Genomic DNA, 72,089 nt, shown 5'->3' with positions numbered 1-72,089 from the left:
GCTCTGTTCTTCTGCCAGTACCAAATTGTCTTGATTACTGTGGCTTTGTAGTAGAGCTTGAAGTTGGGGAGTGAGATCCCCCCCACTTTATTCTTCCATCTCAGGATTACTTTAGCTATTCGGGGTCTTTGGTGTTTCCATATGAATTTTTGAACTATTTGATCCAGTTCATTGAAGAAAGCTGTTGGTAATTTGATAGGGATTGCATTGAATCTGTATATTGCATTGAGCAGGATGGCCATTTTGACGATATTAATTCTTCCTAGCCAAGAGCATGGGATGAGTTTCCATTTGTTAGTGACCTCTTTAATTTCTCTTAAGGGTGTCTTATAGTTTTCCGGGTATAGGTCTTTCACTTCCTTAGTAAGGTTTATTCCTAGGTATTTTATTCTTTTTGATGCTATTGTGAATGGAATTGCATTCCTGATTTCTCTTTCTATTAGTTTATTGTTAGTATATAGGAAAGCCACAGATTTCTGTGTGTTAATTTCGTATCCTGCAAATTTGCTGAATTCCGATATTAGCTCTAGTAGTTTCGGAGTGGATTCTTTAGGGTTTTTTATGTACAATATAATGTCATGTGCAAATAGTGACAGTTTAACTTCTTCTATCCAATCTGGATTCTTTGTATTTCTTTGTTTTGTCTAATTGCTGTGGCTAGAACCTCCAGTACTATGTTGAATAACAGTGGGGAGAGTGGGCATGCCTGTCTTGTTCCCGATTGCAGAGGAAAAGCTTTCAGCTTCTCGCTATTCAGTATGATGTTGGCTATGGGTTTATCATATATGGCCTTTATTATGTTGAGGTACTTGCCCTCTATACCCATTTTGTTGAGCGTTTTTATCATGAATGGATGTGGAATTTTATCGAATGCTTCTTCAGCATCAATGGAGATGATCATGTGGTTTTTGTCCTTCTTTTTGTTGATGTGGTGGATGATGTTGACGGATTTTCGAATGTTGTACCATCCTTGCATCCCTGGGATGAATCCCACTTGGTCATGGTGTATGATCCTTTTGATGTATTTTTGAATTCGGGTTGCTAATACTTTGTTCAGTATTATTGCATTCACGTTCATCAGGGATATTGGTCTGTGGTTTGCTTTTTTGTTGGGGTCTTTCCCTGGTTTTGGTATTAGGGTGATGTTGGCTTCATAGAATGAGTTTGGGAGTATTTCCTCCTCTTCTAGTTTTTGGAAAACTTTAAGGGGAATGGGTATTGTGTCTTCCCTGCATGTCTGATAAGTTTCCGAGGTAAATCCATCTGGCCCTGGGGTTTTGTTCTTTGGTAGATTTTTGATTACCGCTTCAATTTTGTTGCTGGTAATTGGTCTGTTTAGATTTTCTGTTTCTTTCTCGGTCAGTCTTGGAAGGTTGTATTTTTCTAGGAAGTTGTCCATTTCTCCTAGGTTTTCCAGCTTGTTAGCATATAGGTTTTCACAGTACTCTCTAATAATTCTTTGTATTTCTGTGGGGTCCGTCGTGATTTTTCCTTTTTTGTTTCTGATTCTGTTGATTTGTGCTGTCTCTCTTTTCCTCGTAATATGTCTGGCTAGAGGCTTATCTATTTTGTTCATTTTCTCAAAGAACCAGCTCTTAGTTTCATTGATTTTTGCTATTGTTTTATTCTTCTCAATTTTTTTTATTTCTTCTCTGATCTTTATTATGTCCCTCCTTCTGCTGAACTTATGCCCCATTTGTTGTTCTTCATCCAATTTCTATAATTGTGACATTAGACCATTCATTTGGGATTGTTCTTCCTTCTTTCAATATGCTTGGATTGCTATATACTTTTCTCTTAAGACTGCTTTTGCTCTATCCCACAGTAGTTGGGGCTTTGTGTTGTTGTTGTCATATGTTTCCATATATTGCTGGATCTCCATTTTGATTTGTTCATTGATCCACTGATTATTTAGGAGCGTGTTGTTAAGCCTCCATGTGTTCGTGAGCCTTTTTGCTTTCTTTGTACAATTTATTTCTAGTTTTATGTATGCCTTTGTGGTCTGAAAAGTTGGTTGGTAGGATTTCAATGTTTTGGAATTTACTGAGGCTCTTTTTGTGGCCTAGTATGTGGTCTATTGTGGATAATGTTCCATGTGCACTTGAGAAGAATGTGTATCCTGTTGCTTTTGGATGTAGAGTTCTGTAGATATCTATTAGATCCATCTGTTCTAGTGTGTTGTTCAGTGCCTCTGTGTCCTTACTTATTTTCTGTCTGTTGGATCTGTCCTTTGGAGTGAGTGGTGTGTTAATGTCTCCTAAATAGATGCATTGCAGTCTATTTCCTCCTTTAAATCTGTTAGTATTTGTTTCACATATGTTGGTGCTCCTATATTGGGTGCATATATATTTATAATGGTTATATCCTCTTGTTGGACTGAGCCCTTTATCATTATGTAATGTCCTTCTTTATCTCTTTTTAGTTTCTTTATTTCGAAGTCGATTTTGTCTGATACTAGTATTGCAACACCTGCTTTTTTCTCTCTGTTTGCATGAAATACCTTTTACCATCCCTTGACTTTAATTTTGTGCATGTATTTGGGTTTGAGGTGAGTCTCTTGTAAGCAGCATATGGATGGGTCTTGCTTTTTTATCCATTCTATTACTCTGTGTCTTTGATTGGTGCATTCAGTCCATTTACTTTTAGGGTGATTATTGAAAGGTATGTACTTATTGCTATTGCAGGCTTTAAGTTTGTGGTTACCAAAGGTTCAAGGTTAGCTTCTTTACTATCTTACTGTCTAACTTAACTCGCTTATTGAGCTATTATAATCACAATCCAATGATTCATTACTTCTCTCCCTTTTTATTCTTCCTCTTCCCTTCTTCATATGTTGGGTGTTTTGTTCTGTGCTCTTTTCAGGAGTGCTACCATCTAGAGCAGTCCCTGTAAGATGCCCTGTAGGGGTGGTTTTTGGGAGGCAAATTCCCTCAAATTTGCTGGTCTGGGAATTGTTTAATCCCTCCTTCATATTTAAATGATAATCATGCTCGATACAGTAATCTTGGTTTGAGACCCTTCTCTTTCATTGCATTAAGTATATCATGCCATTCTCTTCTGGCCTGTAGGGTTTGTGTTGAGAAGTCTGATGATAGCCTGATAGGTTTTCCTTTGTAGGTGACCTTTTTTTTCTCTCTGGCTGCCTTTAATACTTTGTCCTTGTCTTTGATCTTTGCCATTTTAATTATTATGTGTCTTGGTGATGCCCTCCTTGGATACCTTGTCATGGGAGTTCTGTGTACCTCTGTGGTCTGAGAGGCCATTTCCTCCCCCAGTTTGGGGATGTTTTCAGCAATTATTTCTTCAAAGACACTTTCTATCCCTTTTTCTCTCTCTTCTTCTTCTGTTACCCCTATAATGCAGATACTGTTCCGTTTCCATTGGTCACTCAGCTCTCTTAAAATTCTTTCATTCCTGGAGATCCTTTTATCTCTCTCTGCATCAGCTTCTCTGCGTTCCTGTTCTCTGTTTTATAGTCCATTAATGGTCTCTTGCATCTCATCCATTCTGTTTTGAAGTCCTTCCAGAGCTTGTTTTATTTCTGTATTCTCCCTCCTTAGTTCTTGCATATTTCTCTGCAAGTCCATCAGCATGGTTATGACTTTTGTTTTGAATTCTTTTTCAGGAAAACTGGCTAAATCTATCACCCCGGGTTCCTTTTCATGGGAAGATGTAGCAGATGTCGAAGCTGTCTGAGAACAAGAACATGCAAAATAGATCACTGAACTGAGCCAGGACTTTGCAGGGTTTGCCAATGCTGAGATGGAGGGTAAAGGATTTGAAAAATGGGAAATGCTTGTGAGAGTGTCATTGAAATGGGGTCCAGAATAGAGAGGAAGGAGAAGACAAGATGTGGCTGCTGGCTGAAGAGATAAGTATGAGAGAAGGGGATGGTAGTCACAACAAAGAAAACTGTAATTGATCACAAGGCCATTCCTCAGTATTTTAAATGCAAGTTCAGGTAACTATTGCTTCTCTCACCAAACCTCTGAACACTTTTAGTTGAATATTTGTTGATTTTCCAGAAAATGTAGTGTTAATAAGACTCAAATAATTGCTTTATACCATGAGTTACTTAACTGTGGTGATCTTTATTCCAGTTTTCATGTTTGTAAAGATATTTTTTGTTAACTAAACTTAACCAATTCAGCCTGGGTCAGGGACGGAGCTGAGGTATAATATGAGGAAGTATGTATTTAATAACCTATTTTTGGTTATGGCTCTAAATCTGGCTCTGCCTCAGAGTCCCTTTACTTTATAGAATACAAAGATCATTTGGAAGCTACTAATTTTCTGAAGGTCCCAAAGCATAGCCTATCCTGAACAGAAATACTGTTTCAGTTTTCCTTTAAAAGGCAGCTGCTTTCATCATCATTTTGGGGGTATATCTCCTTTCCCAGAGAGCTGTTCACCATTTGCAGGCTCTGATTTTACAACAATATGGAAGTGAGGTGTGAGGGTGGGGAAAGGGGATATTCTTCACCAGAGAATGCAAAGGACTTAAGGCCTATAAATTCCTAATTCATAACGACCTCCTCTAGCCTTCTGGATCATATCATCAGGGTTTCAGGAGAAACTATCATTTCTACCCACAGAGCTGTGGTGGATTCAGACATACTCGCATCAGTAATAATTGTCCCTGGCTAGTGAAAAGAGTAGGAGCAACTTCTTCAGCCTTCCTCCAGTTATGGGAAAATGTTATATACTCTTGTTTCTGTTGCTTTGTTATTAAGTGGCTTACAAAAGGTAAATATTTTTTAGGGAAAAATGTTTCCAATTATTTTTAGAATATTAATTATGGTGTATGACAACACAACCTTTAATCAGTGTGCCTTGCATTTATGCTCACAGAAACTATAATATAGTCTACCATATTGGTCTCCTGCTCCTTAGAAAATAAGAACTTACTGAGGTTACTAAAATTAGTACTCTATTATCTGTACTGCTGCTCATTATTCATCAAATGAAAATCTCCACAGAAATTAATACTCCATAATATACCTCAACACACTACTGCTGTGACTTTTTTTCCCCAAAGGCATTAAAGGTCTAAATGTCTGCTTGGCTATTCACATTTCCATTGAAGCCTGACTACTCAATTTCCCCTGAAGCCCTGTTATTAGTCTTAAATATTGCAGTATGACTATTATTTATCCAATTAGAAAATAAAATCGAATGAGAGAAACTTGAAAAGGCAACATCAATTGTTCATAGAACAAACGTTCATGAAGTGTGTAAAATAGTTGTTAAAGAAACAAGCAGGGGAGGGTGGAGCCAAGATGGCAGCATGAGTAGGACAGTGGGAATCTCCTCCCCAAAACATATATATTTTTGAAAATACAACAAATACAACTATCCCTAAAAGAGAGACCAGAAGACACAGGACAATAGCCAGACTACATCCACATCTGTGAGAACCCAGCACCTGGTGAAAGGGGTAAGATACAAGCCACAGCCCGGCGGGACCCGAGGCCCCTCACCCCAGCTCCTGGTGGGAGGAGAGGAGTCAGAGCAGGGAGGGAGAGGGAGCCAAGGACTGCTAAACACCCAGCCTTACACATCCGCACAAGAGTGCAGACACACAGTGCATGTGTGGGGTGCTGGAAACTAGGGAAGCAGGACAGTAAGACCTGTGAGGAGGTCCTGAAGCTGGCGCCCCTGGGACAAAGAAAAGCATGTGATTTTTGAAAGTCTTAAAGGGACAGGGACCCCATGACTGGATGGAAGCATCCCGGGTCACAGTCCAGCAGCTGGAAATTCCAGGGAACTCTGGGTGCACTAAACCCCTGGGCAACAGCTCTGAGACCCCTCACAGAGGTAAACAGCCAAACATCCCCCTGCCCATTACACCTCCGGGCCCTGCCATAGCAGAGCAGCAACCTGAGGCTGGCCACACCCACAGCAAAGGAGCTTCCTCCATACCGGCTGGGCAAGATACAGATACCCAGTCTACACGCAATTGGACAACACAAGCCACTAGGGGTCGCAGTTGCCCCAGTATAAAAAGGCCAGGAGCCAAGTGGAAAGAGTCTTGACTCTCCCAGCTGACAAGTCAATAGCACTCCACTGCACCTATCAACATGAAAAGGCAAAAAAAATTTGATCCAGACAAGACTAACCCAGACAACTTCGAAATCTTCTACATCTTCCCCTGAGAAGGAACCTGGGGAGATAGATTTAGCCAGTCTTCCTGAAAAAGAATTCAAAACAAAAGTCATAACCATGCTGATGGACTTGCAAAGAAATATGCAAGAATTAAGGAGGGAGAATACAGAAATAAAACAAGCTCTGGAAGGACTTCAAAACAGAATGGATGAGATGCAAGAGACCATTAATGGACTATAAAACAGAGAACAGGAACGCACAGAAGCTGATGCAGAGAGAGATAAAAGGATCTCCAGGAATGAAAGAATTTTAAGAGAACTGAGTGACCAATCAAAACGGAACAATATCCGCATTATAGGGATACCAGAAGAAGAAGAGAGAAAAAGGGATAGAAAGTGTCCTTGAAGAAATAATTGCTGAAAACTTCCCCAAACTAGGGGAGGAAATGGCCTCTCAGACCACAGAAGTACACAGAACTCCCATGACAAGGTATCCAAGGAGGGCAAAACCAAGATACATAATAATTAAAATGGCAAAGATCAAAGACAAGGACAAAGTATTAAAGGCAGCCAGAGAGAAAAAAAAGGTCACCTACAAAGGAAAACCTATTAGGCTATCATCAGACCTCTCAAGAGAATCTCTACAGGCCAGAAGAGAATGGCATGATATACTTAATACAACGAAACAGAAGGGCCTCGAACCAAGAATACTGTATTGAGCACGATTACCATTTAAATATGAAGGAGGGATTAAACAATTCCCAGACGAGCAAATTTGAGGGAATTTGCCTCCCACAAACCACCTCTACAGGGTATTTTAGAGAGACTGAGCTAGATGGGAGCACTCCTAAAAAGAGAACATAAAAAACACCCAACATATGAAGAAGGGAGAAGGAAGAAAAAGAAGGGAGGGAAATAAAAAATCATCAGACCGTGTTTATAATAGCTCAATAAGAGAGTTAAGTTAGACAGTAAAACAGTAAAGAAGCTAACCTTGAACCTTTGATAACTGCAAACTTAAAGCCTGCAATAGCAATAAGTACATACCTTTCAATAATCACCCCAAAAGTAAATGGACTGAATGCACCAATCAAAGACACAGAGTAATAGAATGGATAAAAAAGCAAGACCCATCCATATGCTGCTTAAAGACATTCACCTCAAACCCAAAGACATGCACAAAATTAAAGTCAAGGGATGGTAAAAGGTATTTCATGCAAACAGAGAGAAAAAAGCAGGTTTTACAATACTAGTATCAGACAAAATCGACTTCGAAATAAAGAAACTAAAAAGAGATAAAGAAGGACATTACATAATGATAAAGGGCTCAGTCCAACAAGAGGATATAACCATTATAAATATATATGCACCCAATATAGGAGCACCAACATATGTGAAACAAATACTAACAGATTTAAAGGAGGAAATAGACTGCAATGCATCTATTTAGGAGACATTAACACACCACTCACTCCAAAGGACAGATCCAACAGACAGAAAATAAGTAAGGACACAGAGGCACTGAACAACACACTAGAACAGATGGATCTAATAGATATCTACAGAACTCTACATCCAAAAGCAACAGGATACACATTCTTCTCAAGTGCACATGGAACATTATCCACAATAGACCACATACTAGGCCACAAAAAGAGCCTCAGTAAATTCCAAAACATTGAAATCCTACCAACCAACTTTTCAGACCACAAAGGCATACATAAAACTAGAAATAAATTGTACAAAGAAAGCAAAAAGGCTCACGAACACATGGAGGCTTAACAACACGCTCCTAAATAATCAGTGGATCAATGAACAAATCAAAATGGAGATCCAGCAATATATGGAAACATATGACAACAACAACACAAAGCCCCAACTACTGTGGGATAGAGCAAAAGCAGTCTTAAGAGAAAAGTATATAGCAATCCAAGCATATTGAAAGAAGGAAGAACAATCCCAAATGAATGGTCTAATGTCACAATTATAGAAATTGGATGAAGAACAACAAATGGGGCCTAAGTTCAGCAGAAGGAGGGACATAATAAAGATAAGAGAAGAAATAAAAAAAATTGAGAAGAATAAAACAATAGCAAAAAATCAATGAAACTAAGAGCTGGTTCTTTGAGAAAATGAACAAAATAGATAAGCCTCTAGCCAGACATATTACGAGGAAAAGAGAGACAGCACAAATCAACAGAATCAGAAACAAAAAAGGAAAAATCACGACGGACCCCACAGAAATACAAAGAATTATTAGAGAGTACTGTGAAAACCTATATGCTAACAAGCTGGAAAACCTAGGAGAAATGGACAACTTCCTAGAAAAATACAGCCTTCCAAGACTGACCCAGAAAGAAACAGAAAATCTAAACAGACCAATTACCAGAAACGGAATTGAAGCGGTAATCAAAAATCTACCAAAGAACAAAACCCCAGGGCCAGATGGATTTACCTAGGAATTTTATAAGACATACAGTTAAGACATAATACCCATTTTCCTTAAAGTTTTCCAAAAACTAGAAGAGGAGGGAATACTCCCAAACTCATTCTACTGAGCCAACATCACCCTAATACCAAAACCAGGCAAAGACCCCACCAAAAAAGCAAACCACAGACCAATATCCCTGATGAACGTAGATGCAAAAATACTGAACAAAATATTAGCAAACGGAATAAAAAATACATCAAAAGTATCATACACCATGACCAAGTGGGATTCATCCCAGGGATGCAAGAATGGTACAACATTCGAAAATCCATCAACGTCATCCACTACATCAACAAAAAGAAAGACAAAAACCACATAATCATCTCCATTGATGCTGAAAAAACATTCGAAAAAATTCCACATCCATTCATGATAAAAACTCTCAACAAAAGGTGTATACAGGGCAAGTACCTCCACATAATAAAGGCCATATATGATAAAACCACAGCCAACATCATACTGAACAGTAAGAGGCTGAAAGCTTTTCCTCTGTAATCGGGAACAAGACACAGCTGCCCACTCTCCCCACATTTATTCAACATAGTACTGGAGGTCCTATCCACGGCAATTAGACAAAACAAAGAAATACAAGGAATCCAGATTAGTAATGAAGAAGTTACACTGTCACTATTTGCAGATGACATGATATTGTAGATAAAAAACCCTAAAGAATCCACTCCAATACTACTAGAGCTAAAATTGGAATTCAGCAAAGTTGCAGGATACAAAATTCACACACAGAAATCTGTAGCTTTCCTATACACTAACAATAAACTAATAGAAAGAGAAATCAGGAAGACAATTCCATTCACAATAGCATCAAAAAGAATAAAATACCTAGGAATAACCCTAACCAAGGAAGTGAAAGACCTTTACCCTGAAAACTATAAGACACCCTTAAGAGAAATTAAAGACGTCACTAACAAATGTAAACTCAGCCCATGCTCCTGGCTAGGAAGAATTAATATTGTCTAAAAGACCATCCTGATCAAAGCAATATACAGATTCGATGCAATCCCTATCAAACTATCAACAGCATTCTTCAATGAACTGGAACAAATAATTCAAAAATTCATATGGAAACACCAAAGACCCCGAATAGCTAAAGCAATCCTGAGAAGGAAGAATAAAGTGGGGGTTATCTAACTCCCCAACTTCAAGCTCTACTTCAAAGCCACAGTAATCAAGACAATTTTGTACTGGCACAAGAACAGAGCCACAGACCAATGGAACAGAATAGAGATTCCAAACATTAACCCAAACATATATGGTCAACTAATATTCGATTAAGGGGCTATGGACATAAAATGGGGAAATGACAGTCTCTTCAGCAGGTGGTGCTGGCAAAACTGGGCAGCTACATGTAAGAGAATGAAACTGGATCACTCTCTAACCCCATACAGAAAAGTAAATTCTAAATTGATCAAATACTTGAATGTAAGTCACGAAACCATAAAACTCTTAGAAAAAAACTTAGGCAAAAATCTCTTGGACATAAACATGAGGGACTTTTTCATGAAAATATCTCCCCGGGCAAGGAAAACAAAAGCAAAAATGAACAACTAGGACTACATCAAGCAGAAAAGCTTCTGTACAGCAAAGGACACCATCAATAGACAAAAAGGTACCCTACAGTATGGGAGAATATATTCATAAATGACAGATCCAAAAAAGTGTTGACATCCAAAATACTTAAAGAGCTCACACACCTCAACAAACAAAAAGCAAATAATCTAATTAAAAAATGGGCAGAGGAGATGAACAGACACTTCTCCAAAGAAGAAATTCAGATGGCCAACAGACACATGAAAAGATGCTCCACATCGCTAGTTATCAGAGAAATGTAAATTAAAACCACAGTGAGATATTACCTCACACCAGTAAGGATGGCTACCATCCAAAAGACAAAGAACAACAAATGTTGGTGAGGGTGTGGAGAAAGGGGAACCCTCCTACACTGCTGGTGCGAATGTAAATTAGTTCAACCACTATGGAAAGCAGTATGGAGGTTCCTCAAAAAGCTCAAAATACAAATACCATTTGACCCAGGAATTCCACTTATAGGAATTTACCCTAAAAATGCAGCAGCCCAGTTTGAAAGAGACAGATACACACCAAGTTTATTGCAGCACTATTTACATTAGCCAAGAAATGGAAGCAACCTAAGTGTCAATCAATAGATGAATGGATAAAGAAGATGTGGTACATATACACAATGGAATATTACTCAGCCATAAGAAGAAAACAAATCCTACCATTAGCAACAACATGGATGGAGCTAGAGGGTATTATGCTCAGTGAAATAAGCTAGGCAGAGAAAGACAAATACCAAATTTCACTCATATGAGGAGGATAAGAACAAATAAAACTGAAGGAACAAAACAGCAGAAGAATCACAGAACCCAAGAATGGACTAACAGTTACCAAAGGGAAAGGGACTGGAGAGAATGGGAAGGAAGGGAGGGTTAAGGGTGGGGTAAAAGATAGGGGGTATTATGATTAGCATGTATACTGTGGGGGGACATGTGGAGGGCTGTGCGACAAAGAGAAGATGAGTAGTGATTCTACAATACCTTAATATGCTGATGGACAGTGACTGTAAAGGGGTTTGTCAGAGGGACGTGGTGATGGGGGGAATCTAGTAAACATAATTTTCTTCATGTAATTGTAGATTAATGAAAACAAAATTTAAAAAATAAAAATAAAAATATATAAAAACTACCCAAGATCCAATCCCCTGTTCCAGATGGATTCACTGCTTAATTTTGTCAGACATATACAGAGAAGAAATAATACCCATTCTCCTTAAACTTTTCCAAAAAAAAGAAGAGGAGGGAATACTTCCAGACTCATTCTACGAAGCCAGCATCACTCTAATAGCAAAACCAGACAAAGACCACACCAAAAAAGAAAATTACAGATCAATATCCCTGATGAAAATTGATGCAAAAATACTCAACAAAATATTAGCAAACTGAATTCAAAAATACATCAAGAAGATCATACACCATGATCAAGTGAGATTAATCTCAGGGATGCAAGGATGATGCAACATTAGAAAATCCATAAAAATCATCCACCACATCAAAAAAATGAAGGACAAAAACCACGTGATCATCTCCATAGACACTGAAAAAGCATTCATCAACATTCAATATCCATTCATGATAAAAATTCTCAAGAAAATGTGTATAGAGGGCAAGTACCTCAACATAATAAAGATCATATATGACAAACCCACAGCCAAGATCACACTTAACAGTGAGAAGCTGAACGCCTTTCCTCTGAGATTGGGAAAAAGACAGGGATGCCCACTCTCCCACTGTTATTCAACATAGTACTGGGGGTCCTAGCCACGGCAATTAGACAAAACAAATAAATACAAGGCATCCAGATTGGTAAAGAAGAAGTCAAACTATCACTATTTGCATATGACATGATATTGTACATTAAAAACCCTAAAGACTTCTCTCCAAAACTACTAGAGCAAATATCTGAACTCAGAAAAGTTGCAGGATAAAAAATTAATACACAAAAATCTGTTGCTTTCCTATACACTAAAAATGAAATATCAGAAAGACAAATCAGGAAAACAATTTCATTCAAAATTGCATGAAAAAGAATAAAATACCTAGGAATAAACCTAACCAACGAGGTGAAAGACCTATACCCTGAAAACTACAAGACACTCTTAAGAGAAATTAAAGAGGTCACTAACAAATGGAAACTCATCCCATGCTCTTGGCTAGGAAGAATTAATATTGTCAAAATGGCCATCCTTCATAAGGTAATCTACAGATTCAATACAATCCCTATCAAAATACCAACAGGATTCTTCAATGAACTGAAACAAATAGTTTTAAAATTCATATGAAACCACAAAAGACCCCAAATAGCCAAAGCAATCTGAGAAAGGAGACTAAAGCAGGGGGGATCTTAATTCCCAACTTCAAACTACTACAAAGCCACAGTAATCAAGACAATTTGGTACTGGCACAAGAACCGACCCACAGACCAGTGGAACAGAATAGAGAGTCCAGATATTAACCAAAACATATATGGTCAATTAATGTGCAATAAAGGAGCCTTGGACATACAATGGGGAAATGACAGCCTCTTCATCAGCTGGTGTTGGCAAAACTGGACAGCTACATGTAAGAAAATGAAACTGTATCATTGTCTAACCCCACACACAAAAGTAAATTCGAAATGGTTCAAAGACTTGAATGTAATTTGTGAAACCATAAAACTCTTAGAAAAAAACATAAGCAAAAATTTCTTGGACATAAATATGAACAACTTCTTCATGAACTTATCTCCCCAGGCAAGGTAAATGAAAGCAAAAATGAACAAGTGTGACTATATCAAAGTAAAAAGCTTCTGTACAGAAAAGGACACCATCAATAGAACAAAAAGGTACCCTGCAGTGTGGAAAAATTTATTCATAAGTGACAGATCCAATAAAGGGTTGACATCCAGAATATATAAAGAGCTCACACGCCTCAACAAACAAAAAGCAAATAATCCATTAAAAAACTGGTCACAGGAGCTGAACACAGTTTTCCAAAGAAGAAATTCAGATGGCAAACAGATACATGAAAAAATGCTCCACATCTCTAGTCATCAGATAAATTCATATTAAAACCACAATGAGATATCACTTCACAACAGTAAGGATCACCAACATCCAAATGACAAACAACAACAAATGTTGGTGAGGTTGCGGAGAAAGGGGAACCCTCCTACACTGCTGTTGGGAATGTAAATTAGTTCAACCACTGTGGAAATCAATATGGAGGTTCCTTAAAAAGCTCAAAATAGAAATACAATTTGACCCAGGAATTCCACTCCTAGGAATTTTCCCTAAGAATGCAGGAGCCCAGTTTGAAAAAGACATATGCACCCTATGTTTATTGCAGCACTATTTATAGTAGCCAAGAATTGGAAGGAACCTAAGTGTCCATCAGTAGATGAATGTATAAAAAAGATGTGTTACATATACAAAATGGAATATTACTCAGCCATCAGAAGAAAACAAATCCTACCATTTGCAACAACATGGATGGAGCTAGAGTGTATTATGCTCAGTGAAATAAGCCAGGTGGAGAAAGATAAGTGTCAAAGGATTTCACTCATCTGTGGAGTATAACAACAAAGAAAAAAACTGAAGGAGCAAAACTGCAGCAGACTCACAAAACCCAAGAATGGACTAACAGTTACCAAAGGGAAAGGGACTGGGGAGGATGGGTGGGATTGGAGAGATAAGGGGGGTGGGAAAGAAAGAGGGCATTATGATTAGCATGTATAATGAGGGGTGGCATGGGGAGGGCTGTACAACACAGAGAAGAAAAGTAGTGACTCTATAGCATCTTACTACACTGATGGACAGTGACTGTAATGGGGTATGTGGGGGGACTTTTTGGTGGGGGAGTCTAGTAAACACAATGTTCCTCATGTAGTTGCAGAGTAATGATACCAAAATTAAAAAATATTAAAAAAGATTCCTCTTAGTTTAAAGAGTGTGGGACTCTTCCATCTGCAACTCCACTTCACTATATGTATAAAAATTATGGGCTCCAAACCTGTTTGTCTGAACAAGTGTGTGAATATTACCAAAGATAACATTCAATTACAGTGGCCAGAGTGGGGAACTTTTAACCTAGATAAATGTATCCATTAATGATGCACCCCAGAGATAAAGGGGTCCCAAACTTCCCAAAGACAGTAGGATGTATCTTTCGTATGCAGAAGCTAAGACAAAATGAATCAAAATTTGTCTCTTTTAAAGAGTTCAGGAAAGGATCACAGGAAGATGCCAGCATGAGTAGTTCAGAGAAAATCTCCTCCCCAAAACATATATATTTATGAAAATACAATAAATGCAACTATTCCTAAAAGAGACACCAGTGGATGCAGTACAACAGCCAGGATATACCTACATCTGTGAGAACTCAACATCACACGAAGGGGGTAAGATAAAAGCTATGGCCAGGTAGCACCCAAATGCTCCCCCACCCCAGAACCCGGCAGGAAGAAAGAAGTCAGAACGGGGTGGGAGTGAAAGCCCAGGACTGCTAAACAACCAGATCTAGAAATCCACACCCAGAGCACAGACACAAGGTACACGGGATGCTGGATATTAAACAGAAAAGCAAAACCTGTGGGCAGGTCCCCGCAACTGGCGCCCCTGAGACAAAAGAAAAGCGAGTGCTTTCTGCAAGTGTTAAAGAGACAGGGACTGCATAGCTGGATGAAGTCATCCTGGCACACTTAGCCAGCAGCTGGGAATCCTGAGGAACCTTAGGCACCCTAAACTCTGGGGAGGCAGCACAGCTCTGAAGCCGCTCACGGCATTGAGCAGCCTGCCAGTTGTTCCTCCAACTGGCGCAGACCCCAACACTCTGGCCCAGTAGCAGGAGAGTGGCAGTGTGTGCCGGGGGTGGCAGTGCAGAGACCGGCAGGGACCGGGAGCAGACCGCATGCACCAATGGCGCCAGAGGGGACCAGGAGAGGCTTGTGCGATCCTGCAGCGGCAGCGCCCGAACAGCCCTGGTGCAGCTCGTGCGCACTGGCGGGAGTGGAGCCAGAGGAGCCCGGGAGAGGCTGCACACCTGCAGTGGAGCCAGAGGGAGGAGGTGTGCTCCAGGCAGCCGACTGGAATCCCAGCCCAACACACAGCCACCCGGGCCAGACCCAAAGACTACTGCTGACACACAGCTCCCCGACAGGGATGCCGCTATCACAAAGGAGCGCCCCTGGCATGCCTGCCACTCCCTGCAGGGCTCCGTGCTGCTCTGATGGAGAACCCGCCCACAGCAGCTTAGGGGACGAACCCGGTGGCTGCTCCAGGAGTGCAGGTAACCGACACAGGCAGCAGAGAAGGGCAAGGCATCCAGCAAGCAGGAAAGGACTTTCTTCTCCCAGCTGACACACCCACAACCTGCCTACAGCCACCGCTATCACCATGAAAAGGCAAAAAATTTAGTCCAGTCCAAGATAGTTCAGACAACACCTGAGAGAGGATCTGTAGAGACAGACCTAACCAGTCACCCTGAATAAGAATTCAAAATAAAAATCATAAACATACTGACAGAGCTGCAGAGAAATATGCAAGAGCTAAGGGATGAAGTCTGGAGGGAGATTACAGATGTCTGGAGGGAGATTACAGAAGTGAAACAAATGCTGGAAGGATTTATAAGCAGAATGGATAAGATGCAAGAGGCCATTGATGGAATAGAAACCAGAGAACAGGAATGCATAGAAGCTGATGCAGAGAGAGATAAAATGTTCTCCAGGATTGAAACAATATTAAGAGAACTGTGTGTGACAGATCCAAAAGGAACACTATCCGCATTAAATAGGTACCGGAAGAAGAAGAGAGAGAAAAATGGATAGAAACTGTCCTTGAAGAAATAATTGCTGAGAACATCGCGAAACTGGGGGAAGAAATAGTTGCTCAAACTATGGAGGCACAAAGAACCTCCCAAGAGATGGGACCCAAAGAGGACATCAAGACACATAATAATTAAAATGGCAAATATCAAGAACAAGGACAGAGTATTAAAGGCAGCCAGAGAGAGAAAAACGGTCACCTACAAAGGAAAACATATCAGGCTATCATCAGACTGCCCAACAGAAACCTTACAGGCCAGAAGACAATGGCATGATATATTTAATGCAATGAAACAGAAGGGCCTTGAACCAAGGATACTGTATCCAGCATGATTATCATTTAAGTATGAAGGAGGGATTTTACAGTTCTCAGACAAACAAAAGTTTAGGGAATTTCCTTCCACAAAGCACCTCTACAGGGTATCTTAGAGGGACTGCTGCAGATGGGAGCACTTCTAAAAAGAGCACAGAACAAAACACCCAACATATGAAGAATGGAGGAGGAGGAATAAGAAGGGAGGAGAGAAATAATCATCAGACTGTGTTTATAATACCTCAATAAGCAAGTTAAGTTAGACAGTAAGATAGTAAAGAAGCTAACCTTGAACCTTTGGTAACCACAAACTTAAAGCCTGCAATGGCAATAAGTACATACCTTTCAATAATCACCCTAAATGTAAATGGACTGAATGAACCAATCAAAAGACACAGAGTAATAGAATGGATAAAAAAGCAAGGTCCATCCATATGCTGCTTACAAGAGACTCACCTCAAAACCAGAGACATGCACAGACTTCAAGTCAAGGGATGGAAAAAGATATTTCATGCAAACAACAGAGAGAATAAAGCAGGTGTTGCAATACCAGTATCAGACAAAATGGACTTCAAAATAAAGACAATAACAAGAGATAAAGAAGAACTTTACATAATTATAAAGGGCTCAGTCCAACAAGAGGATATAACCATTATAAATATATATACACCCAATACAGGAGCACCAATATATGTGAAACAAACACTAACAGAATTAAAGGAGAAAATCGAATGCAATGCATACATTTTGGTAGACTTTAACACACCACTCACTCCAAAGGACAGATCCAACAGACAGAAAATAAGTAAGGACACAGAGGCACTGAACAACACACTAGAACAGGTGGACCTAATAGACATCTACAGAACTCTACATCCAAAAGCAACAGGATACACATTCTTCTCAAGTGCACATGGAACATTCTCCACAATAGACCACATACTAGGCCACAAAAAGAGCCTCAGTAAATTCCAAAATATTGAAATCCTACCAACCAACTTTTCAGACAACAAAGGTATAAAACTAGAAATAAATTGTACAAAGAAAGCAAAAAGGCTCACAAACACATGGAGGCTTAACAACATTTTCCTAAATAATCAATGGATCAAGGACCAAATCAAAATGGAGATCCAGCAATATATGGAAACAAGTGACAACAACAACACAAAGCCCCAACTTCTGTGGGACGCAGCAAAACCAGTCTTAAGAGGAAAGTATATAGCAATCCAGGCATATTTAAAGAAAGAAGAACAATCCCAAATGTATAGTCTAACATCACAATTATCAAACTGGAAAAAAGAAGAAAAAATGAGGCCTAAGGTCAGCAGACAGAGGGACATAATAAAGATGAGAGAAGAAATAAATAAAATTGAGAAGAATAAAACAATAGAAAAAAATCAATGAAACCAAGAGCTGGTTCTTCGAGAAAATAACCAAAATAGATAAGCCTCTAACCAGACTTATTAAGAGGAAAAGAGAGTCAACACAAATCAACAGAAAAAGAAACAAGAAAGGAAAAATCATGATGGACCCCACAAAAATACAAAGAATTATTAGAGAATACTATAAAAACCTATATGCTAACAAGCTGGAAAACATAGGAGAAATGGACAACTTCCTAGAAAAATAGAACCTTCCCAGATGGACCCAGAAAGAAACAGAAAATCTAAACAGACCAATTACCAGCAGCGAAATTGAAGAGGTAATCGAAAAACTACCCAAGAACAAAACCCCCGAGCCAGATGGATTTACCTCGGAAATTTATCAGACATACAGAGAAGACATAATACCCTTTCTCCTTAAAGTTTTCCAAAAAATAGAAGAGGAGGGAATACTCCCAAACTCATTCTATGAACCCAACATCACCCTAATACCAAAACCAGGCAAAGACCCCACCAAAAAAGAAAACTACACACCAATATCCCTGATGAACATAGATGCAAAAATACTCAACAAAATATTAGCAAACCAAATTCAAAAATACATGAAGAGGATCATACACCTTGACCAAGTGGGATTCATCACAGGAATGCAAGGATGGTACAACATTTGAAAATCCATCAACATCATCCACCACATCAACAAAAAGAAAGACAAAAACCACATGATCATCTCCATAGATGCTAAAAAATCATTCGACAAAATTCAACATCCATTCATGATAAAAACTCTCAACAAAATGGGCATAGAGGGGAAGTATCTCAACATAATAAAGGCCATGTATGATAAACCCACAGCTAACATTATACTGAACAGAAAGAGGCTGAAAGCTTTTCCTCTGAGATCGGGAACAAGACAGGGATGCCCACTCTCTCCACTGTTATTCAACATAGTACTGGAGGACCTAGCCACGGCAATCAGACAAAACAAAGAAATACATGGAATCCAGATTGGTAAAGAAAAAATCAAGCTGTCACTATTTGCAGATGACATGATATTGTACATAAATAACCCTAAAGACTCCACTGCAAAACTACTCGAATTAATATCGGAATTCAGCAAAGTTGCAGGATACAAAATTAACACACAAAAATCTGTAGCTTTCCTATACACTAACAATGAACTAATAGAAAGAGAAATCAGGAAAACAATTCCATTCCCAATTGCATCAGAAAGAATAAAATACCTAGGAATAATCCTAACCAAGGAAGTGAAAGAACTACACCCTGAAAAGTACAAGATACTCTTAAGAGAATTTAAAGAGGTCACTAACAAATGGAAACTCATCCCATACTCCTGGCTAGGAAGAATCAGTATCATCAAAATGGCCATCCTGCCCAAAGCAATATACAGATTCGATGCAATCCCTATCAAATTACCAACAGCATTCTTCAATGAACTGGAACAAATAGTTCAAAAATTCATATGTAACTGCCAAAGACCCCGAATAGACAAAGCAATCCTGAGAAGGAAGAATAAAGTGGGGGGGGGGTCTCGTTCCCCAACTTCAAGCTCTACTACAAAGCCACAGTAATCAAGACAATTTGGTACTGGCACAAGAACAGAGGCACAGACCAGTGGAACAGAATAGAGACTCCAGACATTAACCCAAACATATATGGTCAATTAATATACGATAAAGGAGCCATGGACATACAATGGGGAAATGACAGTCTCTTCAACAGATGGTGCTCACTAAACTAGACAGCTACATGTAAGAGAATTAAACTGGATCACTGCCTAACTCCATATACAAAAGTAAATTTGAAATGGATCAAAAACCTGAATGTAAGTCATGAAACCACAAAACTCTTAGAAAAAAACATAGGCAAAAATCTCATGGACATAAACATGAGTGACTTCTTCATGAACATATCTCCCTGGGCAAGGGAAACAAAGGCAAAAATAAACAAGTGGGACTATATCAAGCTAAAAAGCTTCTGTAGAGCAAAGGACACCATCAATAGAATGAAAAGGTATCCTACAGTATGGGAGAATATATTCATAAATGAGAGGTCCGATAAAAGATTGATATCCAAAATATATAAAGAGCTCACACACCTCAACAAACAAAAAGCACATAATCCAATTAAAAAATGGGCAGAGGAGCTGAATAGACAGTTCTCTAAATAAGAAATCCAGATGGCCAACAGGCACATGAAAAAATGCTCCACATCACTAATCATCAGAGAAATGCAAATTAAAACCACAATGAGTTATCACCTCACACCAGTAAGGATCGCCACCATGCAAAAGACAAACAACAACAAATGATGGCGAGGTTGTGGAGAAAGGGGAGCCCTCCTACACTGCTGGTGGGAATGTAAACTACTTCAACCATTGTGGAAAGCAGTATGGAGGTTCCTCAGAATGCTCAAAATAAAAATACCATTTGACCCAGGAATTCCACTTCCAGCAATGTACCCTAAGAATGCAGCACTCCAGTTTGAAAAAGACAGATGCACCCCTATGTTTATCGCTGCACTATTTACAATAGCCAATGTATGGAAGCATCCTAAATGTCCATCAGTAGATGAATGGATAAAGAATATGTGGTACATATACACAATGGAATATTACTCAACCATAAGAAAAAAACAGATCTTACCATTCGCAACAACATGGATGGAGCTAGAGGGTATTATGCTCAGTGAAATAAGCCAGGCGGAGAAAGACAAGTACCAAATGATTTCACTCATATGTGGAGTATAACAAAGGAAAACTGAAGGAACAAAACAGCAGCAGAATCACAGAACCCAAGAATGGACTAACAGTTACCAAAGGGAAAGGGACTGGGGAGGATGGGTGGGAAGGGAGGGATAAAGGCAGCAAAAAGAAAGAGGGCACTATGATTAGCATGTATATTGCGTGGGGGGCATGGGGAGGGCTGTGCAACACAGAAAAGACAAGTAGTGATTTTACGGCATCTTACTACGCAGATGGACAGTGACTGTGAAGAGGTATGTAGGGGGGACTTGGTGAAGGGGGGAGCCTAGTAAACATAATGTTCTACATGTAATTGTAGATTAATGATACCAAAATAAAAAAAGTAAAGAGTTCAATACTTTCAAGAATATTTACCGCTTGTCCTGGTTGATAAGATATTTCATAGGGTTTTTGTTTCTTTAAAAGAAATTATGTGGTCAGAAATTGGTCAAATTGGAGACCAATATTCAGAGCCAAATGGGAACTTTAAAAGGCCTTCTTTCCTCAGCCAAAATGGAACTATGTACCAGAGGTAAAGACAACATTCCAAAGACTAACAACTCTAAGTCTAGAACATAGGAATCAGTTTCCTAGTTGGAAATCTACCCGATGTACAGAAGCAGATTCAAGATAATGTAGTTCAATGAGTGGCTTGATAGTCAGGTTGCTACCCAATTCTTTGAGGAATTAAAAACAGCACTCCTTGTCTTATAAATCAAGTCTTTACAAGAACAAAACTGTGGATCTAGAAGCAATTAAAAGCCTACCTACCCTTTTTATCAATTCCAAGTGAGTAAAATACCATCCACTGGTTACCTCAGGGGAGGATTCTAAACACTTTTGCCTACTGCATCTTAGTATCAGAGTCACCAAGAAAAACAACACAGTAAAAATTTGAATAGAGCGATGTTTTAATTACATGAGAAAGATGCAGAGTAAAATAAAGAGTAAAAGGAAGAAAGACAGGGACTATCATATTTGCTCAAACTTGCTAAAATTGAAAGAATATATTAGAAGGTTTTTTAAATAAGCTTTATTATCAATAGTATACCTATGCAAATGCAAAATATAATTCTCTTTAGTTTGTTAAGAGGACAAAGTTTTCTTAGACTTTTGGTCTGCTTTTGATAAGAAATTATGAGAGGTTTTTCTTTACCTTTTGGGTAATCTACCTAGAAAGCAAATACTGTGTTTCTTACCAATATAAGTTCCCATGTTTCATGTTATCTTTAGCAGGTCTTTGATTACTTGGGAGAATATAGTCTTCTCTATTAGAAGAGCAAAGGTTTTTACAAAAGCTGTATTTTTTTAGAACTATGTAACTTTCTGTATTTGTCTTAGAAGTTTTTGTCACTTTGGTTGAAATGACAACCAAGAGCATATTTAATCAAGTGTTCAAACCTGTCAATATTTTTCACGGGTTTACCATAATCATATTATAAATAAAGCTTTCTTTACCTCCTTTGAGATTATGCAGAGGGCCCCTGGGGACACCTCAAAAGTTTCTTATTTCTCCTTATAAAAGAGAGATATTAAACTAATTGGGCTTTTATATATATTAAATTACATAAGAAGCATTGTCAAATAAAAAGTTGTGGTAAACGTGCCTTAGTTTATATTTGTATAAATACATGTTATTGATGTACCTGTTCCAGAAATTATATGAAATTTCTGGAGATCTGATATATCCTTGCAAAATGTTATCAATCATAATTGTAGTTATCACAAGTTGTTTTTGCCAGAGAAATAATGAAATTTCCTTGTCAATTGCATTGTAATGAACTCTCATAATGTAATCATTGTCTCTTTCAAGTCTTATAACATTTACCAACAGTTTACAAAAGCAATAAGATGCTCTTATAAAAGTGCTTCCTCTTCAGATTCTTGGAAAAGACTCTGACAAGCACAGGTTTCTGATAACTTTAAGATCAAACCACTGAACTGCATAAAAATTTTTCAGAATCTAATGGAAAAACTGATGGATTCATAAAACTGCCAACCCAAGATCAAGCATTAATGAAGAATTAATTACATGGGACTAAATGAACTGATGATGATTATCATTTTTATGACTTTGTTTGAAACATTGGTAGTTCTTTAATGTTTTGCTTTCCAGATTTAAAGAACCCTTTTTCTCCTTTTAAGCTATCTATAACTTGCAGCAATTTGGTAGAATATACTTTTTTGTGAACAAAAATAGAACATGTATCTTTTTCTGTATATCTTATCCCTCCATTATTTGGAAACATATTGAATACTCTTAGTTTTTGTAACAAATTAGGTATTTGCATAAATTCAGTAAGAATCTGTTTTTCTTGTAATAAGACAAGTAAGCAATCTTTGGCTTGTCTTTTTAAACTAAAGAGGATTTTTAAAAATCTAATCTAATATTTCTTATTATCAGGCAGTTTTAAGAAACTCAGGTTAACAAAACCCCTTAAATATCACTAAAGCTTTAGCTGAAATACCATATTTAAGAATATACATAAAATCACTATTCTTGCTGCACTTATATAAGTAATCATGCCTAGTTTTATGACACTACACTTATTTTACAAATAAATTAATCATACTGTGATTATCTTTGCCAAAAATTGGGTAATTGCAGAGAGAAATTATGTTTCATTTGAAAACTATAATACATACTTGTAGATATCAGATTCTATTCCTGTTCACTGTCTTTGATGTTTTGTTTTTTGTCTGCCTGTAAACTGGATTGGATCTTAAATTCTTCTAGTTTCCTCCAATATCTGGCTATAATTGTTTAAGCTAGTATTATTTTTCAAAATTTCTTCCGCTGTTCTGACTTGGAATCCTTGAGAACAAAAACAGCCCTTTCCCCAATGTGTAACAAACTGAAACTAAATGACTTAGAAATGAACTTCAGAGAAATCACAGAACTCATGTATGGACAACCTTTTTGCCTATTTCCATGTGGGCCTCTCAAGAAGTTCACCAGAGTCACCAGAGATATTCAAACTGCAAAAGATCCTTTGAGGCCAATGTCTAACAGCCCAACATCTAGAAGTCTTCTGGACTGGCTCACCGTGTTCTTAGGAATTGATTTATAGTCTGTGCCAACCACTAACCTTCGTTTTTCTTTTGATTCCATATAAATGCTAAGTAATGTTATTACTTCCTTCCACCACATAGGCCTAACTTTGGGAGCCCACCTACAGCAATGCCTCCTGGAATGAGACATAATTGTTTAATGGAACTGACCTATTCCCAGGACTAACTGGTTCACTGTCATAAAGCAATCTCCCAACTCAATTCTTTCTCTTCTTTCTTTTATTTAGGGGAAAACACTAACACAGTCTCCCATTACCAAAAATTATGCAGTCAAGTTTTCCACATTTGGGAAAACTGCAGAGGTTATCACATCTGGAGTGTAATGGATAAGCCTTGCCCTGAGAAAACCACCTTTGTGATCATGGTATCTCCCCTGCCAGGTGAATATCCAACTCAATTTGTAGACTATAAAACTTTGGGGGGAAATTTCAAAGACAGGGAATTAAGGTTTACAGAATATACCACCCCAAATGATGTCTCTTTGTCAAAAAAGGATTATTTTAAGCTGAACAAGAACCCCATGAAACAAACCAGTTGGTAACAAATAAATCTAAGAGTATGCCTAAACATGTATCAGTCTTTTCTAGGCAAGTGGATTTTTGTTCTTCCTGATAATCATCATGGTAGTTCCCCTGGTGCTCTACATACTCTCAAGAGTCTTAAAAACATATTTGCAACCACTAACAATACATTAGATGGTCTCTGTGCTTGGAGAAGGAGAAAAAAGATGGTAACCAAGAGTGGTGCTAATACTAAATTCTTGGTTAATTTCTCATGTGTAAGAGGATGGCCTAAAGGAGAGAATCTTTAAAGTAATTAAACAAGGAGGCTATGAAAGCAAACCAAAACCCAATCCAGACTCAATGTGCTCAAATCTAAGAAAATGAAATTTAAGAAAAACCAATCACAAACTACCATAACCAACCAAATAATTTCCTTGCTTTGCTTCCACTTGTCTGCTCTATAGAAACCTCTCACCTAGCTCCTGTCTGTGGAGCACTCCTAACCACTTTTGGTTTGTTGCTGCCCAATTTGGGTCAATGTATGTATAAATAAAATCTTGAAAATTTTAATGTGGTTCAGTTTATTAGGCTGTTTGGAGGATTAAATGAGATAACTATGTAGTTTCTAGCACACAATAAAGTGCTCAATAGGTGGCAACTATTAATTATTCAAGTCACAGACTAATGAAAATGTTGAAAGAATTTAAACAAGTACACAAATAACTATAATTGAAGGTAGAGTGAGGTAAGTTATCATAACAGAGACATTTAAGGTATGGAATTCCTTAAACGTTTCACGTACCTAGTCTGTGCTTTGTACAATACTCAACTCTGTAAAGGATATAAGCATACAATGCAGTCTCAGTCCTCAAGGACACTCACATACCTAATATGGAGACAGTAATTTGTATTTTATTTGTATACAGCCTTCATTTCTTCCATTACCACTACCATCACTTCAGACAAAATTCTTAACCATTTTTGCTGGTAATCATCTACCTGGTCTCTGTCTCAGGGCTTTTCCCACTTGGGTCCATTTTGGGCATAGCCTCCAGATTAGATAACTCAAAACAACAGTTTTGCCTTGATGTTCTGTTCAGAAACTTCATGGCTCCTTGTTCATAGTCCAAATTGGATAGATCTCTAAGGTTCACAGCAAATCTGTCTTTATGCAACAAGGCCTGTGTATATTTCCTGTTGCTGCTGTAACATATCACAAACTTAATGGCTTAAAACAACACAGATTTATTGTTTTAGAATTCTGGATGTCTCACTAAGCTAAAGTCAAGATGTCAGCAAGACTATGTTCCTTTCTGGAGGCTCTAGAATGTATTTCCTTGCCTTCTCCAGCTTCAAGAGACTGCTTGCTCTCTTGGGCATGTAGCCATATTCCATCTTCAAAGCCAGCAAAGGTGGTTGAGTATCCCAAGAAACCATCACTCTGATTTTGACCCTTCTGCCTCCCTCTTCCTTCTTTAATTAATTTCTGATTTCACTAGATTCACTCAGATAATCAAGGATAATCTCCTTATATCAAGGTCAGTTGATTAGCAATATTAATTCCATCTTCAGCCTTAACTCCCCATTGTCATGTTATATAATATATTTACATGTTCTGGGAACTAGAACATGGACATCTTTGGAGGAGGGCAGGTATTATTTTGCCTATCATACCTATCTCTCCAGTGAGATAGTAGTAGACTCATTAAGGGTAGGAATCAGGTCTTATTTATCTCTATGCAAGACTATGATTCCAGTAATTTTTAAAAAGTTTATCTACCCAAAACAATTAAGCACCAAATAATAAGTGTGTATAATAAAATGCTGTATCAAAAACAATACATAGCAAAATGTATGATCCATATGCACTTTCTCTCTGTTTCTCTTTTTGTCTCTCTTTCTGTGATTGTCTCTGTATCTGGCTGTGTCACACACACGCATGCATACACACACATTGAACTACTATATCTCCTACATATGCCCATCAGCTAAAAAATTTGCCCAATTTTACTTTCTGTCACGTATGTAGCAAAAAATGCAAGTCATTTTTTATTTTCAAAATATTAAATTGTATTCTGATGTTAATATTTTCTTTTCAAATTGCTTAAGGACCCACAATGAGTCTGATATCCACCCATTTTTTTCCCATAACTAAAAAATGCTAGAGATGGTTTTGTAAGTTAGTGAGCCATACACGGCCAGGATAATATGAACTAGGTAGCAAGGAGTGGGGCTATCGTGGAGGGAAATAGCATGAACAAGTCTGGAAAAGAAGAAAGCACATGTCCCATGGTGAGAAATTTAGAAGGGCCTTCTCAGCTAGAGGAGGTGTTTTTAAACATAAGTTTGCCTTAGAAAGGTTAGATCAGACTGAAGAGACATTGAATACCCAAATGGAGTATTAGATATCTTCTGGCCAAATCACACATCCTTCCCCATCCTCATTCAACCCAGGGGGATATCAATTTAGCTCAATAGGTTTCTGCAGTGAAATTTCCACTTCTTATATCACACTACTATTTTAGCTTGTAATATATTTGTGTTTCCCTCCCAATCAAGTTCTTCCTTCATTTACTGATTTTTGAAACAAATTTTATCTGTCCTTTCCTCCAAATGTAAATAAACCTCCTACTTCAAAACACAAAGGAGGGGTGGAACCAGCTGTCACCCAGACCTCATTAGGGATGTCAGGTCCTTAAACATGCTTTTGGAAGTGACATGGAGTTACAGGATTTGGAGGTGTGACAGGAATGTAGTGTATTTAGTGTTTTTCCTCAGGAGAACACCCAACATAGTTAGATGTGTCACATATAATCACCTTTGGGCTAACAGGGCTACAGAACCAAGATGAAGAGAGTGGTGATGGGATTTTGGTGCCAACATTCAAAACATACAAGGTAATGTGCCTTGTAAATCATGTCTTTACAGAAGACCAATTAAAGAAATTATGTTTTACATCTTTAAATTGGACATGTGATGTACACTACTGCAGGAAGCTGAATTGGAGAATAATCAAACAATTCATAGGAAAATAGTTATGGCATATACTGGAGAATTGGTAAATGTTGCCCATTAAGGGAAAAAAGCTTTTGTGACATGGTATTGGTTACCCAGTTACTGGTATACATACCTCATCAAGAGTGAGATAAAATCCCAGAGTATCAAGGGCTAAAAACTTAATGAAGAAGGCATACATGGCATATCTCTGCTTATCATTAACAAAGATGCTAATTATGCACTAGCCATCTTATTTCTGTGACTGACAAAATGCAAAAGGGAAATAAAAACCTACAGAAACATAAGGGTAGGTGGTACTTTTAGAATCCTGTAGCTTTTTATTTATTGGTACAATTTATTGCCATGATATCTTCCCTAGAAAAATTGTGAAAACAACCAGACATTATCTCCAAATTCTTGATATTATACTAAAGTCTGTAGACTTCCATATGTGAAGGTACTGTAGAACAACTGATAGCTAGAAAGAAATTTAATCCAGCCAATATGAGATTAAGAGAACATGGTGCTGAAAAATGAAATTATACTATTGCCAGACAGCTATAAAGGTGAAAGAATTGTTCTTATAGATGATTAACTTGTCAGACAATACAATACCACCAATAATAACGTATCTAAGAGAATATCATGCAAAAGAAATGCACATTCAAGCAGCTTCATTACCAATAAGATTGTCATGCTTCGTAAGAACAAACATTTCCACAAAAGAGTTTATTGCCAATAAATTTGATTGTCTTGCAGAGTATCTGGGAGCAAACTGTGTCATGTATCTCTTAGCAGAAGTACTGGTTTCATCTGTATGAATAGACATAAAAATCATTTTAAAGATCAGAAAATGGAAAAGCAAGAGATCATGATTCAAGAAAATGGGAATATTCTGAAATGTTTTGAACTTTTGGTAATTGTACAGCTTATTTCACTGGAGAATACTCTGTTTAATTGGAATGGTAGCTTTATGATGTTTTATTCAAGATATAAAGTTGGTTAAAAATGACAGCCTTATTAAAGGGTGACTTATTTAGTTGGCACAATGTAAAAATCATCATACATGCTTATGTTTTACCTTTGTAAGTTTTAGCATTTAATTGAAAAAGGGTATCTAAGTGATTTACTTAATTTAAAACTCCTACACAAATATTTTAGTTATCTAGGAACTTAGGTGGTCCTTTCAGTTTCACTAAAACTTTGAGGCTACCAATTTTAAGCTCATATACATTAATTTTCAGATCAGAAATGATGCAAATAGGTATGTATCTATATTAGAGAACACCAGCTACTATACCTTCCCAATAATCTTATAGAATTTTGTGAAATATTTTTGAGAGTTGAAATTCACTTATGGAATAATTTCATCATTGAAGTGTGCTAATTTAATATAGTACAGCAATATGTTCTATTCTTTTTTATACAAATATTGGCTAACCTTGTATGCCTGGTCAGAAAAGACAGGTAGTAAATGGCTTTTGCTAGGTCCATGCTTTAAAGGGTTTGCAAGAGGTTAGACCAAGTCAGGAGATGTATGGCAAACAGGAGAGGAGAGTTAAATGCAACATTTCTTACAAAGCTTAAGTCAATTATATCTGTAGGTACATAGCTCCTACTGAGTTCTGATTAGAATTATAACTCTGGCTTCCCTATCTAAACTTAGAAAAATCTTTAAAAATGTGTCCTTCATTTTTCTCATCTGTGCAATGGGCTGCTTATCTAGCTAGGCTAAATAATTAATAGACATGTGAATAAGTATCATAGTTTTGTTGGTTAGAGTCATATGATACTTCCTTCGAACTTTAAGATGCTTCATAATTATTAGCTTTTGGAATGTTCTTATGTCTTTTTCATATTTTTGGAAGTGTTTCATAGCATAATTTTTTCGAATTTAACGAAGCCCAATTTATAAATTTTTCCTTTAATGAATTGTGCTTTTGGTGTCAGTTCTAAGAACTCTGCTTCTAATTCTAGGACGACGAAGATGTTCCCCTGTGTTTTTTTTTTATTTTTTATAGTTTTACATTCTATATTTAAGCCCATGATCTATTTTGAGTTAATTTTTTAATAAGGTGTGAGATGTAGGTTGAAGTTTTCTTTTTTCTTTTTTGCCTGTAATCTCCAGTTGCTCCAGAACTATTTCTTGAAAAAGGCTGTCTTTCCAACATTGAATTTCTTTAGGCCCTCATAAAAGTGAATGAAGTACTGATTCATACTACAGCATGAAAGAACCTTGAACACATTATGCTGAGTGGAAAATGTCATACACAAAGACAACCTGACATGATTCCATTTATATGAACTGTCTGAAATAGGCAAACCCATACAGGCAAAGTAGATAAGTGGTTGCCTTTGGCTGAGAGTTTGAGAGGAATGGGATAGGTTTTTGAGGGAAGGTGATTAAAATATGCTGTAATTAGAGGTGATGGATGCACAATTTTGTGAATATACTTAAAAACTAACAATTGTATACATTAAAAATGCAAATTATATAGCCTGTAATTATATATCAAAAATTATACCTGAAAAAATCAGTTGGGTGTATTTGTGTGATTTATTTTTGTGTTCTCTATTCTATTATATTGCTGTATGTGTCTGTAAGACAAATCAGACAGATGGTTACCTCTAACCAACAAATAAAATTTAAAAAACTCAAGAATAGAAGGAAAGCCTATTGTATTACCCACATTTTTGCTCACTCTGTTCTTTTTTCCTTCCTGATAGTCCATGGCTCCTTCTTATATCAGTACTTTTCTGTGCAGAACACTTCCTCTAGTCATTCTTTCAGGGTAGGTTTGCTGGTGACAGATTCTCTTAGTTTTCCTTCACCTGAGACTGTCTTTATTTCTCCTTCATTCCTGAAGGATATTTTAACTGACTATATAGGACTTTGATTGGCAGTTTTTTTCTTCACCGCTTGAAAAATATTTCGTCACTTCCTTCTGCCTTCTAGATTTCTGATGAGAAATCCATTATTATTTGAAGTGTTTTTCCTCTGTATGGTAAGGTGTTGATTTTCTCTCATCGCTTTCAAGATTTGTTCTTGACCTTTAGTCTTCAGAAGCTTAATTATGATAGGTCTTGACAGAGATACTTTTGTGTTTGGCATGTTTTGGTTAGGACTCACTGACCTTAAATACATATGCAAGAAGAGTATATGTCTTCTTCCAAATTTGGGGAGTTTTTAGTCACTATTTCCTTGAATACTTTTTCAGCTCATCTCCCTCTCTCCCTCCTCTACCTATGTGACTCCAATGATACCAATATCAAATATACTGTTATTATTCCACAGGTCCATGTTATCTCTGTTAGGTTTTTATTTTTTAAGCATATTTTCTCTCTGTTGCTCAGCTTGGGTAATCTCTAGGTTCTGTATTCTAGTTCACTAATATTTTCCTCTACCCTCTCCATTTTTCTCTCAAGCTCATTCACTGAGGTTTTATTTCAGCTACTAGACTTTTCAATTATAAAACTTCCATATAGTTCTTCTTTATATCTTCTTTTCTTCATTGAGATTTTTCTATTTTTCATTTATTACAAGTGTGTTTGTAATTGCTCATTGAAATACTTTTTCATGGATGCTTTAAAATCTGCCAAATAATTTTCAGCATTATGTCATCTCAACATTGGCATCTATTGATTCTATTTTTTCATTCAGTGTGCTGCCTGATTTCAAACCCCATTACAAAGCTCTAGTAATCAAAACAGTGTGATATTGGCATAAAAATAGAGACATGGATCAATGGAACAGAATAGAGAGCCCAGATACAAATGTATGCACATTTGTTCAACTAAATTACAATGAAGAAGCCACTAATATACAATGGGGAAAGGGCAGGATCTCCAATAAATGTGAGGGGAAAACTGGATATCCATGCAAAATAATGAAAATGGACCACTACCTTACATCATACATAAAAATTAACTCAAAATGGATTAAAACTTGAATGTAAGACCTAAAATCATAAAACTCCTAGAAGAAAACATAGATGGTAAGCTCCTTGAAATCAGTCTTGGTGATGAATTTTTGCATTTCATACCAAATACAAAGTCAAAAAAAGGGAAAATAAATAATCAGGATGACATCAAACTATTAAGCATCTGCAGAGCAAAGGAAGCCATCACCAAAAGGAAAAGTCAGTCTACCAAATAGGAGAAAATATTTTCAACTCATATATCTTATAAGGGTTAGTAACAAAAATATACAAAGAACTCATATAACTAAATAGCCATAAAACAAACAATCTGATTTAAAAATGGGCAGAGGATCTGAATAGACATTTTTCCAAAGAAAGCATACAGATGGCCAACAGGCACATGAAAAATTGTTCAACATTACTATTCACCAGAGAAAAGCAAATCAAAGCCTCAATGAGATGTTACCTCACACCTGCTGGAATATCTATTATTAAAAAGAAAAGATAATTCCAGCAAGGGTGTGAAAAAAATGGAATGCTTATGCACTGTTTGTGGAAATGTAAATGGGTGCCGCCTCTATGGAAAACAGTAGAGCAGTTCCTCAAAAAAATTAAAAATGGAACTACCATATGATCAGCAATTCTACTTCTGGGTATTGATCTGAATAAAATGAAAACATAAACTTGAAAAGACATATGCACCCCATTGTTCATTGCAGCATTTACAATAACCAAGATAGGGAAACAAATGTTAATCAACAGATGAATGGATATAGGAAATGTGGTATGTGTGTGTATATATATATATATATATATATATTATATATATACACATATATACATACATACATGCACATGCATAATTGAATATTATTCAGCCTAAAAAAAAGAAATCTTACTGTTTACAACAATATGAATGGACCTTGAGGGCATTAGGCTAAGTGAAATAAGTCAAAGAGAGAAAGACAAATACCGTATGATCTTACTTATATGTGGAATCTAAAAGACAAAACAAAACAAAAGATTAGGTCATAAATACAGAGAACAGACTGGTGGTTGCCAGAGACTGAGGGTGGGTGAAATGGGTGGAGGGAGTCAAAAGGTACAGACTTCCAGTTAAGAAATAAATAAGTCATGGATGTAATTACAGCATGATGACTTCAGTTAATAATACTTTGAAAGTTGCTAAGAGAGTAGATCTTAAAAGTTTATATCACAAGAAAAAAATTCTGTAACTAGGTATGGTGATGGATGTTAAGTAGACTTTTTGTGGTGATCTCACAATACATACACATATTGAATTATTATGTTATATACATAAAATTAATCTAATGTTTTATGTCAATTGTACCAAAGAAAACATAAATGAATAAATACATTATAATTTTTACCAATTTCATTTAAATGTTCTTTAGTTGCTTCAAAAATTATGTAAATAGGGTATTATAAATTGCAAAGAATATCAAATATGTTTTCACAGGATATATTTGTGATGAACTAAAGTAAATCTACTATTTTTGTGGTATCATTAATCTACAATTACATGAAGAAGATTATGTTTACTAGGCTCCCCCCTTCACCAAGTACTCCCCACAAACCCCATTACAGTCACTGTCCATCAGTGTAGTAAGATGCTGTAGAACCACCACTTGTCTTTTCTGTGTTGCACAGCCCTCCCTGTGCCCCCCACCCACATTATACATACTCATCATAATGCCCCCTTTCTTCCCCGCCCCTTACCCCTCCCTTCCCACCCATCCTCCCCATCCCTTTCCCTTTGGTAACTGTTACTCCAATCTTGGGTTCTGTGATTCTGCTGCTGTTTTGTTCCTTCAGTTTTTTCTTTGTTCTTATATTCCACATATGAGTGAAATCATTTGGTACTTGTCTTTCTCCGCCTGGCTTATTTCACTGAGCATAATACCCTGTAGCTCCATCCATGTTGTTGCAAATGGTAGGATTTGTTTTCTTCTTATGGCTGAGTAATATTCCATTGTGTATATGTACCACATCTTCTTTATCCATTCATCTACTGATGGACGCTTAGGTTGCTTCCATTTCTTGGCTATTGTAAACAGTGCTGCGATGAACATAGGGTGCGTATGTCATTTTCAAACTGGGCTCCTGCATTCTCAGGGTAAATTCTCAGAAGTGGAATAATTGAGGTCAAATGGTATTTCTATTTTGAGCTTTTTGAGGAACCTCCATATTGCTTTCCACAATGGTTGAAGTAGTTTACATTCCCACCAGCAGTGTAGGAGGGTTCCCCTTTCTCCACAACCTGACCAAACATTTGTTGTTGTTTGTCTTTTGGATGGTGGCGATCCTTACTGGAGTGAGGTGATATCTCATTGTGGTTTTAATTTGCGTTTCTCTGATAACTAGTGATTTGGAGCATCTTTTCATGTGTCTGTTGGCCATCTGAATTTCTTCTTTGGAGAACTGTCTGTTCAGCTCCTCTGACCATTTTTTAATAGAATTATTTGCTTTTAGTTTGTGGAGGTGTGTGAGCTCTTTATATATTTTGGATGTCAACCCTTTATCGGATCTGTCATTTATGAATATATTCTCCCATACTGTAGGATGCTTTTTTGTTCTATTGGTGGCATATTTTGATGTACAGAAGCTTTTCAGCTCGATTCATTTTTGTTTTTGTTTCCCTTGCCCAGGGAGATATGTTCATGAAGAAGTTGCTCATGTTTATGTCCAAGAGATTTTTGCCTATGTTTTTGGCTAAGAGTTTTATGGTTTCATGACTTACGTTCAGGTGTTTGATCAATTTTAAATTTACTTTTGTGTATGGGGTTAGACAATGATCCAGTTTCATTTTCTTATATGTAGCTGTCCAGTTTTGCCAACACCAGCTGTTGGAGAGGCTGTCATTTCCTCATTGTATGTCCATGGCTTCTTTATCATATATTAATTGACCATATATGTTTGGGTTAATATCTGGACTTTCTATTCTGTTCCACTGGTCTGTGGCTCTGTTCTTGTGCCAGTACCAAATTGTCTTGATTACTGTGGCTTTGTAGTAGAGTTTGAAGTTGGGAAGTGAGATCCCCCCTGCTTTATTCTTCCTTCTCAGGATTGCTTTGGCTATTCAGGGTCTTTTTTGGTTCCATATTTAATTTTAAAACTATTTGTTCAGTTCGTTGAAGAATATTGTTGGTATTTTGATAGGCATTGCATTGAATCTATAGATTGCTTTAGGTAGGATGGCCATTTTGAAAATATTAATCCTGCGTAGCCAAGAGCATGGATTGAGTTCCCATTTATTAGTGTTCTCTTTAATTTCTCTTAAGAGTATCTTGTAATTTTCAGGGTATAGGTCTTTCACTACCTCAGTTAGGTTTATTCGTTGGTATTTTATACTTTTTGATGCAATTGTGAATGGAATTGTTTTCCTGATTTCTCTTTCTGCTAGTTCATCATTAGTGTATAGGAGAGCAACAGATTTCTGTGTATTAATTTTGTACCCTCAGACTTTGCTGCATCCAGGTATTAGTTCTAGTAGTTTTGGAACAGCATCTCTAGGGTTTTTTATGTACAATATTATGTCATTTGCAAACAGTGGCAGTTTGACTTCTTCTTTACCAATCTGGACGCCTTTAGTTTCTTTGTTTTGCCTGATTACCATGGCTAGGACCTCCAGTACTTTTTTGAATAACAGTGGGAAGAGTGGGCATCCCTGTCTTGTTCCCGATCTTAGATGAAAAGCTTTCAGCTTCTCGCTGTTAAGTATGGTGTTGGCTGTGGGTTTCTCGTATATGACCTTTTTCATGTTGAGGTACTTGCCCTCTATACCCATTTTGTTGAGAGTTTTTATCATGAATGGATGTTGAATTTTGTTGAATGCTTTTTCATCATCTATGGAAGTGACCATGGGGTTTGTGTAATTCTTTTTGTTGATGGGGAGGATGATGTTCATGGATTTTTGATTGTTGTACCATCCTTGCATCCCTGAGATGAATCCAACTTGATCATGGTGTATGATCCTCTTGATGTATTTTTGAATTCGGTTTGCTAATATTTTGTTGAGTATTTTTGCATCTATTTTCCTTGGGTATATTGGTCTGTAATTTTTTTTTTTGGTGGGATCTTTGCCTGGTTTTGGTATTAGAGTGATGCTGGTTCATAGAATGTGTTTGGAAGTATTCCCTCCTCTTCTATTTTTTGGAAAACTTTAAGGAGAATGGGTATTATGTCTTCTCTATATGTCTTATAACATTCAGCGGTGATTGCATCTGGCCCGGAATTTTTTCTTGGGTAGTTTTTTGATTACAGATTCAATTTCTTTGCTAGTAATTAATCTGTATAGATTTTCTGTTTCCTCTTTGGTCAGTCTTGGAAGGTTGTATTTTTCTAGGAAGTTGTCCATTTGTTCTAGGTTTTCCAGCTTGTTAGCATATATATTTTCATAGTATTCTCTAATACTTTTTGTATTTCTGTGGGCCCATCATGATTTTTCCTTTCTCATTTCTGATTCTATTGATATGTGTAGATTCTCTTTTTCTCTTAATAAGTCTGCCTAGGGGTTTAACAATTTTGTTTATTTTTTTCCAAGAACCAGTTCTTAATTTCATTGATTTTTTCTATTGTTTTATTATTCTCAATTTTATTTATTTGTTCTTTGATCTTTTTTATGTCCCTCCTTCTGCTGACTTTGGGCCTTACTGTTCTTCTTTATCCAGTTTCAAAAATTGTGACTTTAGACTATTCATTTGGGATTGTTCTTCCTTATTTAAGGAGGCTTGGATTGCTATATACTTTACTCTTAGATCTGCATTCACTGCGTTCCACAGAAGTTGGGGCTTTATGCTGTCATTGTCATTTGTCTCCATATATAGCTTGATCTCTGTTTTAATTTGGTCACTGATCGATTGATTATTTAGAAGCATGTTGTTAAGCCTACATGTGTTTGTGTGCATTTTTGTTTTCTTTGTACAGTTTATTTCTAGTTTTATGCCTTGGTAATCTGAGAAGTTGGTTGGTAGAATTTCAATCTTTTTGAATTTACTGAAGCTTTTTTTGTGGCCTAGTATGTTCCATGTGCACTTGAGAAGAATGTGTCTCCTGCTGCTTTTGTGTGTAGAGTTCTGTAGATGTCTGTTACATTCATCTGTTCTAGTGTGTTGTTCAGTACCTCTGTGTCCTTACTTATTTTCTGTCTAGTGGATCTGCCTTTTGGAGTGAGTGATGTGTTGAAGTCTCCTAGAACGAATGCATTGCATTCTATTTCCTCCTTTAATTCTGTTAGTATTTGTTTCACATATGTAGGTGCTCTTGTATTGGGTGCATATATATTTATAATGGTTATATCCTCTTGTTAGACTGACCCCTTTATCATTATGTAATGTCCTTCTTTATCATCTCTTGTTACTTTCTTTGTTTTGAAGTCTATTTTATTTGATACAAGTACTGTAACACCTGCTTTTTTCTCCCTATTGTTTGCATGAAATATCTTTTTCCATCCCTTGGCTTTTAGTCTGAGTGTCTTTTGGTTTCAGGTGAGTCTCTTGTAAGCAGCATATAGAAGAGTCTTGCTTTTTTATCCATTCTGTTACTCTGTGTCTTTTGATTGGTGCATTCAGTCCATTTACATTTAGGGTGATTATTGAAAGATATGTACTTATTGCCATTGCAGGCTTTAGATTCATGGTTACCAAAGGTTCAAGGGTAGTTTCTTTACTATCTAGCCATGTAACTTAATTCTCTTATTAAGCTATTATAAACACAGTGTTATGATTGCTTATTTCTGTCCCTTCTTATTCCTCCTCCTTCATTCTTTATGTGTTAGGTGTTCTATTCTCTACTCTTTTGTGTTTCCTTTGATTGCTTTTGTGTGTAGTTGATTTTATTTTTTTCCTTTATTTAATATTTGGTTGGTCTGCTTTCTTTAGTGTGATTTTATTTTCTCTGGTGACATCTATTTACTCTTAGGAGTGCTTCCATCTAGAGCAGTCCCTTTAAAATATCCTGTAGAAGTGATTTGTGGGAGGCAAATTCCCTCAATTTTTGCTTGTCTGGGAATTATTTAACCCCTCCTTCATATTTAAATGGTAATCGTGCTGGGTACAGTATTCTTGGTTCATGGCCCTTCTGTTTCATTGCATTAAATATATCATCCTATTCTCTTCTAGCCTGTGAGGTTTCTGTTGAGAAGTCCAATGATGGCCTGATGGGTTTTCCTTTGTAGGTGACCTTTTTCTCTCTTTGGCTGCCCTTAATACTCTGTCCGTGTCTTTGATTTTTGCCATTTTAATTATTATATGTCTTGTTGCTGTCCTCCTTGGGTCCATTGTGTTGGGAGTTCTGTGGGCCTCCCTGGTCTGAGAGACTATTTCCTCCCCCAGTTTGGGGAAGTTTTCAGCAATTATTTCTTCAAAGACACTTTCTATCCCTTTTTCTCTCTTCTTCTTCTGGTACTCCTATAATGCGGATACTGCTCCGTTTGGATTTGTCACACAGTTCTCTTAATATTCTTTCATTTCTGGAGATCCTTTTATCTCTCTCTGCCTCAGCTTCTCTGTATTCCTGTTCTCTGATTTCTATGCCATTTTTGGCCTCTTGAACCTCATCCCGTCTTCTCTTAAGTCCTTCCAGAGGTTGTTTTATTTCTGTATTCTCCCTCCCTACTTGCCCCTCTAGCTCTTGAATATTTCTCTCCAGGTCCATCAGCATGGTTATGACCTTTATTTTTAATTCTTTTTCAGGATGATTGGTTAAATCTATCTCCTCAGGCCCTCTCTTGGGGGGTTGTCAGGGTAATTCTGGACTGGACCAAATTCTTCTGCCTTTACATGGTGATAGAGGTAGCTATAGGCAGGTAACACATATGTCAGCTTGAAGAACAAAGTCCTTTCCTGTTAGCTGGTCACCTTGCCCTTCTCTGCTGCCTGTGTCCATTACCCGCACTCCTGGAGCAGCCTCCGGATTAATCCCCTAAGCTTCTATGGGTGGAGTAACTGTCAGGGTAGCCCAGAACCCTTTGGGGAGTGGCAGGCGTGCCGGGTGTGCTCTTCTGCAAGAGTGGCGCCCCTTTGCACCTTGCCCCGGTTTCTTCTGCCTGCGCCAGACAGCTGTGTGCTGGTGGCAGCCTTTGGGTCTGGCCCAGGCAGCTGTATGCCAGGAGGCCTCTCCACTGCCACACCCGGGCCGCTCCGCTTCGGCCTTGGGCACATGCGGCGGCTCTCAGGTGACTGGGCCACTGTGTCGGGGGACGCTCTGGCTGGGGGAATGACTGGCAGGCTGCTTATTGCCATGAGGGGCTTCAGAGCTGCGATGCTTCCCAGGGGGTTATGGCTTCTGGAGATCCCCGGGATTCCCAGCTGCTGGGCTGAGTGTGCCAGGATGATTTCATCCAGCTGTGAGGTCCCTGTACCTTTAAGACTTTCAAGAAGCACTCGCTTTTCTTTTGTACCAGGGGAGCCAGTTGTGGGGACCCTCTCACAGATTTTGCTTTTCTGTTTCCCTAATATCCAGCACACCATGCACTGTGCATATATGCTCCCGGTGCAGATGACTAGGGCTGGTATTTAGCAGTACTGGGCTCCCACTCCCTCCTTGCTCCTACTCCTTTCCTCCCACCAGGGATCTGGCATGGGGGAAGTGCTTGGGTCCCGCTGGGTTGTGGCTTTTATCTTATCCCCTTCATGAGATGCTTAGTTCTCACATATGTAGATGTAGCCTGGCTGTTATACTGTATCCACTGGTCTCTCTTTTAGGAATAGCTGTATTTGTTGTATTTTCAAAAATATATATGGTTTTGGGAGGAGATTTCCACTGCCGTACTCACGCCGCCATCTTGGCTCCCCTAGACCTAAATCTACTTTTCAGTAGCCTCTTTTTGATGCCTTGGTGATGAATGTATGTGATAAATATGTTAGAAGTTCAGTGTGTGAGTTTATTCACTTTTCCCCATTAATCTTTCCTTATATACCACATACCTTTCCATTCAACTGTTGTTCATATTCAGGAAACATTTGATATCTCTTCTCAATTACAAACAACAGTCCTAACTTTCAAAATGTTGTTTAACTTTCCTTGTCTTTTATGATGAACATATGGCTCTGCTTAGGACAAGCTGGAGTGTTACATTAAGTATGTCTTGAATGTGTATGGGACATGTCTAGTATCTGCAATGTAACTCATTTCTTCTGCCCACATTCATTTTTCCATGTATAGATTTTCCAGCTTCTGGTTTCCAGCTTTTAGTCATGGTTCCATTTTTTCCAACAAAGAAATTTTCCTTTCTTTAAGTAGACATTTTGTCCATTGGACACAGATATGGGATGAGAAGTTAGCTCTGTCACCAGAGTATTCCATCACAGCTAAGGAGTTTGGTGAGAATTTCTTAACACCTGAGTTTCCAGTGACATACTAACACCCCTTGGGGCATGAACACCCAACTCCTAGATGTACTACTAGAACTATAAGCAAATTAATTCTGCCATGCAACCCCTTTGGATGTTTGCTGATAATCCCAGTGTGAAGAAAATCATGCACAAACACTCCCCTATACTCTCCCCTATACTTTCTGAAAGGGATACATTGGTAAAGCTCAAAGAAAGCCTAACAATTTGGGACTAAAAATCGTAAAGAAGGTTGAATACAAATGGAAAGAGCAGAGGACCCACTAGTTGGAAACACTCCTTTGCATACACAGATTAAGCAAACTGCCAATGCCCATGGGAAATAAAAGAACCTTCTCAAATAAAAGTTATATCATTTGCAAGTTATTCTTTTGGCTTTAAGTTTGAGACTTTGAGAAAATATAAGTCCATCCTAGAATAGATAGCCCAGGAAGATTTACCCCTTAGTTACATTTCAGTGTACATCCACTTATTAGTCTTGACAGTGGAAAAAGAGAATGTGGAGAGTATGAGATCACTATGGACCTGAAAGTGAAGGCTGAATTGAGCTCCAAATGTGCTGCTTTTATAAGTTGGCAAAGAGCCCACCCTGGAAAAAGTGAAGAGATAGAATCCAGTGCATTACAGCTCAGCCATGAACATCAATTTTTGTTAAAGCAGAAAGTTTTGGCATAGTATAAAATAATATGAAGCTAATGAGGGATGTTGACAGAGATTCAAACATATGCTAGGTCAATTGTCTTTGTAGCAGGAAGTACAAAGTTTCACTTACAGCTGCTCTAAAACACAAGAGGAAGAGAAACAAATCTATAGTTATAAAAAGAAAGGAAAATAATAGTAAATTGTGCAACCAGATTGTAAGTGTTATAGGGGAATGTTTTCTACATTATTCTAGTCTTTATCTTTTTCATAGTAAAATAAAATATAGATCTACATGTGGAAAAATGTAGGTTAACTGCCCAATCATTTGCTTATTCTCCAAATTCCAGGCCTGCAATTTTGCATGAAGGATACCATAGCCTCATTTGTGTCAACATCCTTAGGTTAGCATGTGAATAGTTACTGCAGCTGGGAGACATTAGTGTTGTCCAAGTCAACAATTTTTCCATAAGCCAGAGAGAACAGAATTTTCAGTGTTTGTTGTGACACACAAAAATTGGAGTCTTAAATTCTGCTTAGGATTAAAGTGACCTAAGATAAAAGGAAATGAGAAGGAAAAAAATTGTTGAAGTGTTATAAGGCCATTCACTGATGGACCGTATTGGAAACAGACTCAAGCAGAGAACCATGTAAGGTTTGTAAGTAACTTGCTGTAAAGGGATATTGGAAAGGCTAATGGGTTTTAAATTATACTTAAAAGTTTGGTTTTGTTTGGGAAGTATACGTCATTAGATCTTTCGCTTCATTGTTATGTGCTCTTCTACTCAGATGCTGACACACATCACTACTACAATTACACTATCCAGGACAAGCACTCTGCTGGATTGTGGAAGTCAGCTAAGTTTAATGTCCGTACTCTCAAGTTTTCCTTTCTGCATTCCTTTACTTCCTTTTCACAGTTCCATTTTCACTTCCTCAACCCTATTCCAACCATGATTGAGACTTATTCCCGTGAAGCACTACATGTTAATTTTTTATTCAACAGTTGGTCAACATTGTCTTCAAGGAGAAAAATTCAGTGCCAGGTGCTGAGGAGAGTGAAGTAATCCAGACATGAATTCTACATAAGGAGTCAATGATAATTGCATTTCCTTTCATCTGTCTTTAAAATGTGGTATTCTGGTATGACTTCAATATTTCATTTGAATCACTGTAGAAAAGGGAAACAAGTCACATTTAGGTGTTCTTTTTTTGCACATCTCATTACAGATGGTAAGGCAGAAAGATAAAATTAAACATTTTCATTTTATGATTTTTCAGGTTCCATTCAAATGCTTGGTAGGTATAATTACTAAAAAATATGGATTAAAATGTGGATTAAAAATGTGGTTGATTAATTATCACTTCAGAGTAACACAGTGCTGATAATAGTAGGTTGGGGAATTTAAAATTTTTCCTTCTTCAACAAGAAATGGTAAAATAAAATAAAGTTTATTTGTTCATGAAATATTTCAGCAAGCATTTACTGAGCACATACTACATGTCAGGTGTGGAATTAAACTGAGTTTTAAACAAGGACACAAGTCAAGCTCCACATGTGGGTCTTTTGGAATACCTCTTACTATGCCATTATTGAGGTAACAGCAAAGCACTTTTCTGTCTTAGCACTCATCTTTGCACCATCTTTGCACCACTCTTGTTACATTTTCCTGATTTTTCCTTAAGGTATAGTGATTCATGAATGTTTCATGTTCAGTCATCTGGAAGACCAAATATGTCAACTATGTCATGTCAAAGACCCAGTAATAATAACAGGAACAGTTCACATTTCTTAAGCATTTGATATATACCAGGTACTGTCATAAGTGCTTTATGTGCATGTATCTCATTTAATCCTACAAAACCCCTATGAAGATGGCTCTGTTGTTATCCCATTTGTCAGATGAAGACACTAAGTCACAGAACAGTAAGTGGCTGAGGCAGGTTTTGAACCTAGACTATCTGGTTCCAAAGTTTGTACTTATAATTGTTACACTATACTGTGCTTCAAAATAGAAAAAAAATTATAAAAGGGTTAAAAGAATAGGTTGAAAATCATTAATTCCCTTCCCTCTCTTATCTCCAATTCAGGAGGATTCAAATAAATGCTACCTCCTATGTTCACATAGTCCTAGCAAGAAGCCGTCAATTCCTTTTCTGATTTCTCATTGCCCCATGTACTGAACTTCATTAAAGCACTTTTCACTTTCAACCTAGAATGCAGGGCTCCATGGAAACAGGGGCCAAGATTTAATATATATGATTTATTTGTTTTCTACCTCAGCCACAGCTTATATTAGCACAGTGCCTTATAGCTGTTCATTAAATGTCTGTTAAGTGAATGAACAGGATGAAATGGTATAACATAGATTGCTCAATGATCATATGTCTCTTTGTATCACAATATCATACACATAGTAGGAACTTAAAATTTCTTGAAACTCTTGAAAGGTGCCTAAGTTCATGTACCCAAATTAGTGCTTGCTCAGAGTAGAAAATCATATTGTTTATTCTGTAAAACTTTCGTGAAGGCCACCTCCATGCAGAGAACATTATTCAGGCATAAGAATCCCAAAACAACAAAATATGAAATTATACCCCTCATCCTGATTCTATCCCTATCTCCCAATCTGATAAAACTTTAATAACAAATATACTTTTAGAAGTTGCCAAGAGTTCAGTATCTGCTATTTCTAAGCACTTAACATTCATCATCCTGTTTAATACTTATTACAACCCTAGGGAGTAAATATTTCTATTTCTAAATTATAGATAAGGAAAATCAAGCCCAGAGAGGTTAAATGACTCACTTAAGGTCACACACCTAATAACTGGCAGAGCTGGGATTCAAACCAAGTTCTCCTTATTCCAAAGACTGTGCCCTTTCTATTACATCTACTATGCCTCTCAATAGACTCAAAAGGCTCTTATTTCTGTGATCCAACCCATTTACTCAAATATAATTTCTGTAGGTAGAACACAAAATTTTGTCAATTTTTCCAATTTGGAGACAGCATGGTTCTGCTTAAGAGTTCAAATGCTGGAATCATACATACCTGGGTTTGAATACAAGCTCCACCAGTAGTAAGCTATATATCTTAGGTTAAGTTACTTATCATCTCTGAGTCTCAATTTCCTCACCCATCAAAGGGGACAAAATGTAGTACTCATAGTACTGTAAGGAAAAATGAGACAATGCACACAAAGAGCCTTAGACATAATAAATACTGAGCAAAGAGTATTTATCTTACTACCAAAAACTAGCCCAGGTTATTTGTAATAATTATATGAAGATTTGATAATTTCTCAACATTTTTCTGGTAGGAAGGAGATGGGAAAGTTCTGGTAACTGTCAATTCTTGTTTTATCATTTTCTAATTGAAATATGTTTTATATACAACAATATATTGGTTTTAGATGAACTACTTAGTGGTTGATCAATTATATACATTATCAAATGCTCAGCATAATAAGTGTAGTTACCATCTGTCACCATACAAAGATAATACAAGACTATAAGCTATATTCCCTATCCTATACTTCCATACCTGTGACTGAATTATTTCATAATTTGAAGTTTGCACCTTTTTATCATCTTCATCTATTTGACCCATGCTTGCACCCCACATGATAATCAACCATCCATTATTTGTGTTTATGGGTCTATTTCTGTTTTGTTTGTTTTGTTTTTCAGGTTCCACACATAAGTAAAACCATATGGTATTCCCCTCCTCTGACTGACTTACTTTATTTAGCATAATAACCTGTAGGTACATTCATGTTGTTGAAAATGATAAGGTTTATTTCTTTTTTTTCTTTTGGGAGAGCATCTCTCATATTTATTGATCAAATGGTTGTTAACAACAATAAAATTCTGTATAGGGGACTCAATGCACAATCATTAATCAACCCCAAGCCTAATTCTCAAGTCTCCAATCTTCTGAAGCATAATGAACAAGTTCTTATGGTTTATTTCTTTTTTATGGCTGAATAATATTCCATTGTATATATATATACCTCATCTTTTCTATGCATTCATCTATTGATGGACAAATCAGTTGCTTCCATATCATGACAATTGTAAATAGTGTTGCAATAAACATAAGGGTTCACATATCTTTTCCAATTAATTATTTTTTTTTCTCTAGGTAGACTCCCAAAAGTGGAAGTGCTAGGTCATATGGTATTTCCATTTTTAGTTTTTCAAGAAATATCCATACATACTGCTTTCCATAGTGGCTGCACCATTTTGTGATCTGACCAGCAGTGTATAAGGGTTCCCTTTCCTCCATATCCTCCCCAACACTTGTTATTTCTTCCTTGTTGATACTAGCCATTCTGACTGGTGTGAGGTGATATCTTGTAGTTTTGATTTGCATTTCCCTGATGATTAGTGATGTGGAGCATCTTTTCACTTGCCTAACAGCCATCTGTATGTCTTCTTTGGAAAAAGTACTATTCAGATCCTCTGCCCACTTTTTAATTGGATTATTTGGTTTTTTGGTGTTAAGTAGTATGAGTTCTTTATATATTTTAGATATTAGCCACTTTTGCAAATACATATTTTCCAAAGTAGGTTTCCTTTGAATGTTTCCTCTGCTGTACAGAAGTTCTTTAGTTTGATGTAGTCCCACTTGTTTTTGCTTTTGTTTCCCTTGCCTGTAAAGACATATCCACAAAAATTGTCTAACGTTGATGTTTAACATTTTACTGCCTATGTTTTCTTCCAGGACTTTTATAGCTTCAGGTCTTATATTTTGGTCTTTAATTCATTTTGAGTTTATTTTGTGCATGGTATAAGACAGTGATCAAGTTTCATTCTTTTGCTTGTATCTGTCCAGTTTCTCAACACCATGTCTTGAAGACTGTCTTTTCCTCATTTTATATTCTTGCCTTCTTTGTCATACATTAACTGTATATGCTTGGGTTTACTTCTGGGCTTTCTATCCTGTTCCATTGGTCTATGTATCTGTTCTTGTGTCAGTACCAAACTGTTTTGACTATTGTAGCTTTGTAGAACAGTTTGAAATCAGAGAGCATGATACCTCCAGTTTTATTCTTCTTTCTCAAAATTGCTTTGGCTGTTCCAGGGTCTTTTGTGGTTCCATACAAATTGTAGGATTATTTGCTCTAGTTCAGTGAAAAATTACATTGGTATTTTGATAGGGATTACACTGACTCTGTAGATTGCTTTGGACACTATGGCCATTTAACAATATTAATTCTTCCTAACTGTGAGCATGGAATAGCTTTCCATTTATGTGTGACATCTTCAATTTCTGTCACTAATGTTTTATAGTTTTCAGAGTATAGGCCTTTCACCTCCTTGATTATATTTATTCATAAGCATTTTATTCTTTTGTTGCAATTGTAAATGGGATTATTTTCTTAATTTCTTTTCTGCTAGTTCATTATTTGTATATAGGAACATAACACATTTCTGCACATTGATTTTGTATCCTGCAACTTTACTGAATTCATTTATTAATTCTAATAGATTTTTCATGGAAATTTTAGGGACTTCTACATATAATACCATGTCATCTCCAAATACTGACAATTTTACTTCTTCCTTACAAATTTGGATGCCTCTTTTTCTTGTCTGATTGCTGTGGCTAGCACTTCTGGGACTATGTATAATGAAGTGGTGAGAGTGGGCATCCTTGTTTTTTGTTCTTGATTTTAGAGGAAAAGCTTTTAGCTTTTCACTGTTGGCAATGATGTTAGGTGTGGGTTTGTCATATACAGCCTTTATTATGTTGAAACATGTTCCCTCTACCCACTTTGTTGAAAGTTTTTAACATGAATGGATGTTAAACTTTGTTAAATGCTTTTTCAGCATGTATTGAGATGATCTTATGGTTTTTATCCTTTCTTTTCTTAATGTGGTGTATCACATTGATTTACTTGAAGTTATTGAACAATCCCTGCATCCCTGAGATAAATCCTATCTGATCGCAGTGAATAATATTTTTAATGTATTTTTGAATTCAGTTTTCTAATATTTTGTTAAGGATTTTTGCATCACTGTTCATCATTGATATCAGTCTTTAATTTTCTTTTTTTGTCATGTTCTGTTCTGGTTTTGGTGCCAGAGTGGTCTTGGCCTCATCAGGTGAATTTGGAAGCTTTCCTTCTTCTTCAATTTTTTTTGTAATAGTTTGAGTAGGAGAAGAATTATCTCTTCTATAAATGTTTAATAGAATTTCCCTGTGAAGCCATCTGGTCCTAGAATTTTATTTTTTGGTATTTTTCTGATTACTGATTCAAGTTAATTACTACTAATTAGCCTGTTCAAATTTTCTATTTCTTCCTGATTCAATCTTGGAAGATTGTATGTTTCTAGGATTTATCCAAATTTATCCAAATTTCTAAGAATTTATCCATTTCTTCTAAGTTGTTCAATTTGTTGGCATTTAATTTTTCATGACAATCTTATAATCATTTATGTTTCTGTGGTATCAGTTGTAACTTCTCCTCTTCATGTCTGATTTTATTTGAGTCCTCTCTTTTTTTCTTGATGAGTCTAGCTAAAAATTTATTGATTATGTTTATCTTTTCAATTAGTGAGTTTTTACTTTCACTGGTCATTTATATAGGTTTTTAAATCTCTATTTCATTTATTTCTGCTTTGATCTTTGTTATTTCCTTTATTCTAGTAATTCTGAGCTTTTTAAATTCTTTTTCTAGTTCCTTTAAGCATCAGATTAAATTGTTGTATTACTCTCAGTTTTTCCCTTTATGTCTATTAATGCTTTTTTATATATTTAGATGTTCTTATATATTTAGATAGGTGAATAGATTTTTGCAAATGTTATTTGAGATTTTGCTTGTTTTTTGAGATTGGCCTGTTTTTCTGTAAACTTCATTCTTAGGATTGCTTTTCTTCCATCCAAAAGATTCTGTACCATTTTGTTTCTATTTTCATTGTTCTCCAAGTATTTCTTAATTTCTTCTTTGGTTTCTTTGATAACCCTTTGGTTGTGTAGTAGCATGCTGTTTAGCCTCCTCTGTGTCTTTTGTGATTTTTGTCTTTTCTTTTTCTTGTAATTGATTTCTATGTTCATAACATTGTGATTGGAATAGTTGCTTGATATGACTTCAATCTTAAAATTATTGAGACTTATTTTGTAGCCTAACATGTTATTTGGAAAATGTTCCATATGAACTTGAAAAGAACGTGTATTCTACTGTTTTTAGATGTAGTGTTCTGTATATATCTGTTAATTCCATTTGCTTTCATGTGTCATTCAAATCCACTGTTTTCTTATTGATTTTCTGTATGGATGAACTGTCCATTGGTATAACTGGGCTAAAGTTAAATTTCCCTACTATTATTGTATTACTCTCAATTTTTCCCTTTATGTCTATTAATGCTTGTTTTATATATTTAGATGTTCCTATATATTTAGATAGGTGGATAGATTTTTGCAAATGTTATTGGATTGAACCCTTTATCATCATGCACTGTCCTTCTTTGTGTCTTATTGTAGTTTTTGCTTTGAATTCTATTTATTTAATATAGGTATTGCTGCCCAGTTTTTTTAACTTCCATTTGCATGGAATATCTTTTTCCATCCCTTTAATTTCAGTCTTTGTGTGTCTTTAGGCTAAAATGAGTCTCTTGTGGAAAGTATATAGCTCAGTGTTGTTTTTCTATCCTTTCAGGCACCCTATGTTTTTTTGACTGGAACATTTAGTCCATTTACATTTAGAGTAATTATTGATAGGTATGTAGTTATTGCCATTTTGTTAATTGAGTTCTGATTATTTTTATAGTTTTTCCTCTGTTCCTTTCTTCTCTTGTTCCCTTCCTTTGTGAATGATAACTTTCTTTAGTGTTATGATAGATTCCTTTCTCTTTGTGTGTGTGTTTATCTTTTATAGGTTTTTAGTTTGGGGTTATCATGAGGTTCACATATGACATCCTACGTATGTACCAGTCTCTTCTAAGTTGATGATCACTTAAATTAAAATGCATTCTAATAACACATATTTACTCCCCCTCCTCCTAAATTTATACATGTATGATATTGTATTTTACACCATTTTATTTAGTGATTCCCTTAACTAAATTTTAGATATAAGTGGTTATACTACTTTTGTCTTTTTGACCTTCATACTAGCTTTACCAGTGAAATATTTACTTTCATATTTTTCTTTTTTCTAGTTAGAGTCTTTTCTTTTCCTCTAAAAGGAGTCTCTTTAACATCTCTTGTAAGGCCAGCTTAGTAGTAGTGAACTCTTCTAACTTTGTTATCTTTGAAGCTCTTTATCTACCCTTCCACTCTAAATAGTAATCTTGCAAGGTAGAGAATTCTTGGTTGGAGGTTTTTTTTTTTTTCTCTTTCAATACTTTGAATATATCATGCCATCTCTTCTGGCCTGTAGAGTTTCTGTGGAAAAGTCACCTAAGCCTTATGGGGTTTCCCTTGTAGGTAACTCATTGCTTTTCTCTTGCTGCTTTTAAACTTCTCTTTGTCTTTGACCTTTGAAATTTTAATTATAATGTGTACTTGTCCACACCTCCTTGAGTTTATCTTGTTTGGGGCTCTCTCTGTAGTTCCTGGGCCTGGATATCTGTTTTCTTCCCTAGGTTAGGTAAGTTGTCAGCTATTATTTCTTCAAATAAGTTTTCCACTATTTCTTTCTCTCTTCTCTTTCTGGGACTCCTATAATGCAAAGGTTTGGACATTTCATATTGTCCCAGAGCTCCCTTAAAGTATCCTCATTTCTTTTTATTTTCTCCTCTGCTGTTCAGCTTGAGTGCTTCCCATTATTTTGTCTTCCAAATCACTGATCCATTCTTCTACATCCTCTAATCTGATGTTGAGTCCCTCTAGTGTATTTTTCACTTTGTTTATTGTATTTTTCATCTCTGGTTCATTTTACATTTTCTGTCTCTTTGTAGAGCTACTTACTGAGTTCCTCCAGTCTTCTCTTAAATCTGATGAACATCTTTGTAATCGTTAATTTGATATTTATCCAGTAGATTGCATAAGTCTGTTTCATTTAGTTCTTTTTCTCAGATTTTGTCATGCTCTTTTGTTTCAGGCATATTCCTCTATCTCCTCATCTTGTTTGACTTTCTGTGCTTGGTTCTATGAATCAGTAGAAGGACTATTTCTTCCAGCCTTGAAGGATTGGCCTTGTATAGGAAAGGTAAGATCCCATGAGTAGACTGCATATGGCTGATGGTTTTGACTGGATGGTTGGAAGCCTAGTGAGCATGAGCCAGAGGTATCCTTGTGTCAAGGCTCTTAGTACATGGTTGGAGTGGGATGCAGTCATAAGTGCTCAATCAGAGGGATTCCTGAGTGGACACTGATGGTTTGTACACTGGCAGGGAGAAAGCAGGCCAAGCATGGTTTCCAGGAAAGCCACACCTTCTCAGCTACTGGCTCTGTGCTCATATTCCCCTGTGGCTGCTGGCTCCAAGTCCAAGTCTATAATATAGCAGTGACTCAGGCCCACAGCAGTAACTGGCCCCAGGGAAGCCCCACCTCCACAGCTACTGGGTGGGAACCTGCAATACAGCAGTGGCCAGGGTGCACCAGGGGGTCAGCAGTGACTGGCTCTGTGCTCTCAGGGCAACGGTAGCTTGAATGAGCTCTCCAGCTGATATGTCTGGGTTTGGGCAGGGGCTGGGAAGCCACCAGACCAAATCTGAAATTAGTGTGTACACCCCAACCATGCTCAATGTGGGGAAGGAGTGCAAAAAATGGCAGTGCCTCAGTTCCATAAATCATTTTTTTCACTTACAGTACAGATGTACTTTACAGTGTTGCTTTTTTTCTATGCCCCAGAGCAGGGTATCTATGTCCAGGTCCATCAGAGATAAACCCTCCTCTCTGAAGGATGGTGAGCTGGGGGTGGTGTTCCCTCAATTACCATGTCTCCATCTATCCTGTCATTTTTTACTTGACTTTTCTACTCCTTCTTGTGCAGAAGATGCTCATTCAGTTCTCAGTTCTTCCTCAAGATGAACTGATCTGTGTGTAGGTAAAGATTTGGTATGAATAATGGTAGAGGTAGGTTCAAACTCTCTCTTTGCCACCATCTTCCCAGAAGTCTTAGTAACTGTCAGTTCTTACAAGCCAGTGGCAAAAGAAAATGTAGTCAATTCTGCTCAATGAGAAAGTGGAAGTAAGGTAAGTGCCTTCCACCAGAAGGCAAGGAGAACAGAGGCCACTATTAAATTAGTCCCCATGCTATGGCTGCTAAAGAGATCATGGATTGTCAGTCATTAAGTCTAGGCTCCAGACTATACCCAGCTCCAGTATACAACAGGGTTTGCTTAAATAGTGATTGGGGATTTATCTAACCTAAATTGAATTTGAAGTGAGACATGTCTCTGACTTCTACAAAAACAAATTCAGTTTTTCTCTCTACTGAAAAGGAAACATTTACTGGAAATAAGAGATCTATTTTACCAAGATTCAATGATATATGGTGAATTCATGGTTGGTTTACAGGAAAAGCAGATGGGAAAAGTACAGATTGAAGCATGGTGCCAAAACAGCCTCTGTTCATTGATCTTAAGCTATTTGTAGCACAGGTGCTCATCAGAAATTTTGGATCGCTCTTTATATTCACCCTCTGTTGTTTCCATTTCCAAGAGGTGTTCTTTAATACTGGAATTCTTCAATATAGGATTGCTTGATCAGAGACATTTCTAGGCAGGAATTGTAAAATCTGTACATATTACCTAAATCTAAAACTGACCAAATGTGACAATTTTGGGTTCAGAGAACTGCTTGACTTGTTATTTCCTCATTTGGAGCATTCAACAATATTCTAAACATTGAGGGGTTGGGTTAGATACTCTCCAGAGGTTTTTTGAGTTCCAAAAGTTTCCATTCTTGGGTAATGGAGAGTTGCATTCTGTGACATGTCTACACAAGCTGTAAAGCATCTGGTAGAGTTTAAGAGAGTAACAACTGGCCTTCATCCTTTATAATGTCTCTTTGTGCTTTGTGCTGGTAAATGACATTTTCATGGCTAGCTCTGTTGACATTGAGAAATGCCACAAGGCTCCAAGGTTCAGCATTTCCAAAGAAACTCTTAATTTTGCCCATATAACTGCCTAATAAACTCACAGATGCATGAGAAAAAATTCAAGTAATCATCTGTTAGTGATTTGTACTTTGCCCAATGTAATAATTGGAAGTGAAGCAATGACACAGTCAATGACATTAAATTTAACAAGGCACATATAGACTATCTTTAAAGTGAGAATTAGAGGTCATATTCCAAATTATAGCCATTATTCTTATCTCTAAGTATAATACAAGTTTTCAGAAATAACTACTTGATTTTCTCTGTGTGCTAAATACTTTCATTACTTCAAACAAATCTTAATTGTTTTCTCCCAAGAGTTAATGATTTTTAAAAATTACACTTATCCATATACATTGGGGGAAATGATGAAATTATTGATAAAATATCGGCTTATGTATTCAAAACTTTATGGTAGCAGTTTCAAAAATTAAGAAAATTTTGACACCAATAAAATTAGTCATTATTGCATAGAGAAAACAATGGATAACACGAAATAAAGAGAAATAAATAATATATTCCATGAGAGAATCAGGATAAAAAAGATCTTGACAGAAAGAAACATTGACTAAAATCTAACGTGAGAGAATATAATGAGTATAAATATAAATTCTGCACATAAGTACAAAAAGCCAATGCTACAAGAGCAGGATCAAAGAAGGCTTGGCTTCCTAGCACTATGTGTTAAAACAGAGTCGATGTTTTAGTGGCTGTAAGATCAATATGATTCAATAGGATCAGCCAAAAAGAAAAGGAGAAGGATCTTAGTCTGCATTTAGAGATTTTGCATAAATGGAACTCTGAGTTCAAGTCTGGAATCCAAATTAACACATATACAGGCAATGGGTGAAAAAACTTGAAAGCTCACTGTGATATGATTCTGCTTAGTTGTCCAATATTATCTTTTGTTATGTATCCACATAACACTCCTGCCAAGAACCTTCACTCCAACAATGCTGACCAACTAACAATCGCTCAAACGTTCCTTGTTCTCGCACAGTTTCTACATTGGTTTTGTTTCTCAGCTGAAGCACATCAACTCTCTTTGTAAACACTTTATAATATCCCCACCCCGCTTCAGGCTGTGGTTTGTTCCTGTTAGCACCATATGCTTACTTCCATCACACTACTTACTGCACTGCTGTTGACTTTTTTCTCTCAATCCCTACCTAGAGCTTTTTGAAGGCAGTGACTGGATCTTATTCATCTTAATTTCTTCAGCATCCAGAAAAGTGCCTGATACACAGCAAGTACTGAATAAACTACCTTAAAAAATAAGAAGCATAAATGAACAGCTAAAGGACATTAACTGCTTTGTCTGAGGAATAGAAGAGGTTGGAATAAAGTACGTACCTTCAAATATTTCAAGTTCTGTCATTGAAAAATGAGCTGAACTTATTTTCTCCGTCCTCAGAGAACAAAGCAAGAACTAGTATTTTGAAGTTGCAAAGAGATAAGGAGTTTTTACTTCCATATAAGTATTTTCCAAATATAAATTAAAATTTCCTTCTAGTAGAATAAGTTTTTCATCCATATAATAAGTTTTTACTTCCTTATAAGTGTTTTCTAAAAAAAGTTAATATTTCCCTATAGTGTAATAAGTTTTTCATCCATAGATCAAACCATGACTGGACATTTCAAGGGCATGGGAAGGTATGTTCAAGCATTATGCAGAGAGTTAATAGTTAAAGTTCTTCCAGCCTTTATAATTCTGAGTTCTTAAACCTCTATAATAAAGATTGAATCAATTGGATTCTAGTCCTGGTTCTGTGATTTTACTAGCTGGATAATCTTAAGATACTAAACCTCTCTGTGTCAAAGATTCCTTATCTATGATATGACAGCATTGGACTAAATGTTGCTTTCAACCAAAAGTTTAGAATAAATTTTATATATAATTAATACTTTTAAAAACATATTGCCATTTCTTCTCATTTGATCCTTGCAACATCCCTCTGAGTTGGTGGAAAGGTACTGCTACTCTATTTGGCAACTTAGAAGACTATGACCCAGCAAACTTATGTGATTTGCCCAAGATTTAATGTTCTTTCCACCACACGATATAGAATTTAAAGTTGAGACTTTATGGCCAGTTAAATAATATTTTTGAAATCCAGATATCCATGTTAACATCCATGGAAGGAAACCAAATCCACCACAGTATGTTTTAACTTACCATTAGCAAAAACATACTATGAAATTCCTGGACAAATTTGGGCATGAAATGTCCCACCCAAACCACATAGTCCCGGTCTGTTATCTGAGTGAGCAAATAAAAGCTTGAATAAAAGGAGGTTAAGAACCTAAATGAAAGCAAAAAAAAACAGAGGTTATGCCTGTTCCTTAAGACCTTCCCATGAATAAATATTAGGAACAGCATTTAGGAGTTACAGACTAAATCCTGAATTCTTGGAAAAAATCCGTCATTTAATTCTTGACCTATCTCAAAACACTTGACTAGAGGGAGTTATTTCAATTTTATAATTATAGTGCCTTTTAACCATGATGACAAATTAAAATCTAATAAGGTTCATTATTCGACTATGGAAAATCCATTTTTTTCACTATATTGAGAACACAGAGTAAAGTATAGAGATAACTATGAGTACAAGTCAAGGAAAATCACTACACCAAATCATCTGTTGTTCATTGAACAGATGAGTCAATTCATTTTCTTCCAAAATCAACAGAATATTTTTGGTCTCCTGTAACTATTGAAAAGAATAGCTGCTATCAAAACTGTACCAATGGAAGCATGTGGTGTTTCTCCAACTGTTTCATTTTGCAAGGTATAACTAGTGTGCTGCTAACTTTTACCTTTGAGGATCAGTAAAAATTTGTTCTCTTTTTGCTTATTCTGAATATTGAAAAGTGAGCTTCAATGCTATAACAGTTTTCCTGAATTTAAGTTGCTGTGACAGGAATCTGGGCATTGTCCTCAATGAGGGACTACATTCACTTAGGAAAATGAAAATGAATTTCTTCTTAATGAAGAAGTAGACAGAATTTGGGGCATGCCATCAATTGATGTTTAACAATCTGTCTCTGAAAATATCACATTAACATTCTGTTAAAATCATAGGTAACTCCCATGTCTAAGCAGTTTATGAATCTTCAGATTGTGTCTGTTTCTGTGACAACTTTTCCACCAAAGTCAAAAGACTACTGAGATCCATTTTTCAATCAAGTTCATTCTTTCACCCTAGTGTGTATACTTCTCTTCAACATCTCTGTTGTAGTTTGCTCCTTCTTTAGAAGTGCCAATAATGTGAAAGAGTTATTAGAAAAAAAGACAGATAAAATTCATAAGCTAATCAAATCACTCTGGCTCTGGAAATTACTCAGATAATCAACATCCCATCTTGATAATATAGCAAATGTAATTTTAAAAATAGACTCAAATATGAAGACTCTTTGGCTAATTTTCATTACAGTTTTCATAAATATTTTTTCTGTCAAGTACGTAAGAATGACAAAGGCCTAAATTATGAAGTACTTAAGATAGGTAACTCTTAGAAGTTCTACATCAAAAGCCATAGACATAGATATGATAAAAATTCCTATTCACTTCATTACTAAACCCAAAAATCAAGGTCTGCATACGGAATGAGGTCATTTTATGCTACAACTTAATTGCAGACAAATCTGGCACTCACTTGAAGAACTTGAATGTCATTGGCTTTGTACAATTCCTACTCACATGGTTCCATTTATACTGCTTGTTGTTGCTATTGTTGTTGTTGTTGTTTTTAGTTTTTCATGTGATCATATTATGAGTTTCCTTATTGGCAAAAAGCAATTAGAAATAAAGAGATTTGAGCAAAGGATATTTTTCCATATCAAATGGAAAGTTCTCTTCACAAAGTAATAAGAGAATATTATTCAATTTATCTTAAGAACTTCAAATTCAAACTTTTCTAAGTACTAGGTGTCAAAATTCTGCATTTGATTTTAACCAGTTCTTAGGTGTAAAGCCCTTGGTGCTTGAGTACTCTTGAGCTTGTTAGAATCTAGTAAATTAAGCTTTTTGTAAAATTGTTATTCATGTTTTCATGAAATATTCAAAAATAACTTTCCTACAATTACTGCAGTAATCAATGATGTCCCATTTTTAGTAAATGAGATGTTTTGGCAGTACTAACAGAAAGATGATTTTATATTCAAGTAGCACACCATAACCATACAGGGATTTTCTTCTGAATTCATTTTTTGCGAGGGTAACTTATTTTATTTTCCAGAAAAGATCAGTTTTTGTTGCTGAAGAAAGAACTGTGGGCATGAAATGGCTTTAAAGAATACAAGAGAGCTTAGAAATCACCTAGTTCAAACATCTCATTGCATATGAGAAAAAGTGAGGCCTAAAGAAACGAAAGTACTTACACATGATGAGGAACTAAAACATTGTGAATGCTCCAGAAATATTTGGTAAATGAACTAATGTAAAGGTGATTGATGGATGATGGCTGGAAGACTAGGGGGGATGGGTCCAGGAATTGAAGTATCAATGGGTGAATTAATATCAGAGTCATGGTTAGAGCCTGATTGTTCTGGCACTCATGTCACCTCATTTTCACTAGATAATATTGCCTCTCTAAGCAAAAGAAAAATCATATTTATATATATTTTAAATAACAATTGGCTTGGCGATGTAATCTAGTAAAAAAGCTATAACTTTTGAAGTCATACAGATCTGGATTTGAGTCTCCACTAACAGCTGGTAACTGTGTGACCTTGTGAATGTTAGTTAACCTTGATAAGTTTCTTTTTCATGTGAAAAATGGGGATAATGAAATTAAATAAAATATCTGTGTAAAGCATCCAGCAAGTACATCACACACAGTAAATAACCAGTGTGCCTTCCTCTCCTCCATCACTTTTATTTTATTGGCTCCTTCACTTTTTTGTTTGTTTGTTTTTGTTATCATTAATCTACAATTACATGAAGAACATTATGTTTACTAGGGTCCATCCTTCACCAAGTCCCCCACACAAAACCCATTACAGTCACTGTCCATCAGCATAGTAAGATGTTGTAGAATCACTACTTGTCTTCTCTGTGTTGCAAAGTCCTACCCATGCCCACCCCACATTACACATGCTAATTGTAATGCCCCCTTTCTTTTACCCCACCTTTATCCCTGCCTTCCCACCTATCCTCCCCAGTCCCTTTTCCTTTGGTAACTGTTAGTCCATTCTTGGGTTCTGTGATTCTGCTGCTGTTTTGTTCCTTCAGTTTTTCTTTGTTCTTATACTTCACATATGAGTGAAATCATTTGGTATTTGTCTTTCTCCACCTGGCTTATTTCACTGAGCATAATACCCTCTAGCTCCATCCATATTGTTCCAAATGGTAGGATTTGTTTTCCTCTTATGGCTGAATAACATTCCACTGTGTATATGTACCACATCTTCTTTATCCATTCATCTACTCATGGACACTACACTGCTGGTGGGAATGTAAATTAGTTCAACCACTATGGAAAGCAGTATGGAGATTCCTCAAAAAGCTCAAAATAGAAATACCATTTGACCCAGGAATTCCACTTTTAAGAATTTACCCTAAGAATGCAGCACTCCAGTTTGAAAAAGACAGGTGCACCCCTATGTTTATCACAACACTATTTACAATAGCCAAGAAATGGAAGCAACCTAATCCTCCATCACTTTTAAATTTGTATTTATATCCTATGAAAGTGTTGACGTTACCTCTTCTGAAAGGATGAAACTTTTTTACCATATGTGCTGCTAATCCAATGTTTCTCAAGGTGTGGTCTCTCAGACCAGCAGCATCAGTATCACTTGGGAACTTGTTAAACATGCAAATTCTCAGCACTCACCCCAGACCTACAGTCAAAAACTATGGGGATTAAGCCCAGAAATAACCATTCTAGGTGATTTTGATACACTTTAAAGTTTGAGAGCCATTAATCTATATGCTTGGTAACTCTAGATTCATTGTTCAGTGTTTATGTCAATTAAAGGCATAGGATATTTGATCTTATGATCACCTAAGAAATAGGACATCATGCCTATATGTCGTTTTATGTCAATCCATGATCCAGGAGGTGACACTGAGTAACAAAGGAATTTCAGCAACAGCTTCTTAAAAAAACATAATAAATTTCACTTGGTAAATCATTGTGAGGATGTCCTTTGTTTGTTATTAACCCTCTAATCTGCCCCAACAGTTTTGTGAGGAAAGTCAATGTATACCTTTGTTAAAAAACAAAACCTTTGTATTTCTTGAATTCTTAAATTATGAATTATTCTTTGTAATAGTAATTCAATACTAGTCAATATTTATACTGGGAATTCAGTGAAGACTGTTTTATTGTTTTTGTTTTGTTTGATATGGTTTGGTTTAGAAATAGAAGAACGGAGTGTTCACACATGTACTCTAGGTCTTTTGATTCATATGGACATGCTTGAAAAAAGCCTAATAAGTTGATTTATACAGTCTTACCTAGACAACTCTATTGAATTATGGACATAATGCCTAAGAGGAAACAAACATTTCCTGAAGGTGGAGCTGCCTTTGCAAATTGAAACCTCTGTAGTGAAGACAATGCTGCTTTCTGCTTTGCCAATTTGTGACCCAGGAGCTGGAGGACCAGGGGGTAGAGTGAACATTGTAAGAAAAATAGAAGAGTGGCTACTGAAAGGTTTTGAGGTATCAGAACAAAATCCTTAGTCCAATTAAAGTTTAATCACCTGGAATATAGGCATGAGAGATTCTTAACTACATTGCAATTTAGGACAATTTCAACTGTACCTTGAATATAATTATTTCAGCTGGCACAGTAAGCCAAAAACAGCTGCCATAGACCAAGTCATCTGTGCCCTGAAGCTAAAACAACTGAAGTTTCATATCAGTTGTAAGAAAAAAAGTAATTTTGCTTTTTAAAGACACTTAGTATATTTCTACCATGCTCAAATCCAAGCTCTTTAAGGGCAAAAGGTAAAATACAGCAAACTTCTCAAGAACTTCTTAAACATGCATACAGTATATCGCCAAATACTAAAGAACATTATAAAACCGGCAAAGAAGGGGAGGCGGAGCCAAGATGGCGGCGTGACTAGGACAGTGGGAATCTCCTCCCAAAAGCATACATATTTTTGAAAATACAACAAATACAACTATCCCTAAAAGAGAGACCAGAAGACACAGGACAACAGCCAGACTACATCCACACCTACAAGAATCCAGCACCTGGTGAAAGGGGTAAGATACAAGCTGTAGCCCAGCGGGACCGAGGCCCCTCACCACAGCTCCCAGCAGGAGGAGAGGAGTTAGAACAGGGAGGGAGAGGGAGCCCAGGACTGCTAAACACCCAGCCCTAGCCATCCGCACCAAAGCACAGACACAGTGCATGCGTGGGGTGCTGGAAACTAGGGAAGCAGGACAGTAAGACCTGTGAGTGGTCCCGGAGACGGTGCCTCTAGGACAAAGAAAAGCAAGTGCTTTTTGAAAGTCTTAAAGGGACAGGGACCCCATTACTGGATGGAAGCATCCCGGGTCACAGTCCAGCAGTTGGAAATTCCAGGGAACTCCGGGTGCACTAATTCCCTGGGCAACAGCTCTGAGACCCCTCACGGAGGTAAACAGCCAAACAGCCCCCCATCCACTACCCTTCTGGGGCCCCGCCATAGCACAGCAGCAGCCTGAGGCTGACCACCCCCACAGCAAGGAAGCTTCCTCCATACCAGCCAGGCAAGATAGATACCCAGTTTACACGCAGCTGCCCAACACAAGCCACTAGGGGAAGCAGTTGTTACAGTAAAGAAAGGCCAGGAGCAAGTGGAAAAAGTCTTGGCTCTCCCAGCTGACAGATGAGTCAATAGCATACCACTACACCTATCAACATGAAAAGGCAAAAATATTTGGTCCAGACAAGACTAACCCAGACAGCTTCGACATCTTCTACATCTTCCCCTGAGAAGGAACCTGGGGAGATAGATTTAACCACTCTTCCTGAAAAAGAATTCAAAACAAAAGTCATAAACATGCTGATGGACTTGCAGAGAAATATGCAAGAACTAAGGAGGGAGAATACAGAAATAAAACAATCTCTGGAAGGACTTCAAAGCAGAATGGACGAGATGCAAGAGACCATTAATGGACTAGAAAACAGAGAACAGGAACGCACAGAAGCTGATGTAGAGAGAGATAAAAGGATCTCCAAGAATGAAAGAATATTAAAAGAACTGTGTGACCAATCGAAATGGAACAATATCCGCATTACAGGGGTACCAGAAGAAGAAGAGAGATAAAAAGGGATAGAAAGTGTCTCTGAAGAAATAATTGCTGAAAACTTCCCCAAACTAGGGGAGGAAATGGCCCCTCAGACTAGAGAGGTACACAGAATTCCCATGAAAAGGGATCCAAGGAGGACAACACCAAGACACATAATAATTAAAATGGCAAAGTCTGAGACAAAGACAGAGTATTAAACGCAGCCAGAGAGAAAAAAAGGGTCACCTACAAAGGAAAACCCATCAGGCTATCATCAGACTTCTCAACAGAAACCTTACAGGCCAGAAGAGAATGGCATGATATACTTAATGCAATGAAACAGAAGGGCCTCGAACCTAGAATGCTGTACCAGCATGATTATGATTTGAATATGAAGGACGGATTTTACAATTCCCAGACAAGCAAAAGTTGAGGGAATTTGCCTCCCACAAACCACCTCTACAGGGCATCTTACAGGGACTGCTCTAGATGGGAGCACTCCTAAAAAGAGCACAGAACAAAACACCCAACATACGAAGAAGGGAGGAGGAGGAATAAGAAGGGAGAGAAATAAAGGATTATCAGACCAAGTTTATAATAGCTCAATAAGCGAGTTAAGTTACACAGTAAGATAGTAAAGAAGCTAACCTTGAACCTTTCGTAACCACAAACTTAAAGGCTTCAATGGCAATAAGTACATACCTTTCAATAATCACCCTAAATGTAAATGGACTGAATGCACCAATCAAAAGACACAGAGTAATAGAATGCATAAAAAAGCAAGACCCATCCATATGCTGCTTACAAGAGACTCACCTCAAACCCAAAGACATGCACAGACTTAAATTCAAGGGATGGAAAAAGATATTTCATGCAAACAACAGAGAGAAAAAAGCAGGTGTTGCAATACTAGTATCATACAAAATAGACTTCCAAATAAAGAAAGTAACAAAAGATAAAGAAGGACATTACATAATGATAAAGGGCTCAGTCCAACAAGAGGATATACCCATTATAAATATATATGCACCCAATACAGGAGCACCAACATATGTGAAACAAATACTAACAGAATTAAAGGAGGAAATAGAATGAAATGTATTCATTTTGGGAGACCTCAACACACCACTCACTCCAAAGGACAGATCCACCAGACAGAAAATAAGTAAGGATACAGAGGCACTGAACAACACACTAGAACAGATGGACCTAATAGACATCTGTAGAACTCTACATCCAAAAGGAACAGGATACACATTCTTCTCAAGTGCACATGGAACATTATCCAGAATAGACCACATACTAGGCCACAAAAAGAGCCTCAGTAAATTCCAAAATATTGAAATCCTACCAACCAACTTTTCAGACCACAAAGGCATAAAATTAGAAATAAATTGTACAAAGAAAGCAGAATGGCTCACAAACACATGCAGGCTTAACAACATGCTCATAAATAATCAATGGATCAATGACCAAATTAAAATGGAGATCCAGCAATATATGGAAACAAATGACAACAACAACACAAAGCACCAACTTCTGTGGGACGCAGCAAAGGCAGTCTTAAGAGGAAAGTATATCGCAATCCAGACATATTTAAAAAAGGAAGAGCAATCCCAAATGAATGGTCTAATTTCACAATTATCGAAATTGGAAAAAGAAGAACAAATGAGGCCTAAGGTCACCAAAAGGAGGGACACAATAAAGATCAGAGCAGAAATAAATAAATTTGAGAAGAATAAAACAAAAGCAAAAATCAATGAAACCAAGACCTGGTTCTTTGAGAAAATAAACAAGATAGATAAGTCTCTAGCAAGACATATTAAGAGGAAAAGAAAGTCAACACACATCAACATAATCAGAAACAAGAAAGGAAAAATCACAACGGACCCCACAGAAATACAAAGAATTATTAGAGAGTACTATGGAAACCTATATACTAACAAGCTGGGAAACCTAGGAGAAATGGACAACTTCCTAGAAAAATACAACCTTTCAAGACTGACACAGAAAGAAACAGAAAATCTAAACAGACCAATTACCAGCAACGAAACTGAAGTGGTAATCAAAAACCTACCAAAGAACAAAACCCTCGGGCAAGATGGATTTACCTCGGAAATTTATCAGACATACAGAGAAGACATAATACCCATTCTCCTTAAGGTTTTCCAAAAAATAGAAGAGGAGGGAATACTCCCAAACTCATTCTATGAAGCCAACATCACCCTAATACCAAAACCAGGCAAAGACCCCACCAACAAAGGAAACTAGAAACCAATATCCCTGAAGTATTTAGATGCAAAAATACTCAACAAAATATTAGCAAACCTAATTCAAAAAATACACCAAGAGGATCATACTCCATGACCAAGTGGGATTCATCCCAGGGACGCAAGGATGGTACAAATTCAAAAATCCATCAACATCATCCACCACATCAACAAAAAGAAAGACAAAAACCACATGATCATCTCCATAGATGCTGAAAAAGCATTGGACAAAATTCAACATCCATTCATGAAAAAACTCTCAACAAAATGGGTATAGAGGGCAAGTACCTCAACATAATAAAGGCAATATATGATAAGCCCATAGCCAACAACATACTGAACAGCAAGAAGCTGAAAGCTTTTCCTCTGCAATCGGGAACAAGACAGGGCTGCCCACTCTCCCCACTGTTATTCAACATAGTACTGGAGGTCCTAGCCACGGCAATTAGACAAAACAAAGAAATACAAGGAATCCAGATTAGTAAAAAGAAGTTACACTGTCACTATTTGCAGATGACATGGTATTGTACATAAAAAACCCTAAAGTCTCCACTCTGAAACTACTAGAGCTAATATTGGAATTCAGCAAAGTTGCAGGATACAAAATTAACACACAGAAATCTGTGGCTTTCCTATACACTAACAATAAACTAATAGAAACAGAAATCAGGAAGACAATTCCATTCACAATAGCATCAAAAAGAATAAAATACCTAGGAATAAACCTAACCAAGGACGTGAAAGACCTATACTCTGAAAAGTATAAGACACTCTTAAGAAAAATTAAAGAGGTCACTAACAAATGGAAACTCAGCCCATGCTCCTGGCTAGGAAGAATTAATATCATCAAAATGACCATCCTGCCCCAAGCAATATAAAGATTCTATGCAATCCCTATCAAATTACCAAAAGCATTCTGCAATGAACTGCAACAAATAGTTCAAAAATTCATACGGAAACACCAAAGACCCCGAATAGCTAATGCAATCCTGAGAAGGAAGAATAAAGTGTGGGGGATCTCACTCCCCAACTTCAAGCTCTATTACAAAGCCACAGTAATCAAGACAATTTGGTACTGGCACAACAACAGAGCCACAGACAAATGGAACAGAATAGAGACTCCAAACATTAACCCAAACATATATGATCATCTAATATTTGATAAAGGGGCCATGGACATACAATGGGGAAATGAGAGTCTCTTCAACAGATAGTGCTGGCAAAACTGGACAGCTACATGTAAGAGAATGAAACTGGATCACTGTCTAACCCCATACACAAAAGTAAATTCAAAATGGATCAAAGACTTGAATGTAAGTCATGAAACCATAAAACTCTTAGAAAAAAACATAGGCAAAAATCTCTTGGACATAAACATGAGTGACGTCTTCTTGAACATATCTCCCTGGGTAAGGGAAAGAAAAGCAAAAATGAACAAGTGGGAGTATATCAAGCTGAAAATCTTCTGTACAGCAAAGGACACCATCAATAGAACAAAAAGGTATCCTACAGTATGGGAGAATATATTCATAAATGACAGATCCGACAAAGGCTTGACATCCAAAATATATAAAGAGCTCACACACCTCAACAAACAAAAAGCAAATAATCCAATTAAAAAATGGGCAGAGGAGCTGAATAGACGGTTCTCTAAAGAAGAAATTCAGATGGCCAACAGACACATGAAAAGATGCTCCACATTGCTTGTCATCAGAGAAATGCAAATTAAAACCACAATGAGATATCATCTCACACCATTAAGGATGGCTACCATCCGAAAGACAAATAACAAATGTTGGTGAGGTTGTGGAGAAAGGGGAACCCTCCTACACTGCTGGTGGGAATGTAAATTAGTTCATCCATTGTGGAAAGCGTTATGGAGGTTCCTCAAAATGCTCAAAATAGAAATACCCTTTGACCCAGGAATTCCACTTCCAGGAATTTACCCTAAGAATGCAGCACTCCAGTTTGAAAAAGACAGATGCACCCCTATGTTTATCGCTGCACTCTTTACAATAGCCAAGATATGGAAGCAACCTAAATGTCCATCAGTAGATGAATGGATAAAGAATATGTGGTACATATATACAATGGAATATTACTCAGCTATAAGAAAAAAAACAGATCCTACCATTTGCAACAACATGGATGGAGCTAGAGGGTATTATGCTCAGTGAAATAAGCCAGGCAGAGAAAGACAAGTACCAAATGATTTCACTCATATGTGGAGTATAAGAACAAAAGAAAACTGAAGGAAAAAAACAGCAGCAGAATCACAGAACCCAAGAATGGACTGACAGCTACCAAAGGTAAAGGGACTGGGGAGGATGGGTGGGAAGGGAGGGATATGGGTGGGAAAAAGAAAGGGGGCATTACGATTAGCATGTATAGTGTGGGGGGGTCATGAGGATGTCTGTGCAACATAGAGAAGACAAGTAGTGATTTTACAGCATCTTACTATGTTGATGGACAGTGACTGTGAACGGGTATGTGGGGGGGACTTGGTGGGGGGGTGCCTAGTGAACATAATGTCCTTCATATAATTGTAGATTAATGATACTAAAATAAAATTAAAAAAAATATTTTGCAACCAATTATAAAATAATCTTTCACAGCAGGAGAAAGGCAGGAAGAAAGATAAAAAGGAGGATAATGAGAAAATGGATATTTAAATTTAAAAGATAGTAAATTTAAAGAAATATAGTAAGTAATTAATAATCAAAGTTGTAAGAATATAGCAGGTATTAGGGAAGTGGTATGAAAATTACCAAAATTTAAGCTTAAGGAAAAATGACTTTCAGTAAAATTCAAGCCTTTAAGAGAATAGGTATATATTCATAACCTGAACTCACTGAATCTTTATAGTCAAGTAATGAAATATTCATTATATTTAGTCTGTAATGAATCATAGTTTTTGAGTTGGCAGGGACCCCAAATAATCACATTGTCAAATGATTTAGAAGGGAAAGATAATTTGCAACAAAACTGGCACTTTGTATGAAAAAGAGAGGAGAGAAAGGTGGGGAGGGAGGAGAGAAAGAATGCATTCCATTTTTATCAGTTATAAAAGTCCTTATTTTGGGTAAGTTCAAATGTTTTATTTAACTTTTTGAAGGTCCCTTTTTAATGCCCTAGGTTTTAGGTTAAGACTAGATGTCTAATTCATCTTTGTCTTAGACATAAGACATTGTCTTTTATAAAAAAGATATTTTATCTTTGCCTTTCTCAAAAAGATAAAAATATCCAAAGTGAACTTACACAGTGTGGTTTAATTTAATTCACTCACACAAACAAGAGAATATAGTGTTACCTGGAACAATAGAATTTTGGAGGAAGGGCAAGGATTCTGAGCAAAGAAGTCTTCCTCCAGATTTTCTGCAGATTACATTCCCTTGGATATGTGTTTTACTGGAGAGAAAAAAGAAGAAAGAAAAAAATGTCTTTTATCACTTTTTTTTTAAAGTTCCAAATAGGACCAGATGTACCGTTAAATCTTTGCACCTGTGTCTTGGCATAACGAAACAATAGACCAAGTGGAGTTTGCATTTCTCTTACTCATCTTGTTAAAGCACTGATTTAGAAATCTAATTATAATGATTTACTTTCAGTACTTACAGTATTAACTATTTCTGCAGTAATTCTCCTTTCAGAAATAAAAACACACACACACCACACCCATACCCACACCATATTATTTCTTTCTTTTCATTCTTTTAGCTATCATTTATTGCTCTATGTCTATCATCTTTCCATATAACTATATCATTTTTATGTATTTTATTAAAGTATAACTGAATACAATATACAGATATCTGAAAAGTTTGTAACAATTATAGTTTTAAGTTGTTGAGTGCTTAAAATTTTTTTTAATTTTACAAACATTTTTACATCAGTTATTTAATAGTTTATGATCATTCAAAAGGGTATAGGAAGCATAAAGAGCTGGTATTTCTTTACTAAGCAGATTAACCTCATTTCATTTTTAGGTACAGTTGCTATACTAGCAGTTTAGTGGAATGGTATAGAATTAACATATCTGGATTTCAGCAAGTCATTTTACAAAGATTTTCATGATGTCCTTGTGGAAAAATAATGAAATGTGTGATGACTCAGGACAGTTAGATGTGAAACATGTTGAACAGATGCATCTGTGAACTGCTGATGAATATACTTCTTTCAAGCAAGCAGAGGCTAGTTGTACCGCACTGAGCATCTACCAGATCATAGTACTGGGGGTAGAAATAGGTTAGTGGTAAAATTGCAATATTTCCAGAATATCTCACCTGGCCTTGGTTCATCTTCATATCAATAGGTGTTTACAAGGGGTGGAGAGAAGTATCATCTCCATATCAATAGGTACAAGGGGCGGGGGAAGAGCCAGTGGGCATCTGGACCTAAGAGGCATTTTTGGCTTCTTCCCATCCAGGGAATGGATCCAGGCAACAGAGACTATAGAAGAAAATAACCTTAAGGGCAATAAGATACATGTCTTAATGATACCAGCATAGGCAAATCTTATTCATCAGGTAGGATACATGCAAGAGAGTGGTCGTGTGATAAAACAGTGGCAGGAATGGGATCTCGCCCTGGTCTAGTGTACCAGACTTTCACCCCACTCCCTGTGGAAGTGACAGATGTATCAATATATAAAGCTACAGGAGGTAGATCCACTGGCCATAAAGATAAAACAAAACTTTCCCCCAAGATGCTCTTGGAAGTTTTGGGTACACTGCCATGACCTTTGGGGAACATTCAGCTGTTACTCCAGAAATATACATGAGGCCAGCTTCCAGGCCTTTCCCCCAAGGTGCCAGAAGGGCCAGCCATCACTGGTCCATGTATCAAAACGTCAAGGGCCACATCCATTCAACAGAATCTCCAGGGTTTAATGCAGTTGGGGCTGACAGCAGGATGTTGCTCTGCTGGTCATATCCTGACTTCAATAACTCCTGTTTGGTTTGCACATACAGCTGTATAAGAGAGGCAGCAATGTGTGTTAGCATATCCACAGGGCTCAAGGCTCCTTTTCAGGGCTTCCCATTCAAACTCCATGGCACTATCAATAAATAAACTGACCAGCCCTGTTGGCTATTGGTTCCTGCCTTCAGGCCAGATTTCAACAAACCATTGTACCTCCCTGTCATGTCTGACCAGTAGGATTATATGGTACATGAAACTTCCACTTCATTCTTAATTTCTGCACCTATTCTTGCAATGCATGTCCAGTAAAGTGGGCTACACCCCACATTGTCTTTTGCCCCATATGCAACAAACACTGATGTAGCCATTGGGCTACATCAGACATAGGCTTTCCTTCCAGCCAATGCACCTGGGCCAATGTGTGTGCTCTCATCATTCCCTGGGGATGCCAAAGGCAAATGGCTGGTCACATGATATATGGTAACAGCCTTAGTCTGCGTAGTGGCCCATAGGTCTTGCCATCAAAGGGGCCAGTGATCAACCATCCAGTTGGCATGGTACAATGCCAGTAACCAAAGGGTCAAGCCCCAGCAGATGGCCGAGCTGTCAGTGCAGACAACTATAGAGGAGGGCTCCTGGGTTATCATGAGCCATACTGCCCACAACTCAGCTCATTGACTACTCTTCCCCTCTCCATCCTCCATCCATATTGTCTCAGTCATAGAGTGGAAAGCAACAGTGCTCCACTTCGGGAAGTGCCTACATCTTAAGCCATCTGTACATCAAGGATCTTCAGTTATAAGGGCTTTTCCCTTCTGATAAGGACTCTCAGCTACCAATGGCTCAAAAGCAACTTCTTCCTGCTTTCTACTGGTATATGTCACTGGCTCCAATAAGCGTTTGCAGTTCTCCACTTAAGGGGTTAGTAGAGAGGATACTACACTGCAGTAAATATGCACCCTGTTTGGCCAGTGTAGGTGTCTGTGCCACACCACTCTGTAGCCTTTGAGAACAGTCTTGCACCCCCCCATGATGGGATAGGTGGTTATTACCTCAGTTGGAGCTGTTCTGGTGATGGGCTCTATAGCCAACAAGGCATGGTACAAGGCAGCCAGTTGCTTCTTTATCAAGGTGTACCAGACCTCTGCTTCTTTCCATAATTGTAACCAGAATCCAATAGGTTGGCATGCCCATTCAAGCTGCTGACAAAGGTCCCATCCATAACCACCTTTGGTTACATGTACACATAGCTCACAGGGCCTTGGTGAGTCCACTACACTCAAGGCCTGTATGGCCTTGACTGTTGGCTTAGCAGCTGTAAAAGCAGCTAAACGTGTCTCATCCCAGTCCCATCTAATGCCCTTTCATACCAATTCATAAAAGCGCTTCAGAATTTGTGCCAAGTAAGGGATAAACACTCTCCAGTAGCCCAAAATACTCAAAAACTCTTGTAAGACTGCCACAGTGGTAGGGGTGGGGAAAGCCTGGACCTTGTCTATGACTGCTTCAGGAAAGACTTTAGTTCTACCCAACCAAACAACCCCCAAGAACTTTACTGACAAACCAGGTCCCTGAACTTTGGTGCTGTTCACAGCCCATCCTTTCTCCTGTACATGTTGCAGCAGTCTAGGAACTGCCCCTTCTACATCTGCAAGAAAATCATACATGAGCATAATATCATCAATGTAGTGAAACAGGCAAACTGTTTGTAGTTTCTTCCATGTAGCCAAGCCCTGGGTGACAAGTCAATGACAAATGGTAGAACTATGGAGCTATCCCTGTGGAAGGACAGTGAATGTGCACTACTGGCCTTCCCACATGAAGGTAAACTGTTCCTGAGTTTCCCGTACTATGTCAATAGAGAAGAGAGTATTAGCAAGATCCACAACATAACTATACAACCCCAGTTCCTAACTTAGTGTGTCCATAAGGGCTGATGTAGAGGGGACAACAGCATGCAAAGGGGGTGTGACTTTATTCAATTCCGTATAGTCCACAGTCATATGCCAAAAGCTGTCTGGCTTTTTCACTAGCCACACTGGAGAATTAAAAGGACTATGAGTGGCCTTTATGATGCCCACCTTCTCCAACTCCTGTAGAGTTTCTCCAATTTCCTTGTATACCCCCAGGCAACATATACTGCTTAGTATTTGTCATTCATCAAGGTATAAGCAGAGCTACAGGTGGGTGCTTGGCATGTCCCCTCAGAACTGCAATTACCACATGTACCCTCAGTCTGAACTCACATGTGGTGGTCTGTAACCAGAGGCCCTGCAGGATATCCACTCCCAAAATATATTCATAGATGGGAGAAATGTACACAGTATACCCCTTTGGGGGTAAATCCCCTTTCCCCTATGGTATTTGGGCTTTCTTCACTCTAATTGCCTTACTGCTGTAGCCATCTATCACAGGAGGGGTCCCAGGAAAATGCTTAGGGTTTCCATAAATCAGAGAACATTCAGTTCCTGTGTCCACCACTGCCAGGACACATTGTACATTCATGGGGGACCAATGAATTATTAATTCTACATGTGGCCTCCAGTCCCCACCACGTCCGCCAAGGCGGGGGCCTTGACCTACCCCTCAGTCAAACTATGGTGCCCAATCATCCTCCTGTGGGGGTGAGGACTCAGGTGGATCCTGAGTACTGTCCCTCAGGAAGTCTTGCAGGGACACAGACCAGGCATGGGGCTTTGCCTCTGGCTTCTGTCCTGGACCACAGCAGCTGGAATTGCTGCTCTGTCTTTAATTGGTGCCACAGTTTTAACAAGATTCTATTGGGTTGCCCATCAAATTTTTCTTTCACTACCCTAGCCTTTATCAAATCAACCCAAATCTGGGTCCTCGAGCACTTCTCCTTTCAGTAGTGGCCTGTACTTCCTTCTATGCCCTTATTGTTTCAACCTCCCCCAGATTTGCTAAAGTAAGAGTAGCCTCCCTTATGGGTTGCCCTACGTTGGGGGGCAAGAGAATTCACTAGGGACCCAAAGAGAGATGTGGGAGCTGTATGCAGCATCAGATTTATCATTCCCAAGGTGAACAACTCCTCACTGGGGCCCTGAGGGTCCATATTACAGATGATATTTTTCATGCCCAACTCCTGTAACCTGCTAGAGTTCCGCATACGTTTTCTAGCTAATGGATAAGAAAGGTAAATCACCCTGATTAGGCCAAACTTCCCTGATGGCTGCTGTCAGCCAATCCAGAAATGCCCGATTCCCTGAGGTGTGACGTGCACTTTCAACCACTGCACTTTCAACCAGAGGGAAGGATGAGTCATCAGGGAAGCCAGTCTACCCATTTTAGAAACCAACATAACAATGTTTTCCACCCACATATCCCAGAGACGCAAAAGCCATGTAGGCAGAGGTTCTTATGGCTTCTGCCAATAACGGACACTCATGTCAACCAGCTCATTCTGGGTATATGGGCAGAGCATGGAGTGCTCCACAACCTGGGAAGGAGGCAGCTCCTCCCCCTGAAGAGACTGAAGTTGTTGCGTTTTTATTTGCTTAATTACAACCAGACAGGCCTTTAATAAAGGAAAGGCTGGTGCTTTGGCCGGTGGCCTCAGCAACATATCAGTCCTTGGCTCCATGCCCTCACCCTCTCTCAACATCTCCTCTACCATCTACTGGGCTGAAGGCACCATTCTTTCCTCTCCCTCTTCCATGGCCTCCTGCAACGTGGATTCTCCTGATGTATCCTCCCTCTCTGCTGCTAAGGAATCTTCCAGGAGCTTGACCTTTCTTCTCAATAACTGACTATCTTCCTTTTTTTAATTTATGTTTTATGAAGGCTTTATTGATATACACTCTTATGAAGGTTTCACATGAAAAAACATTGTGGTTACTACATTCACAGTTGTTGTCAGGTACCCCCATACCCCATTGTGGTCACTGCCCATCAGTGTAGTAAGATGCCACAGAGTCACTATTTGCCTTCTCTGTGCTACACTGTCTTCCCCCTGATCACCCCAACACCATGTGTATGAATCATAATACCAGTGAATCACCTTCTCCCTCCCTCCCAACCCAAACTCCCCCAACCCTCCCCTTTGGTAAATGCTAGTGCCTTCTTGGAGACTGTGAGTCTGTTGCTGTTTTGCTCCTTCAGTTTTGCTTCAGTGTTATACTCCACAAATGAGGAAAATAATTTGGTACTTGTCTTTCTTCACCTGGCTTATTTCACTGAGCATAATATCCTCCAGCTCCATCAATGTTGTTGCAAATTGCAGAATTTGTTTCTTTCTTATGGCTGAGTAGTATTCCATTGTGTATATGTACCACCTTTTCTTTATCTGTTCATCTACTGATGGAAATTTAGGTTGAATCCATATCTTAGCTATTATAAATAGTGCTGCAATAAACATAGGGGTGCATATGTCTTTCTGAATCTGAGAAGTTGTATTCTCTGGGTATACTCCAAGGAGTGAGATTCCAGGGTCAAATGGTATTTCTATTTTTAGTTTTTTGAGGAACCTCCATATTGCTTTCCACAATGATTGAACTAGCTTACATTCCCACCAGCAGTGTTGGAGGGTTCCCCTTTCTCCGCATCCTCACCAGCATTTCTTGTTCTTAGTCTTTTCGATGCTGGCCATCCTTACTGGTCTGAGGTGATATCTCATTGTGGTTTTTATTTGCATTTCCTTGATGATTAGTGATGTGGATCATCTTTTCATGTGTCTGTTGGCCATCTGAATTTCTTCTTTGGAGAACTGTCTCTTCATATCCTCTGCCCATTTGTTAATCATGTTATTTGCTTCTTGGGTGTTGAGGTGTGTAAGTTCTTTATATATTTTGGATCTAAACCCCTTGTTGGATATGTCATTTACAAATATATTTTCCCATACTGTAGGATGCCTTTTTGTTTTGTTGATGATGTCTTTTGCTGTACAAGAACTTTTTAGTTTGATGTAGTCCCATGAGTTCATTTTTGCTTTTGTTTCCCTTTCTTGAGGAGAAGGGTTCAGGAAGAAGTTGCCCATGCTTATATTCAGGAGATGTTTGCCTATGTTATCTTCTAAGAGTTTTATGATTTCATGACTTACATTCAAGTCTTTAATCCATTTTGAGTTTACTTTTGTGTATGCGGTTAAACAATAATCCAGTTTCATTCTCTTGCATGTAGCTGTCCAGTTTTGCCAACACCAGCTGTTGAAGCGGCTGTCATTTCCCCATTGTATGTCCATGGCTTCTTCATCATATATTAATTGACGATCTATGCTTGGGTTTATAGCTGGGCTCTCTAGTCTGTTCCATTGTTCTATGGGTCTCTTCTTGTGCCAGTACCAAGTTGTCTTGATTACTGTGGCTTTGTAGTAGAGCTTGAAGTTGGGGAGCATAATTCCCCCTGCTTTATTCTTCCTTCTCAGGATTGCTTTGGCTATTAGGGGTCTTTTGTGGTTCCATATGACTTTTAGAATTATTTTCTCTAGTTGGTTAAAGAATGCTGTTGGTGTTTTTATAGGGATTGCATTGAATCTGTAGATTGCTTTAGGCAGGATGGCCATTTTGACAATATTAATTCTTTCTATCAATGAGCACAGGATGTGTTTCCATTTATTGGTATCTTCTTTAATTTCTGTCATGCGTGTCTTGTAGTTTTCAGAGTATAGGCCTTTCATTTCCTTGGTTAGGTTAATTCCTAGGTA

The 72,089-nt window shown here is 37.5% G+C and overlaps 1 non-coding gene and 1 pseudogene across 1 annotated transcript; one reads left to right on the top strand and one right to left on the bottom strand.

Annotated features, from left to right (window-relative positions):
* Positions 1 to 23,742: 23,742 nt before the first annotated feature.
* On the bottom strand, positions 23,743 to 23,906 carry LOC118934059 (U1 spliceosomal RNA). The gene has a single exon (XR_005033320.2). It is a non-coding gene; the product is annotated as a U1 spliceosomal RNA (small nuclear RNA).
* A 2,710-nt stretch (positions 23,907 to 26,616) lies between these two features.
* On the top strand, positions 26,617 to 27,263 carry LOC118934040 (amidophosphoribosyltransferase-like; annotated as a pseudogene).
* Positions 27,264 to 72,089: the final 44,826 nt, after the last annotated feature.

The sequence above is a fragment of the Manis pentadactyla genome, chromosome X (genome assembly GCF_030020395.1).
Source record: "Manis pentadactyla isolate mManPen7 chromosome X, mManPen7.hap1, whole genome shotgun sequence".
In the NCBI taxonomy this organism is placed as follows: Eukaryota; Metazoa; Chordata; class Mammalia; order Pholidota; family Manidae; genus Manis; species Manis pentadactyla.
This window is presented reverse-complemented; position numbering and strand designations above follow the sequence as displayed.